This window comes from Triturus cristatus, chromosome 8, assembly GCF_964204655.1.
Source record: "Triturus cristatus chromosome 8, aTriCri1.1, whole genome shotgun sequence".
Lineage (NCBI taxonomy): Eukaryota > Metazoa > Chordata > Amphibia > Caudata > Salamandridae > Triturus > Triturus cristatus.
The window spans coordinates 403,375,738-403,447,826 of record NC_140591.1 but is presented as its reverse complement, the minus strand read 5'-3'; positions in this window follow the sequence as shown (position 1 = coordinate 403,447,826).

The following is a 72,089-nucleotide window of genomic DNA, read 5'->3' as shown; positions in this document are numbered from 1 at the left end:
AGATAGGTCAGCATATTTCCCCCTCCAATCTTCTCAGGCAGACCCACCACTCGAATGTTGTTGCGGCGGTTACGCCCTTCTGCATCCTCGGCCCTCTTCTCCAGAAGCTGCACCCTCCGCAAAAGGTCCGCCGTCTGAGCCTCCGATGCTTTCTGCGCTGGGACCACCAGTTCCAACGAGTCCTCCGTCTGCTTGACCCGGTCTGCCAAGTTCCTGTGGTCCGCCCGAAGCAGTCCCAAATCCGTAGACACCTGCGCAATGTCGTTCTGCAATGCAGCTCTCGTGTCCGATATGGCCTGCAGGATTTGGTCCAACTGGCGTTGTTGGAGGCCCGCTGCGGGTTCAGTGCGAGTCCCTCCGTCCCGGCCGCCGGCGGAGTCGTCCACAGGGTCCGTCGGGTTCTCCCCCAGCTTGAGTCTCGGTTTGCCCATGCTCCCAGGCAAGGATGTACACCAGGGGGCCGCAAGACAACCATCCACCAGGGTTGCCCCCCGAAGCAGTGACAACTATGGGGCACCGAGGCTCCCCTCGCCGTCAACAGGGCACGACACACCCCTGCCACCGATCTACAATGGCGCCGGTGTCCCCTCTCACTCCTCGTGGCTCCCAGGCAGGGAGGCCCCACTCCTCTCTATGAAGGCAGTCCTCCAGGCTGTACGGTGCGATGGCAAGCAGCCCCACCTCAGGCCGCTGTGTCCTCTGCTCCCCGCTCCGCCAAAACAATCACCGCCCTCTGGCTGTCCGTAAGGGGCCGCGGCTTCCCGCTGTCCCAGAGCCCCACGGAGGTACAGGCTAAGAAAAAAACAGGTACCAGCCGGGTCTACCTCCTCCGCAGTTCCAGCGGCACCGGCCGTCCACCCACCGGCCACCGGTCAGCGTCCAGGGGGCTCCCGCCCTCTCCTCGCCCTCAGCGCCGTCGCCCACAGCACCTCGGGCCGCACTCCGCTCCCCGGTCAGCCGCCACTCTTCCGGGCATCCACAGCAATAGGGTCCGTCCCCCGGTCACCAGCCCGTGGAGGTCACCAAAGCTCCCAGCTGCGCCGCCCGAACCGGGGACTGCAATGCTCCGATTTCTTCCGCGGAGGAACCGCCACTTCCGGCTCCCCCAGCCGGGCAGGTCGCACTTCCGAGCGGCCGCCGATTTACTGTGGGCCGCGGCTGCTCCGCATCACACAGGCCTCACAAAATGGCCGGTGTCGGCTCGCACCCGCCGCAGGCCCAGCTGCGGTGCCAGCCCCCGCTACTTCGCTCCGGTCTGCCGCGCCACTCCCGGGGTCTGCGCCGGGCCAGGACGTCCTCCGGGGTTCCCCGGAACACCGGGGCTTCAATTTAGACAGGATTTCAGCGGGGCTGGATGCGGAGCTCGTTGCTCACGCGTCCATGCCCGTCGGCTGCAAAGCCACGCCCCCCTGCTTGTAGACATAGCCCTCTTACCCACAAATCTAGGTTCTAGACCCCCAAATGCAGTCTGCGCCCAGAAAAAGCTTGGGTATTCACTGGTTTCACGTTTCAGAGAACTTTATGTTTTTCAGTGGCTGCAGCAATGCTCTAGAACTGGCTTACACTGAATCTGAGAAGACAACACTCTTTGCTGAGATTTAGACTAGAGAGCTACTAAACACCTGGCTTTTCCACTACAAGGCTCCTGTGATTTTATATGACTGGTTAGTGATTTGCAGAAATGGGCTTTGAAAAATGAGCGCTGAGGTACCCACTCGGCTATAGCACTTTAGAAGTGCCTAAATATAATTAAATAGCATGCAGAAAATTGCTCCTCTAATCACAAAATATTGAACGCAAAAAATTATCTTATTTACGGATGTGGGGTTTGATGCAGCGTTAGTATGAACGTTGGTCACTGCTGCCATAATTTGCTTGGCAGATGCGTATACTACTAAGGGCAACCAGGGCCCTAACAAAGCCTCCCGTCATGAGGGGGGCTCCTTCAACATATTTTCCAGGGGGCCCCCCTCACGTTTTGTTACGCCACTGCTTATTACCTGCAACAGCACTCTCTGAAATCGAAGCCAGTCATACAGATAAACACACCTTGCTGCCAGTGTGCTGCTGGCCTGAAAGAAATGTAAATGTGCACAACGAGTTAATCTGCAACTCCTTTACATCTGCAGATTAACTCGTTGTGCATATATGTATTTCTTTCAGGCCAGCAATTCACTGGTAGAAAGGCTGTTTAGATGTCTGTCTGGCTAAGCTTTCCCAGTACCTGAATAAAACTCCAGGGAAAGCATTTCAACTACGTCTCTGACGTTTTTTTTTTTCAAATGAAGAGCGCAACCCCCTTGCCATGCCTCCACGGCCCCACTAGGGGTCGCGCCCCACAGATTGAAGATCTCCGAATTAGGGAAAGGTTCAGGCAAAGGAGATGTGTCTGCATAGCATAAAATATAGCAGACTCAGGTAACGTAAGAACACCATTGTAGGAGAGTAGGGTCTGCAATCCTATGATCACCCAGATTTTTGCTTTTGCTTCATTGGTTTACGACTTTCCCTGGCTGTGGGCCTGCCAATCAGACCCACAGCCTAGCTGTTCTCTCTCGAAATTAACACACATGTACATTAGGTGCATCTACTAATTGGAACTGGGCCGCCTTATCAGTCCCTGTATCAGCATACCACAGGTATCCAGGGCATCGGTGTACCCAGGGCCTACCAGGGGCTGCAGCATGTATTATGCCACCCCTGGATGGCCGCCCAAATCTGACACAACTGGCTGCACGACAGCTGGGGCAAAGTGGTGTAATCACCCGTTGCTGTAGGTGTAGTATTCCTACACCTAACCCTAAAATGGACACATGGATTCCTATCAGTCACTCCTATGGCAGGCCTTATCAATCCTGAAGGCAGAGTGCAGGGAATCATGTGGGACGGTGCTCTGGCGCGAGCTGAGCCCGTCGACGGCTTGCGGAACCAAGTCCTAATAGCCGTTCCATGGTGACGCGGGCCAACTACTTTAAAATGCATTATAATCCTTGCGGTTATTTGCTAACTGTGGCATCGCATCACCTACACATGTCGAGTAAGGTGTCATATGAATTGGAATACGAACCCCTCGCCAGTTCTGGCGACGGGGTTAGCATTCCCCCCTTTTAGAGGGGCACGACATGGAAGTAACCTTGAACCCCGGTTAAAGTTGACTCAAGCCTCAGCATCACAAAATGGATGCTGCCACCAGACACAAGTCTGACCTCCTGCTGCTGGGAGACCTTCCAGCGAGGGGAGCTTGGACAAAGGGTTTCCTGTCGAGGGCGGTGTTCGCACCATCCCAGACAGGGTTTGTGTATCGCAGGTAGGCAGGGCTGAAAGGAAGGTGATTGCAAGTGGCACCCCGGTGCTCACTGTGCATAGCCCGGCTCAAACCAGTTTCGGGGGCAACCCTGCCCCTGAGCCGGGGCGAAGCCGGACAAAGGATAGGGGTGTCACCACCCCCCTCCTGGCTCCACCCATAGGTAGGACCTGGTCACGGGCCAGCCCCTTTTCTTAGAATAAAGGTAGGAGCGAGTCCCCTTCCCAAATTGGATAATTCTGAATCTTGAACCACTTTCCACGAAAGGATCTCTTGACTATTTCTGAAGACTCTCCCTTGTGGCTAAGGAGTAGCCACCCTGCACCAGCAGGCACCACCTAAGCGCTTGCGGTTTGCTGTAAGTCTCTCCTACGGATCAAGACTGCCCAGCTCGACGAGACCCGAGTTCCCTGCCATCTCTGACCTCTACCTACATCATCAGCCCAGCTGAGATTCGTAGGTGTGACGAGACCTGCGGGACCGGCCATCTTCAGAACCTGCACAACGCTTATCAAGCACGCCCACCGAGGGACCCTCGAGTGAGTGCACCTAGGGTTTGAGAAGCCCTAACCCTGAGCAGCTCCAGCACCGAAGTCTGCCTCGCCAGCATCCACGAGATCTGCGTGGGGGCCCTTCCGCTCCTTGCTGTTCACCGCGTTGTCCGACCTCTTGCCGACCGGCTTGTGGCCCTCTTCACGACGCACCACGATTGTTTCATCACTAGTCTGGTTGCTCCAGACTGGCTCTTGCTCCCCTTCAACAGAGGAGTACCTCGGACCCTCCTGGTCCACTCCAGATGCCATCTTGACTCGACCGCGTGGGTTTGCCACTGCCAAGACCTGCTGCCCCACTCCTGGGCCCAGCATCATCGACAGCAGACACCTTCGTGGGACAGCTCGCCCTCCATCCTGGTCGCCGCCGCGCCTCCTGGTCCGAGGAACAGCCGAGTCCGACGTCATCCACTCACCTGGTCGAGGTGACTTCAGCCGGTACCCTCCGGGTGCCCACACGATCGCTGGCTAGCGGTTGAGAACTGAGTCCCCTCTGCTTTCAGGTTTCCTTCATCACCGATCCAGGCTTGGATCTCGCTGAACATCGTCACTGGTCGCCTGCCAGCAACTTCTTCTTTCAGGCTCCTGAGACTACAACGAGGACTCCCGACATCTTGCCGAACCTCCCGCAGCCGCAGCCTCTGGGCTAGGTAACTCGAGCATTTCGGTGCTCCATCGCAGGTTCGCTCTACAAGTGTCCAGTTCCTTTTTTGTTTAGTCCCACTGATCGGATCACTCCGGAATCAGTAACTCCAGACTCTAACCATTTGCATTTCACTGTTAGCGTAGATGGTTTCTCGTGCCCTTCGGGCATTTGTGTAAATTGTGCAACTGAAGTATTTTCTAAAAGTTTTGTAGTGTGCTTAGCTCCCTGACTCATAAAGAGCCAGGGTAGTCTTGTTATAAATAAATATCCTTTATTTTCATAACAACTTGTGTGGTGTCCTTTCACTTGACGTTCAAGGGGTATATGTGATGGTAAACAGCTGGCTTAACACGCCCTCTAGAGTTTAGCCTAAAGACTGCTCGTATCCACGCTACTAGGATAGCTGGTCTATAAGGTTGACTTACAACCAATCATCAATAAGGGTCGTTTGGAATGATACACAGTGATCACTAGAATAGTGAGCACTACATATCAGGCCAACTTCTCACATTGGTGAGCAGCGGTTGGGATTTGAGCTTGCTGTTGTTTTACCACACACGTATCCTAAGAATATCAAAGTGAAAGATCACATAAGTACCCAGGTACATATAACTTAACTTAGAATACTCCGAGTTCTACTGAACCGGCTGTTGTAGTGTAACAGGGCTTAGCACACCCTGACTACAACTCTTAGCAAGGGATCAGTAGGTAAACAAATAGTGTAGGTAGGTGCATCACTTACACCTCACTAGAAAGCATGTCGGTCCACGGAGAGTCTGCAGAGACTCCCTTAGTGGTCAGTGACCCTCCACAGGTCGTGTCACGATATGCAGCTCTTAGCTTCAAGGAGATGAGACAACTGTGTGCCTCCAGGAAGCTAAACCAGGGTTCTAACCCTACCATCGCATTTCTGATAGGTCTCTTAGAGACGTACGATGCTAGGAGGTCCTCTAACACAGGTCCCCCCAATGCTGATGGGAACATGCCTCCCTTAGAGGGAACCCTTGGTGACCCAGACCTCGACCTCCATACAGAGGAGGAAGACGAGGAGGAGTTATCAGGAGACGAGGCAAACAAAGGTCCAGTGGTAGTCAGCAGGCTTACAAGGACCAACTTAAGCAGGCATGAGAATGGAACTGGGGGAGCCCCGGGCCCACGCTCAAGCAGGCCTAACCTTGGGAACGGACGAGCTAGGTCTCTCTCCAGAGGCTCTAGCAGATCGGTTCATACACATGTCTCTCAGGCATCTTCTCAGAGAGGAATGACGTCCCCTCAGAGAAGGGAGCATGAAGCGAAGATGAGGGAAGTCAATCTGAGGATCGAGCGGGAAGAACTTGCCCTCGCCAAAGAAAGACTTGCCCTGGCCCGAGAGCAGAAATTAAGTGGGTTAGATCCCACTGGTGGCAGCATTCTCAATAGAGAGAAAGACAGGGGTATAGACACTAGACACCTGAGTAAAATAGTGCCCCCCTTTAAACAAGGGGACGACATCCACAAGTGGATAACTGCCTTGGAGAGGACCTGCACTGTCCAGTGCGTCCCCCCAAGTCAGTGGGCAGCTATACTGTGGCTCTCCTTTGAAGGTAAAGGGCGGGACAAGCTCCTCACTACTAGAGCTGAGGATGCGAACAACTACCAAGTCCTGAAGAACACACTGATTGATGGGTTCGGCTTAACCACGGAACAGTACAGGTTGCTGTTCCGGGACACCCAGAAAATTCAGTCTCAGGATTGGACTGACTTTGTCGATTGTGCCACTAAGGCTTTGGAAGGCTGGTTGCTGGGTAGCAAGGTTACTGATTACACAGGATTGTACAATCTTATCATGCGAGAACAGATTTTAAACAACTGTCAGAACCAATTGTTGCATCAGCACCTTGTCGACTCGGATCTGACCTCTCCCCAAGAATTGGGAAAGAAGGCAGACAGATGGGTCAGAACAAGGGTCAAGCAGAACCAGAATCAGAACCAGGGTGGTCAGAAGAAAGCAGACCAAAAGGGTAGTAACAAGAACGAACAAATTGTCCAGAAGTCTTCGACAGGTCCCCAACAAACCAAAGAGGGTGGGGGTCAGGCTTCACAGAAGAAGAAGACTCAAGAGGGCCAGTCAAAAAGGTGGTGCCAATACTGTAAAAGTAAGACTCACTGGTTTAGTGAGTGCACCAAGAAAGGAGGGCAAACTCCTGCCACTGCAGCCCCTAAGGCACCTGCACCCCCTAGTACAGTCAGCAGTGGTAGTGCGCCTCCCAAGGCATTAGTTGGGTTAACCTTGGGAACCGAGGGGAGTGACGACTTAGTCAGCACGCTCACTCAGGCCGTCCTTGTCTGTACAGGGGATATGGATATGTCCCCTGATGCCAGTCCCAATACTTTGGGCAAATACAGACAGACACCTTTGATCAATGGAAAAGTGGCTCAGGCCTACAGGGACACTTGTGCCAGTGTCACCATGGTGACGCCTAACTTTGTGGACCCTGGACAGATCATGCTAGGTACCGATTACCTAGTGACCAATGCCAGCAACGTCACTACCAATCACAGTATGGCAGTTGTTGATTTCTCCTGGGGAGGGGTAAGTGGCCCGAAAAAGGTTGTGGTTAGTTCAGACCTCCCCGTAGAATGTCTGTTGGGCAATGATTTGGAAACGTCACAATGGTCAGAAGTGGAGCAGAGGACTCACATGGAAATGTTAGGCTTGCCAGCACATGTCCTTGCTGTGACCAGGTCACAGGCCAAAAGATGCCCCACTGAACAGGTGCTGGATCCTGGAAGAACGGACCAGACACCTTCCAAGAAAAGGAGCAGTAAGGGTAAGGCTTCGCCTTCCCCCTTGCCCCAGGTCGTGGATCAAGTCTCTGAGGAGGCTGACCTTAAAGAACTGAGGGAAACTGAGCCGAAAGAGCTTGAACCTGGTCAGGTTGAGTTTCTGGGCTCAGGGGGACCCTCCAGGGATGACCTGGGGAAGGCACAGTTAGACTGCCCCTCACTTGAACCCCTCAGACAGCAGGCTGCTGCTGAGGCTGCAGGGAACGCCACAGGTACCCACAAAGTGTACTGGGACGATGGACTCCTGTACTCCGAGGCAAGAGACCCCAAACCTGGCGCGACCAGGAGGCTGGTCATCCCCTTGTCTCTGAGAGGTTTCCTTCTTACCTTGGCCCACGAGATTCCCCTTGCAGGTCACTTAGGCCAGAATAAGACTTGGGACAGAATTGTTCCACACTTTCACTGGCCCCACATGTCCGAAGATACGAAGGAGTTTTGCCGCTCCTGTGTCACTTGCCAAGCCAGTGGTAAGTCAGGTGGCACGACAAAGGCCCCCCTCATACCACTACCGGTGGTGGGGGTACCCTTCGAACGAGTGGGGATCGACATTGTCGGACCAATGGAACCCCAGACAGCATCAGGGCACAAGTTTATACTGGTGGTGGTGGACCACGCCACCAGGTATCCTGAAGCTATTCCCCTTAGGACCACTATAGCACCTGTGGTGGCACGGGCCCTAGTTGGAGTGTTCTCCAGAGTGGGCTTCCCTAAGGAGGTCGTCTCAGACAGAGGTGCAAACTTTATGTCGGGATATCTGACTGCAATGTGGAAGGAGTGTGGTGTCAACTACAAGTTCACCACACCCTATCACCCACAATGCAATGGGCTTGTTGAGAGATTCAACAGGACCCTAAAAGGGATGATTCACGGACTACCTGAAAAGCTTCGGCGGAGATGGGATGTCCTGATACCCTGCCTCTTGTTCGCCTACAGAGAAGTCCCGCAGAAGGGGGTTGGCTACAGCCCTTTCGAGCTTCTGTTCGGACATCCTGTAAGGGGACCCCTTTGTTTGGTAAAAGAAGGATGGGAGAGACCTCTCAGAAAGCTGGCATCAAACATTGTGGACTATGTGCTCGGTCTCCGCTCGCGGATGGCGGAGTACATGGAAAAGGCATCTAAAAACCTTGAGGCGAGCCAAGAATTACAAAAAGCTTGGCACGACCAAAAGGCTGTCCTGACTGTGTACCAGCCTGGACAGAAGGTGTGGGTGCTGGAGCCAGTGGCCCCAGCAGCACTCAAAGACAAATGGTCAGGGCCCCACACGATCATTGAGCAAAAGGGAGAGGTCACCTACCTGGTAGACCTGGGAACTCCCCGGAGCCCTCACAGGGTGCTCCATGTAAACAGGCTCAAGGCGTATGTCGACAGGGAGGGCATGGGCTTGCTCATGGCCACAGATAAGGGACAGGAGGAGGAGAGTGACCCTCTCCCGGACCTGCTCTCTCAGAACCCTGACGATGGGTCAGTAGATGGTGTTGTCTTTTGTGGCAGCCTCTCTGGACATCAACAAAAGGATTGTAAACAGGTTCTTCAATCCTTTCGACATATGTTCTCTCTGACGCCCAGTCAGACCAATTGGTGTACCCATGAGGTCGACACTGGGGACAGTCTGCCCGTAAAGAGTAAAATCTATCGGCAACCTGATCATGTCAGAGACTGCATCAAGACGGAGGTGCAGAAAATGTTGGAGCTGGGAGTCATTGAACCCTCGGACAGCCCCTGGGCTAGTCCCGTAGTTCTCGTGCCGAAACCTCACACCCAGGGCGGTAAGAAAGAGATGAGGTTTTGCGTGGACTACAGAGGTCTCAATGCAGTCACTAAGACTGACGCCCACCCGATACCAAGAGCAGACGAACTTATCGACCGGTTGGCTTCGGCCAGCTACTTAAGTACGTTTGACCTGACAGCTGGGTATTGGCAAATCAGGCTAGCTGAGGAGGCCAAGCCCAAAACAGCATTTTCTACCCCGGGTGGGCATTATCAGTTCGTGGTAATGCCCTTTGGTTTGAAAAATGCACCTGCCACCTTCCAAAGGCTGGTGAATCGAGTTCTCACTGGGTTGGACGACTTCTGTGCGGCGTATCTGGACCATATCGCTGTCTTTAGCTCCACCTGGGAGGATCACCTGGTCCACCTGAGGAAAGTGTTAGAGGCCCTGCAAAAGGCAGGCCTCACTATCAAGGCCACTAAGTGCCAGATAGGGCAGACACAGGTTGTATACCTGGGCCACTTTGTAGGTGGAGGCCAGGTTCAGCCATTGGAGAGCAAAATACAGGCCATCCAGGACTGGGCTCCTCCAACCACCCAGACTCAGGTTCGAGCTTTCTTGGGCCTGACTGGTTATTACCGGAAATTTGTCAGAAATGATGGATCCATTGTGACCCCGCTAAACGACCTGACAAGTAAAAAGATGCCAAAAAAAGTTCAGTGGACAGCAAGCTGTCAGAAGGCATTCGATGACCTAAAGCAGGCCATGTGCACAGCACCTATCCTAAAGAGTCCAGACTACTCCAAACCATTCATTGTCCAAACAGACGCTTCGGAGTTGGGTGTGGGAGCTGTTCTATCTCAACTGAATTTTGATGGTCATGACCAGCCCATAGCTTTTATTAGCAGGAGGCTGACCCCCAGAGAGAAGAATTGGTCAGCTATTGAGAGGGAGGCCTTTGCTGTGGTTTGGGCCCTGAAGAAGTTGAGGCCATACTTGTTTGGCACTCACTTCAAGATTCAGACCGACCATAAGCCCCTCTTGTGGCTAAATCAAATGAAGGGTGAAATCCCCAAACTACTTAGGTGGTCCATTTCCCTACAGGGGATGGACTTCACAGTGGAGCATAGACCTGGCACTGATCATGGCAATGCAGATGGGCTCTCCAGGTATTTCCACTTAGAGCAAGAAGACTCACCTGGTCAAGGTTAGCTTATTGTCCCAAAGTTTGGGGGGGGGTCATGTAGGAGAGTAGGGTCTGCAATCCTATGATCACCCAGATTTTTGCTTTTGCTTCATTGGTTTACGACTTTCCCTGGCTGTGGGCCTGCCAATCAGACCCACAGCCTAGCTGTTCTCTCTCGAAATTAACACACATGTACATTAGGTGCATCCACTAATTGGAACTGGGCCGCCTTATCAGTCCCTGTATCAGCATACCACAGGTATCCAGGGCATCGGTGTACCCAGGGCCTACCAGGGGCTGCAGCATGTATTATGCCACCCTTGGATGGCCGCCCAAATCTGACACAACTGGCTGCACGACAGCTGGGGCAAAGTGGTGTAATCACCCGTTGCTGTAGGTGTAGTATTCCTACACCTAACCCTAAAATGGACACATGGATTCCTATCAGTCACTCCTATGGCAGGCCTTATCAATCCTGAAGGCAGAGTGCAGGGAATCATGTGTGACGGTGCTCTGGCGCGAGCTGAGCCCGTCGACGGCTTGCGGAACCAAGTCCTAATAGCCGTTCCATGGTGACGCGGGCCAACTACTTTAAAATGCATTATAATCCTTGCGGTTATTTACTAACTGTGGCATCGCATCACCTACACATGTCGAGTAAGGTGTCATACGAATTGGAATACGAACCCCTCGCCAGTTCTGGCGACAGGGTTAGCATTCCCCCCTTTTAGAAGGGCACGACATGGAAGTAACCTTGAACCCCGGTTAAAGTTGACTCAAGCCTCAGCATCACAAAATGGATGCTGCCACCAGACACAAGTCTGACCTCCTGCTGCTGGGAGACCTTCCAGCGAGGGGAGCTTGGACAAAGGGTTTCCTGTCGAGGGCGGTGTTCGCACCATCCCAGACAGGGTTTGTGTATCGCAGGTAGGCAGGGCTGAAAGGAAGGTGATTGCAAGTGGCACCCCGGTGCTCACTGCGCATAGCCTGGCTCAAACCAGTTTCGGGGGCAACCCTGCCCCTGAGCCGGGGCGAAGCCGGACAAAGGATAGGGGTGTCACCACCCCCCTCCTGTCTCCACCCATAGGTAGGACCTGGTCACGGGCCAGCCCCTTTTCTTAGAATAAAGGTAGGAGCGAGTCCCCTTCCCAAATTGGATAATTCTGAATCTTGAACCACTTTCCACGAAAGGAACTCTTGACTATTTCTGAAGACACTCCCTTGTGGCTAAGGAGTAGCCACCCTGCACCAGCAGGCACCACCTAAGCGCTTGCGGTTTGCTGTAAGTCTCTCCTACGGATCAAGACTGCCCAGCTCGACGAGACCCGAGTTCCCTGCCATCTCTGACCTCTACCTACATCATCAGCCCAGCTGAGATTCGTAGGTGTGACGAGACCTGCGGGACCGGCCATCTTCAGAACCTGCACGACGCTTATCAAGCACGCCCACCGAGGGACCCTCGAGTGAGTGCACCTAGGGTTTGAGAAGCCCTAACCCTGAGCAGCTCCAGCACCGAAGTCTGCCTCCCCAGCATCCACGAGATCTGCGTGGGGGCCCTTCCGCTCCTTGCTGTTCACCGCGTTGTCCGACCACTTGCCGACCGGCTTGTGGCCCTCTTCACGACGCACCACGATTGTTTCATCACTAGTCTGGTTGCTCCAGACTGGCTCTTGCTCCCCTTCAACAGAGGAGTACCTCGGACCCTCCTGGTCCACTCCAGACGCCATCTTGACTCCACCGCGTGGGTTTGCCACTGCCAAGACCTGCTGCCCCACTCCTGGGCCCAGCATCATTGACAGCAGACACCTTCGTGAGACAGCTCGCCCTCCATCCTGGTCGCCGCCGCGCCTCCTGGTCCGAGGAACAGCCGAGTCCGACGTCATCCACTCACCTGGTCGAGGTGACTTCAGCCGGTACCCTCCGGGTGCCCACACGATCGCTGGCTAGCGGTTGAGAACTGAGTCCCCTCTGCTTTCAGGTTTCCTTCATCACCGATCCAGGCTTGGATCTCGCTGAACATCGTCACTGGTCGCCTGCCAGCAACTTCTTCTTTCAGGCTCCTGAGACTACAACGAGGACTCCCGACATCTTGCCGAACCTCCCGCAGCCGCAGCCTCTGGGCTAGGTAACTCGAGCATTTCGGTGCTCCATCGCAGGTTCGCTCTACAAGTGTCCAGTTCCTTTTTCGTTTAGTCCCACTGATCGGATCACTCCGGAATCAGTAACTCCAGACTCTAACCATTTGCATTTCACTGTTAGCGTAGATGGTTTCTCGTGCCCTTCGGGCATTTGTGTAAATTGTGCAACTGAAGTATTTTCTAAAAGTTTTGTAGTGTGCTTAGCTCCCTGACTCATAAAGAGCCAGGGTAGTCTTGTTATAAATAAATATCCTTTATTTTCATAACAACTTGTGTGGTGTCCTTTCACTTGACGTTCAAGGGGTATATGTGATGGTAAACAGCTGGCTTAACACGCCCTCTAGAGTTTAGCCTAAAGACTGCTCGTATCCACGCTACTAGGATAGCTGGTCTATAAGGTTGACTTACAACCAATCATCAATAAGGGTCGTTTGGAATGATACACAGTGATCACTAGAATAGTGAGCACTACATATCAGGCCAACTTCTCACAACCATTACACAATAGACTTTACAATATATTACATGCATATGGTGTAAAGACTGTCAGGTGGAGCAATTTCTCATGTTGCTAGCCGCTGGGACTTTGCCTCACGGATCTAAACCGAGATACCACATGGTAGTCATCCTTGAACACAGCAGCTGTCACCCCAGTATCGTCGCAACCCAACTGACCGGATCCCCATTGAGGATTCCAAGTATTTCCAGCGATCCCGGCGCCCTCCATCAATATTGTTATTCTCGGCAATCATTTTTGACCCTGAGGCATTATTCTGAACTGAACCAGCACGACAACCACGCATTGCCGATTGTTGTCCGTACACCGGTTCTTACCCGCATCAATTATTGAATGTGCACAGGCATTATTAAATGTCTTGAGCCAAATGCACACAGGCATGAATAATTAAATGTCCTGAAGATGATCCCATTATTTTCTCCCAGGGATCGAAATGCTGTCGACAGGCTTTACACCATATGCATGTAATATATTGTAAAGTCTATTGTGTAATGGTGCTCTTACGTTACCTGAGTCTGCTATATTTTATGCTACGCAGACACGTCTCCTTTGCCTGAAGCTTTCCATATTTGTTTTCTGTCCTTTTGTGTTAGTAGGACGCTGGTTGTGTCTTGAATTTTTTGTGTGTACTTTATGTCATATGCTTATTTGAAATTAAATTCTGTCCGGCCGGACCAAGAATATAGCACCTTTTTAGTCTATATTTATTACCCAAAGTATTCCATTTTGTCTAGAGAAACCTGTCTTTAGAAAATATATACACCAATTGCCTATTGGGTTCCCTTGTCCTTTGAAACAAGAGAAGTACCTACCAGGTACTTTTGAACCCCACCTCGCCCCCAAGCCACCTCCTCCAAAAACAAACAAGCATTGGCATAGCCAATAGGTCTCGCCTTTGAGACCTTATAAGTATTTAGTTATGCAGCACAATATCCTTGGTGCAACAACATCAACTTTTGCATGGCTAAACACTTATAAGGTCCCAAAGGCGAGACCTATTGGCTATGCCAATGCTTGTTTTTAACTTATTCCTGCAGAAGACCTAAATGGATGGCTGAGTTTCTGTAATACAAGGAGATAAATAAAGTTAGCAGTTTATGATTTAATGAATCGAGGTTAGGCCCACGGATGCCTTTTTTGCACATCCTGATTAAAATTAGGTGAGGAAAAACACGTGAATCAGGCCCGGCATGTCCTCATGGGACAGAAAGGTCAAAACACCACAGGGGAACAGCTATTGTCAATCATCCTACGTAGTCACTGCACAGCTTCCGGGATCGAGGGGTGCAGAGAGCAACTGAGATTTACCACTCAGATCAGCTTTCTGGGAGAGCCGTGCACCAGCAGAATCAACACTTCCGGTGATGCACAGGGAGATAAACGCTGGCTGCGAATAACTGACTGAGCCCAAGGTCAGCCAATAATGTGTCTGATGCCAGAAAATGATCTCCATCTCAGCGAATGTGCTTCCTGTCTAGAAAGGTGCCTCATGCCACACAATTTTCCACCTGCAGGAGAATGTGCCATGTGCCACATTGGTGCTACGATGCTTCCAAAGACATGCCATAAAATGTGCCCAGTGCCACAGTGGTGCCAAGATGCTTCTAAAGACATGCCATGAAATGTGCTCTATGCGCAGGATGCGGCATTCCGAGCTGCAGAATTGGCCCCACACGAAGAATGTGCTCTGTGCATCAGAATGGCCACTATGACCCGACTGCTCCTCGTCTTCATCTCAAAGCGTGTGCTGCAATGCCACATAATGTGGCCCATTCCATTCCTTGTGCAGCCAAATGTGCCCGTGCCACAGAATGTGCTGAAAATGCGGCTTGCACTGTTGAATTGACCAACGCTGCTCTCTGGCACCCATTTGTGGGAGAGTCCACTGGAGTTCATATTTAAAAGGCTGGCATTAAGCCATGCAGATAAGGCTTATTGGGGCCAGCCTACCAGTGAAGTAACGGAGATTGTGTGGCGCTACGCCGATCTGTGGCAATTGCCAAAGGCAGCGATTACTGGCAAATCAAATCATTAGATACATTCCCAGATGTTCAAATTGGGCGCCATTTTTAAATTGCATTATATATATACTTAGAGTCAGAAGGAATGGTGTAATGCGGGCACTTCAGTAAAACAATATTACAATAAAGGGAAAAGAAATACAGGCAGAGCTTTTTAGGAATCCGAGACCTAGCCAATGAGGCCTCAGTACAACTAGAAAATGAAGAAAAAAAAACAGTATACATTTATAATTGTCTGAGATAAGCAGGTTCAAGGACGGAAATGCTGGTGAAACGCACATTGCAAGTGAGTGTAAATAATTTGTAATGTCAGAGTAACAAATCTTGTGGGTGGACTTTGATATGTGTGTGCGCGTGCATGTGTGTGTGTGCGTGTGCATGTGTGAGCGCTCGTGCATGTCTGTGTGCGAGGGTGTGTGCGTGTGTGAGTGTTATGATTTTTATTGAGTTTGCAATAGACATGCACAGGCTTCCAACTCTGTAGAAAGCTTATGCTTGATGTTGTAACAAGTCTTGATACTTTTGCAATAACAGTACTAGTGCACATCGCAAGACCCATACTCAAGACAAGGAGCATACACGTGAGTGCACTTGGTGACCGACACTGAGACTATTGACAGTTTCCACTTGTCTTGCACTAAAGTGTTCACATTTGCACAACGGTGCACACAAAGACTGAGGTATGCCCTTTACTGAGGAGGATTTAAGCACAAAACGTCCTACTGGGTTTAAGGTCCTGCTAAGTGTCGAAGTTTTTCTTGGACAAACTTCCCGAAATATATGCAGTTGTTACAGTTATTACCCATAGTTTTTTTTTTTTTTTTTTTTTTTTTGTTGAAAAACCTTTATTGACGTTTCAATCATTTACACGTATGGGCCTACAACCCCCCGGGGCCGGCCGCTAAGTAATCAGAACAATAAAAGCAAATGTAAACACAGGCGGCACCTCGGAGAGCAAAATCTTCAATCCAATATAGTCCGGCCAATGAGCCGCGCAGATAGGACACCAGGAGAAAAAGGGTTTTTCATTTTATGATAAGACAAAACAGTAGGATCAGGTGCCAAACAATTTCCCAACAGCGATAAGGGGCAAGGATAAGAGACGTAAGCAATAAGCAGCAATATATTGAATCAATGGCGCAGACACGGGAAAGTCCGGATGGGGAAGAATATCAAAAACAGTTGCGCCTGCAGACCCCAATATCTAACGCCCAGCGAACACCCCGGAAACTGTGGCACACATGAAGAGGCAACGATTCACAATAAGGGAACTGTACCGCGCTGATCCCAGAAAAAGGAAAACAAGAAGAAACAGAGAAGAAAAAGGAGGCCATGGAAAAAGAGATAAAGACTAAAGAGTCCCCTCCCCCAACCCCCCACCCTGCACCTCTGCGAATGAGTATGGCCCCACCCCCCAGCAGTGTGCCTGTCGCCCTGGAACTAGACCCGAAATATAGAAGAAACAGGGAAAAAGGAGTAAGAAAGAACCCCACCAGACGGGGGGGCGGAGAGAGTATAATAAACTGGAGGAGGGCCTTCAAAACATACCCCCGGCTTCTCCCTCCCGCACGGTGAAGTCTCCCCACAGCAAACAATAAGCAGCACCAAGTCGATCATATCAAAAAAAGGGGGGGGAACGGGGAACATTATGCACCAACTATGCGAATAACCATGAGAGCACGCAACCATGAGTCCGCCCGTCTACTAGGTGACCACCCCCGAGGGATCAGCCTCAGCCTTGACCACTCTTTACGATTCTGCCCATGCCTGCCCCTCGACCCAGCACCATGTCCGATGTTCCAAGGTACAGGAGTGTCCAAAAACAACCGGGAAGCGACGCACACAGGTGGGGTGGAAGTCTCTGAGTACCAGCACAGACCGCATCATGGAGGGGCGTCTTTTCCAGTGCCGCCCCAGGATCTACACTGCACCCAAGGTCCAGACAGGCTGAAGCAGCCGAAGGAGACACACGTTGCTGGAATTGTCCCTGGGTCGCCGGAGATCGTGCACGGGACAAGACCACCATCTTCCACTCAGGTCCAATACCTCCGGAACAGATCAAGCCCACAGTTAGCCGACCACACGGTAGCATACTGTCCGGAGTGTCCTGCTGTGCACTAATCGCAGGGGGGGCCGCAACATCTTCCTCCTGTGTGCAGTGTGGGGAGCCACTGTGTACCTGTGGACCAGCATGCCGCCACTGTCCCAACGCTGATGCCACCCCATCTAGCTTCCTCCCCAGGACCCCGGCGCCATGAGCCAAGGAGAAATGAAGGGCACCAAGGGCCTCCAGGAGGTCACCGTACCCCAGAGCAGCTCTCTCCGATCGCTCCGCCACACTCCCAAAAGTCACACACCCCCAATCCTGCTGCGACCCAGTGGACAGGATGGTAGGCTGCATAGCAACAAAATGGCCGCTGGGAAGGCCCGACTCGTATTGGGGCCAGGACCCCGGGACAGGCGCCTCGAGGTCCACGTCGCTGAAGACAGGGATCCTGGGGCAGGCACAAATTCAGCCGTTGCGCGGTCACGGGCAACAGTCGTCTCCGCCACGGACCAGCTCCCGCGAAAAGCCGGGAGCAGCCCGCAAGGATCAGGGCGAGCTAGGGACGGCGTCCGGGCAGCTCACCGTCAAAGGCAGGGGCAAACACCACAGGATCCGAGAATTGCACCCCTGGGCGTGTCCTCGGTCCGCAACGCTCAGCAGGGGGAGCGACTACAGCAAAATGCAGGCCGAGGGCAGCACCACTCCGGCGGACCGACTCCACCCAATCACCACAGGCCGCTATTGTTAAACTGCCACCCGGCCAAGGCATCCACTCGAGGTCCCGGCTCCGGGGCCGCACGGGCCGCAAAGTTCAACCGCTGATTTCTCCGGCAGTACGGCAGCCAGAAACCTCGGAGTCACACGATCGGTTGCCACTTTCGTTTACAAACACGATCTCATAGCGCAGAATAAGGATCTCATGCAGGATATCCGTGCGGGATGCGGAGGTTCACGGAGCCGGGAATCTACGCTGCCGTCCCGGTCGCCATCTTGGCTCCTCCTATTACCCATAGTTAACAAAGAATAGATTTCTGATATGGGATTTCATGTTAAAATTATGAATTTTGCATACCTGTTTTGCTTTTTTCAAGAATGGAAAGATTTCCGTCTTCCATTCAGTCCCACCATTTTCAAAACTAACTAAGGAGATAAGAGCACATCTATTTTCAGCTGCAACCTACACCCACAAGAAAATATTTCCAATTGCTGTTTCAAAATTAATCAAGGATAGAAGCAAAGAGAAAGTGAGAACCTGCAAATTATGGGTGGGCCTGTGATTGCGTTCTGTGCGAGCCTTTGTCTGTCTAATAATAATTAAACATTTGCTATATTTGAGTACATCCCCTCACACACAGTCATACAAGTGTGTCCCTTTTTGGGAAAGTATGAAAACTATCTTACAGAAAAGGGAAGTCCAAAACAAGCTCTAGCGTGTCTATGATTGTTGAACATCTTTGAGAAATACCCACACATCTCCGTCTACTGGGGTGGAAGAGACCCCGAACAGAATGCGTCTGCCTGCTCCTCTCCCAGTTTTATTATGAGTGGCTATGCTGCTTTAACTTTGCAATGTTTTTGTTACTTCTATATTTGCATTACATTTTGGATTTTGAGTTTGCGCTTCTGTAACACTCAGGTGCAAATGTCTATTTCGAAATAGACAGTTTGTTTTTTATAGACTACCATTCTTGGTTGCTAAGATTTTATCAAAAAGGTACATTAATGCCCCGAAGCGCTGTTTCCTGGCATACTTGCTTTTTAAGATACCTCATTGAATAAATGGCATATATATTATATAAAATAATTTGCCCCCTGGATTACAGCGTAGCCTTCCTTGCAGTGCAACTTTCACTATTTGTCTATTTTCATGCAAGTAATCTCGTTATCTTTTAAATATTAAGCATTTATAACTTTCGTTTCTTAAAAAATATGATGTTCAAGTATCTGTCAAGTGCAGATTGACAAGTTTCCTTAATGTTCCCTACAAATCTTCCTAGCCAGAATACTCAATTATTGTCAGGAACATTTTCAGAATTATAACATGCCGTTCCAGTTCCACATTTCAGTTGTGGTCGAGGAAAGTAAATGAATCAAAAAAAAGAAAAGAATGAAAGAAAAGAACAAATAACATTTAAAAATGTAAAGTACAGTTAGAAAAACACGAAGTTGTAGTGCGTAAGTATATACGTTAGATGTGTAGCTCTTGCGACCCACCCCCATTGTCACTGCCCTCCTGTTACGCTAGGGGCTCCCTAACTCCGGAGCCAGCATTTCCCAAGTTTTGTAAAGAGGGAAGAAATGTGGTCTTAATTATCATATGTAAAAGGCAGCCTCAGGAAGGGGGCTGGCTGTCTGCTGAAATCCCATCAGAGCCAACCGAGGCAGTAACTTAAAGGGGGTGCAGAGGAGTTTCCGTTACAAAAAGTGCAGCTTCCCACTTGCGGAGTTTGTTGATAACAGAGAGCGCCGGCAGGCAGGCTTTGTGCAGCAGAGAGCAGCGCCGCCACCCAGCCCACTCCACCTCCATTCATTCACTGACCAGCTGGGAAGGGGGCTGCAGACCCACGTACGCAGGACACCCCCGGTCGCACTTTACACAACTTTTGTAGTTGCTTTTTCCGGTGCCAGAGTCTTTTAAAGTTTGATCAGTGCCTTGCAGGCTCGGCCAGGGAGAGGGACTTTGTGCCCGGGACTTTTGTTACTTATAAACTAACCGCGTCCGAGACCAAGTGCGGAGCCGCCCGAGAACCGGCTGCCTGCAGGCGTGGTGCACTGTGTGCGGGAGCGCATCGACATACCTACCGGCAGCTCACCCCAACATGCAAAACTACAAATACAACAAGGCGATGGTCCCCGACAGCACGAACGGGGGCACCCCGGCGCTGAACAACAACAACAGCAAAACAAGCGCGTGCCCCTTCGCGCTGAGCGCCTGTAGATGCTGAGGGGGGAGTGCGGCCGAGAGCACACACAGCGTTTCCCTTGCGGGAGCGGGCAGGGGCACCATCCAAATCTCGCTCCCGCAAGGGAATCGCCAAACGTGCACGCGTTGCCATTGAAAGCAATGCAACACATGCACGTTTTTTGCCGAAAAAGCGAATCGATTACAAGAGGTCCTCTCCTAAGCAGCGCATGCGCGCTGCGAAGGCAAGACCTAAAAAAAGCTTGCTGATGTCCTGGGGTGTTTTCACATCCCTTAATGGACGTCGGCAGTTTAAAGAATCGGAAAACAAGCTGAAAAAACACTATTTACAGTGGTTTTCAGTTCGTTTTCCCTGCCACTGTGTGATATCGGGTCCTCACCGAGAGACCATGTGATGGGAGCAGATATCCTGTGTCACACAATTGTACCGTGTGAGTTGGCAGATATGCAATTGGACCAGTAACTTATGTTGTGAGTCCTCATAGCATCATGATTTAGGAGGATATTTCAGATGGGTGCACTGGCGTCCCTCGAGAGACAGCACCACATTAGCCCTGGGTGGAGACCTCCGCCTGCGGAGTGTGCGGAGATTTGCCTCCTCCGCAGAGAAGTGAGGAAATTCAAATACGGCTCCATCTTTGCTGTAACACCATTACGCTGTTGCCCTCACTCAGGCCCCTTCAACCATCATAGCGTTTCTTTCACATTCTATACTGTTGCACATATTACACGACCTTTCCTGTTTCCCTGAGCTAAGTCCATTCTGAGACCCGAGATAACCATCTATTGACCCTTGGTGACCGTTCTCGGCCTCTCCAGTTGTTTTACGAATCACCATCTTCAACACGAAAACACGTCCTGTCGTAAATTAATTTAACCAAGGAATGGCTATGCCACCTGACCTATAGGGTCGGGTAGAGAACACGACCTTAGGGAAGGAATTTCTATTACCCATTATCCTGTATCTTGTACAAAGAATGTTTTCTTGTGGATGATTTGTATTTTTATTGCACATTGAGGGGGTTGTTGCTTTAGGGGATTCAAGCGCTACAAAAGACTGTGTGCCACGGATTGAAGTGGCAGTCTCCTGAGAACCTACCACTGATGTACTTCTAGGACAACTGTACCTAGCTACAGCTAATAAATTGAAGTTCCTATGCCAGACAGAGTCTCTGTAATTTGGAAGGCGAACTCAGAAGATTTCAGGCGTACCCTGCCCCGCCAGGCTTAATGAGCCCGGTTCTTCAATTTGGTGCCCTCTGCGAGGCCGCTTCAGAGGTCGTGGGTCCAGCCCGAGGATCGTGAGGAGCCCCGCAAGGAAATTCCGGAGGACGCGCACCACGTGATCAACCCCTGCATGTCGTAAGTGGACCGAAGGTTTTTTACCGTGTGGCTTCTCCCTTCCAACGGCTGAAAAGACCTGCTGCCCTGACTGTGGCCACGCTTTGGCTCCCTTGGTAATTTGCATCGCGAGACATCAGATGGACCTCTGTTGGCGTACGGAAACATCTGGTTAAGTTAAGTATAGTGGCCACTCCTTTGTCTTTGTTTTGTCTTTGTTCGACTTTTGCAAAAGCCGAAACCGAGGGGTGAGTGCAGTTTTTGTACTATAAAGTGACTAATTAACCCCTTGAAGTTTGTAAAGAAACTATTGTGGTAGCGATGCCTGGTTTCAGTAAGTTTGGAAGATGGTTTTGTTGTAATCACGATAGGGCTTCCCGACTGGAGGACTCTTGTCCAATTCCTCCGGCCGGAACCCCCACTTATGAAGTATATTCTAAACATGGTATTGGCCCCATAGCTTTTAATGAGGCATGGGTTCGCTATACTAGGAAAGATGGTGTTTTACGATGGCCACAGAACGGCAGTTTTGAGCTCAATATTTTAGATAATTTGGAGAACACTTTGTTTAAGCGAAAAGCCCGGCCGGCTATGTTTGACTATTTTCGCCTATGGCGTTAGGAGGCCAAACAGAAAGAAATAAAACAAGCTAAAAGAGATAGGAGGGATATGTCTATTTTACAAGCTGCGCAACAATTTAAAAATAATGAAACCGATCATGCGATTGAGGTCTCAGATAGGCAACATCGTATGGCGGTAGATAAATGTTATCCAGTGTTGCCAACTTCCCCTGCGGAGAAAAATGTGGACCCTGAGAAGGATCCTTTAATGTCCCATCTGTTGAGATTACCCCCGCCCTATGCACAGGGAGCTAATGTACCTTTTGGATTACCGCCTGCCCCCGGAGCTAATGCACCTTTATTATTAGCACCTGCCCCGCCTGTTGCCCCACCTGTCGCTCCTCAATCGGTTCCTGCACCCCCACCACAGCTTTCTCCGGTATTACCGAGCTCTCCCTTACCTTCGGCTCCCGTCGTAAATGTTACTCCCTCTTCTGCCCCGCCTAATATTCTGTCTCCTGTCCTAATGACGAATTCTCCCTCCTCTCGGAGGCGAATGATTGATACCGTTTCTGGCCTTTTGTCCCCTCTCTTTGGGACATTTCAAATGACCCCTGTTCTTCCTCGTAGACCAACTCGTAGTCAGCTCCCAGGTCCGGAGGAACGGGAAGTGCTAGATCTTCAAGCCCGAAGGTGGATCACGAATGGCCCCCAGTATAGTGTGCAAGATATTATGGTCACCTTTCAGCAGTGGGAGGCACCAACGCAGAGATATGTTTTTGATACTATGTGTAACATTTTAAGTCAAGAGTGGGAGGATATGGGATTGGGACGAGCCCCTCAGGGCCTGCTCGATGTACAGGCCGAGTTTGATAAAGGGCTGATTGTGGGCGCAGAGGTTGAGGACGCGGTAGGAACGCTTGTCACTTTTAGAATGATGCTTGCCTGCTTGACTGCCGGTCCTTGCCAAAACGCGATTCCTCCGTCAGGCGAAAATTAAAACACTATCCCATGAGAGAGGTTCCCCCAGTGTGGAGAGAGGAGGTTGCAGCTCAGGGTGGTAATCCTCTTATACCTGCTCACTTTCAACGCGTGTGGGTACACGTTCCGTGGAAACGATCTGAGGTATTGGCCCTTAACAGTCGTTACCGGACCCCCGTAAAAATCCTGCTGGGTACTACAAAGAGTTGTCCCAAACTGTTGATGCATGTATTATGAATTTGGCCGATATAGACATGCTAATGGGTAATGTGGTCCCACAACCGTTATGGGCTAGGATTCGGAAGGAGGACCATGTGAGGGAACTGGGGGGCAAGTGGGCGGTGCCAAACCTGAGGCTCTAATTACAGAACTCCCAGCTAGGATCATTGCCTTACTGAAAACTATGATGCCCCCTCTGCGAGTTAATTGGGATAAGTTAGCAGCTTGTAAGCAGAAAGCGGATGACAACGTCTCTGATTTCTTCACTCGTTTCGAGGAGACGTTCATCGATCATAGTGGTCAGGATAAGAGCACAGAAGGTGGCCAACGACTGTTTGTAGACAAATTTGTGTCAAATTTGGTTCCGGAAATATCTAATAAATTAAAGAATTCCGAAAGTGCGTGGGCAGTATCATCTTCTGCCCAGATATTGGCTACTGCCCAGTATTATGAAAATAGGGATAAAGAGGAAAGAGAGAAACTTGATAAAAAGACCAAAGAGTTGAAAACAAAAGTTCTTTTGCAGCAAGCTTATCCTCCTCGCCTTGCCCAACGTGAATATCAGCCGTCTCCACAATTCCAGAGACAAGTGCAGAGGTCTGGGCCTTTCGTTCCCCGACCCCCACTGGGCCAAAATCAATGCGCTTACTGTAAAGAAGAAGGCCATTTAAAGTATAATTGCCCGGTTTTGTTACAGCGCACGAGCGGTATTCCCGCATCACAAGGCCAGGGTGGTTATCAGTCAGCACCAAGAGGTAGAGGACGAGGTACGCCGCCTAATAACCAACGTTCCATGCCCCCTGGGAACTCCACGAATTATTTTGATCAGCAAAATGTTCAGTCTACCAACTATTACAACAGTGATTACTATACTGAGGATGAGAGCCAGAATTCCCAATCTGGCTAGGACAGCCATGGACAAAGTACGGGAGTAGTATCAGTTCCAGTGGACCAAAGTGGGCCTTATGTTGATGTGGAAGCACTAGGTGTTACAGAGCCATTCCTATTAGACACTGGTGCAACAAAGAGCTCTATGATTCACTCTAAACTCCCTGGGGCACCTTTGTCTGGCTGTACAAATGTTTCTGTAGGTTTTTCTGGCGCCCCAGTTCAAAACCCAGTTTCATGCCCTTTGCCCATTTCAATAGGTCCTTACAAATTGGAGGCCCCGCTCCTTTTAACAACTAGTTGTGGTGAACATTTTTTGGGCTTGGATTTATTGAAGAGATTGTATGCGACATTACACTGTTCCCCTTCTGGTGTACGTCTTACCTTAGGTAAGAAATTGACCTCACCGATGTACTTGTCTAAAGATCAGCTTCCTCCTGAATTACAATCTCTTCCAGCCACCCTCTGTGCCACCGGCCCCAATGATGTGGGCCTCCTGCGGATTCCTCCCTACCTTGTAACACTCAAGCCTAATACTAAATTTCCTCGCATTCCACAGTATAAATTTCCAGTGACGGCGAAAAAGCTCTTTTGACTATAGTTCATGATTTGGTACAAAACGATGTGGTCGAAGAGACTAGGGGAAATGTATGCAATAGCCCTGTCCTGCTGGTCCTGCTAAGTGTCGAAGTTTTTCTTGGACAAACTTCCCGAAATATATGCAGTTGTTACAGTTATTACCCATAGTTAACAAAGAATAGATTTCTGATATGGGATTTCATGTTAAAATGATGAATTTTGCATACCTGTTTTGCTTTTTTCAAGAATGGAAAGATTTCCGTCTTCCATTCAGTCCCACCATTTTCAAAACTAACTAAGGAGATAAGAGCACATCTATTTTCAGCTGCAACCTACACCCACAAGAAAATATTTCCAATTGCTGTTTCAAAATTAATCAAGGATAGAAGCAAAGAGAAAGTGAGAACCTGCAAATTATGGGTGGGCCTGTGATTGCGTTCTGTGCGAGCCTTTGTCTGTCTAATAATAATTAAACATTTGCTATATTTGAGTACATCCCCTCACACACAGTCATACAAGTGCGTCCCTTTTTTGGAAAGTATGAAAACTATCTTACAGAAAAGGGAAGTCCAAAACAAGCTCTAGCGTGTCTATGATTGTTGAACATCTTTGAGAAATACCCACACATCTCCGTCTACTGGGGTGGAAGAGACCCCGAACAGAATGCGTCTGCCTGCTCCTCTCCCAGTTTTATTATGAGGGGCTATGCTGCTTTAACTTTGCAATGTTTTTGTTACTGCTATATTTGCATTACATTTTGGATTTTGAGTTTGCGCTTCTGTAACACTCAGGTGCAAATGTCTATTTCGAAATAGACAGTTTGTTTTTTATAGACTGCCATTCTTGGTTGCTAAGATTTTATCAAAAAGGTACATTAATGCCCGAAGCGCTGTTTCCTGGCATACTTGCTTTTTAAGATACCTCATTGAATAAATGGCATATATATTATATAAAATAACTTGCCCCCTGGATTACAGCGTAGCCTTCCTTGCAGTGCAACTTTCACTATTTGTCTATTTTCATGCAAGTAATCTCGTTATCTTTTAAATATTAAGCATTTATAACTTTCGTTTCTTAAAAAATATGATGTTCAAGTATCTGTCAAGTGCAGATTGACAAGTTTCCTTAATGTTCCCTACAAATCTTCCTAGCCAGAATACTCAATTATTGTCAGGAACATTTTCAGAATTATAACATGCCGTTCCAGTTCCACATTTCAGTTGTGGTCGAGGAAAGTAAATGAATCAAAAAAAAGAAAAGAATGAAAGAAAAGAACAAATAACATTTAAAAATGTAAAGTACAGTTAGAAAAACACGCAGTTGTAGTGTGTAAGTATATATGTTAGATGTGTAGCTCTTGCGACCCACCCCCATTGTCACTGCCCTCCTGTTACGCTAGGGGCTCCCTAACTCCGGAGCCAGCATTTCCCAAGTTTTGTAAAGAGGGAAGAAATGTGGTCTTAATTATCATATGTAAAAGGCAGCCTCAGGAAGGGGGCTGGCTGTCTGCTGAAATCCCATCAGAGCCAACCGAGGCAGTAACTTAAAGGGGGTGCAGAGGAGTTTCCGTTACAAAAAGTGCAGCTTCCCACTTGCGGAGTTTGTTGATAACAGAGAGTGCCGGCAGGCAGGCTTTGTGCAGCAGAGAGCAGCGCCGCCACCCAGCCCACTCCACCTCCATTCATTCACTGACCAGCTGGGAAGGGGGCTGCAGACCCACGTACGCAGGACACCCCCGGTCGCACTTTACACAACTTTTGTAGTTGCTTTCTCCGGTGCCAGAGTCTTTTAAAGTTTGATCAGTGCCTTGCAGGCTCGGCCAGGGAGAGGGACTTTGTGCCCGGGACTTTTGTTACTTATAAACTAACCGCGTCCGAGACCAAGTGCGGAGCCGCCCGAGAACCGGCTGCCTGCAGGCGTGGTGTACTGTGTGCGGGAGCGCATCGACATACCTACCGGCAGCTCACCCCAACATGCAAAACTACAAATACAACAAGGCGATGGTCCCCGACAGCACGAACGGGGGCACCCCGGCGCTGAACAACAACAACAGCAAAACAAGCGCGTGCCCCTTCGCGCTGAGCGCCTGTAGATGCTGAGGGGGGAGTGCGGCCGAGAGCACACACAGCGTTTCCCTTGCGGGAGCGGGCAGGGGCACCATCCAAATCTCGCTCCCGCAAGGGAATCGCCAAACGTGCACGCGTTGCCATTGAAAGCAATGCAACACATGCACGTTTTTTGCCGAAAAAGCGAATCGATTACAAGAGGTCCTCTCCTAAGCAGCGCATGCGCGCTGCGAAGGCAAGACCTAAAAAAAGCTTGCTGATGTCCTGGGGTGTTTTCACATCCCTTAATGGACGTCGGCAGTTTAAAGAATCGGAAAACAAGCTGAAAAAACACTATTTACAGTGGTTTTCAGTTCGTTTTCCCTGCCACTGTGTGATATCGGGTCCTCACCGAGAGACCATGTGATGGGAGCAGATATCCTGTGTCACACAATTGTACCGTGTGAGTTGGCAGATATGCAATTAGTGAAAAATGCACTCCCCAAGACATGGGGTGTGTCCCTCGGGCACAGATATGGTCCTCTCAAGGAGGTTTCAATTGTTATTCAAATGAGTAAAGTTCAGCTTTCATCGTGTTGAAAAAAGCTTTATTCGTCTTTTTTGGCGTTCAATTCAAACACGTCACAATGAACATTGATTTAGGTCACATATTCCCAATGCATTTCGGCTTGAGCCTTCATCAGGGGTGATCTACAAATGGTAAAGAGGATGGGTAAATATAGGGTACAAAAGTAACGTAGCATTTAATTACATTGCATGTTATTGGTTAAAAGAACAAACAGGAAGGTGAAGGTAAAAAAAGCGGGTTAGTCAGAACGATAAAGAGATCGTATACGAAGAGCGAATCCTTGTATGTGTATGGCTTAGTCTCAAACGGAGTGTATTGCTCAATCTCAAATAAGGTATCTAGTGCTGTTAGTGAATATGATTCCCCAAGGGGTACCCAAGAATTGGTTGCGAGCGGTAGAAGGCTGTCGCGAAGCGTACGAGTAGGAAGTGCGAATAAAGGCGTGTGAAGTGTTCTTACCAAGTGCTTAACGCCTCATCGTATTGTCCGTCTGGTCCGTGTGTGGCTGTTCGCGTCTATACTCGTTTTAAGACGAGTTTAAATATTGGGAGAAGTTTGTCACGTGTCGAGTAGCGGTGTGTATGAACATAGGACTAAAGGGTGTAAAAATGGTAAAAGGACTGGCGTGCCTGTAGTAGTATATATGAACATAGGACTAAGAAGTTGTAAGACGTGAAAATGGTGAAAATGGTGAAAGGACTAGAGTGTCCAAGGTTACCCGATTATTCTCATTAGTGCGTACTGCGTTAATGAGAATGTGTAAAGAAAATGTGACATAATCACAAAGTGGTGATAACTATTGTTTGCGGGAACAGTTGTGAGCAGAACAGTCAGTAACGAAGGTTGGTTATAAGTCGATCTAAATCAATAGATGCATTTGTACAATAACTGATAACAATAATAAAGTTAATAAAGCTATGGTTAAACATATTCACAAGTCATGTAACAATGCGGGTATAAGAAATAAGTATATATGTAGGTATTCATAGATAACATGAAAATTCAGTGCGATCATTTAAGCCATTCGGCTTCATCGAGTTCAAAAAATAAATCCAATGATTTTCTCTTTGCAGCATAAAGTTACGATTGTCTCTCCCTTCTTTCTTTGTTATTATTTCCAAGACACAAAATTTTAGTTGACTAACATTGTGGCCAACTTCCGAAAAGTGTTGGGCAACTGATGATTTTTGTTGTTTAGTCCTAATGTTGGATTTGTGCTCGTTAAGTCTTATTTTGATTTTTCTTTCGGTTTGTCCAACATAAATTTTGCCGCAGGGGCATTTAAGCATGTAGACAACATTAGATGTATCGCAGGTTGCCGTTGTTTTCAATTTGATTTTGTGCCCTTTCATAGGGTGTGTGATGTAGTCACCCTTAATGATGTTATTACAGTTGTTGCAATTTAAACAAGGGATAGTTCCTTTAAATGAAGGTGTCGTGAAAGGTGGATGTTGTTGTTTCAAAATTTCACCTATGTTCTTGTTGCGTGTGTAGGCAAAAATTGGTTCCTCATCAAAAATATGGTTGACATGCTTAAATGCCCCTGCGGCAAAATTTATGTTGGACAAACCGAAAGAAAAATAAAAATAAGACTTAACGAGCACAAATCCAACATTAGGACTAAACAACAAAAATCATCAGTTGCCCAACACTTTTCGGAAGTTGGCCACAATGTTAGTCAACTAAAATTTTGTGTCTTGGAAATAATAACAAAGAAAGAAGGGAGAGACAATCGTAACTTTATGCTGCAAAGAGAAAATCATTGGATTTATTTTTTGAACTCGATGAAGCCGAATGGCTTAAATGATCGCACTGAATTTTCATGTTATCTATGAATACCTACATATATACATATTTCTTATACCCGCATTGTTACATGACTTGTGAATATGTTTAACCATAGCTTTATTAACTTTATTATTGTTATCAGTTATTGTACAAATGCATCTATTGATTTAGATCGACTTATAACCAACCTTCGTTACTGACTGTTCTGCTCACAACTGTTCCCGCAAACAATAGTTATCACCACTTTGTGATTATGTCACATTTTCTTTACACATTCTCATTAACGCAGTACGCACTAATGAGAATAATCGGGTAACCTTGGACACTCTAGTCCTTTCACCATTTTCACCATTTTCACGTCTTACAACTTCTTAGTCCTATGTTCATATATACTACTACAGGCACGCCAGTCCTTTTACCATTTTTACACCCTTTAGTCCTATGTTCATACACACCGCTACTCGACACGTGACAAACTTCTCCCAATATTTAAACTCGCCTTAAAACGAGTATAGACGCGAACAGCCACACACGGACCAGACGGACAATACGATGAGGCGTTAAGCACTTGGTAAGAACACTTCACACGCCTTTATTCGCACTTCCTACTCGTACGCTTCGCGACAGCCTTCTACCGCTCGCAACCAATTCTTGGGTACCCCTTGGGGAATCATATTCACTAACAGCACTAGATACCTTATTTGAGATTGAGCAATACACTCCGTTTGAGACTAAGCCATACACATACAAGGATTCGCTCTTCGTATACGATCTCTTTATCGTTCTGACTAACCCGCTTTTTTTACCTTCACCTTCCTGTTTGTTCTTTTAACCAATAACATGCAATGTAATTAAATGCTACGTTACTTTTGTACCCTATATTTACCCATCCTCTTTACCATTTGTAGATCACCCCTGATGAAGGCTCAAGCCGAAATGCATTGGGAATATGTGACCTAAATCAATGTTCATTGTGACGTGTTTGAATTGAACGCCAAAAAAGACGAATAAAGCTTTTTTCAACACGATGAAAGCTGAACTTTACTCATTTGAATAACAATTGAAACCTCCTTGAGAGGACCATATCTGTGCCCGAGGGACACACCCCATGTCTTGGGGAGTGCATTTTTCACGTATCTACTCACTCTTTTTCGGAAAGCGAGACCTTGGAGCACGAAACAACTCATCAACACCAAATCACCATTACGCAGTGCGTGTGCTATATATCCAGTTTAGATATGCAATTGGACCAGTAACTTATGTTGTGAGTCCTCATAGCATCATGATTTAGGAGGATATTTCAGATGGGTGCACTGGCGTCCCTCGAGAGACAGCACCACATTAGCCCTGGGTGGAGACCTCTGCCTGCGGAGTGTGCGGAGATTTGCCTCCTCCGCAGAGAAGTGAGGAAATTCAAATACGGCTCCATCTTTGCTTGTAACACCATTACGCTGTTGCCCTCACTCAGGCCCCTTCAACCATCATAGCGTTTCTTTCACATTCTATACTGTTGCACATATTACACGACCTTTCCTGTTTCCCTGAGCTAAGTCCATTCTGAGACCCGGCTCGAAGCAACTAATCCCCGAGATAACCATCTATTGACCCTTGGTGACCGTTCTCGGCCTCTCCAGTTGTTTTACGAATCACCATCTTCAACACGAAAACACGTCCTGTCGTAAATTAATTTAACCAAGGAATGGCTATGCCACCTGACCTATAGGGTCGGGTAGAGAACACGACCTTAGGGAAGGAATTTCTATTACCCATTATCCTGTATCTTGTACAAAGAATGTTTTCTTGTGGATGATTTGTATTTTTATTGCACATTGAGGGGGTTGTTGCTTTAGGGGATTCAAGCGCTACAAAAGACTGTGAGCCACGGATTGAAGTGGCAGTCTCCTGAGAACCTACCACTGATGTACTTCTAGGACAACTGTACCTAGCTGCAGCTAATAAATTGAAGTTCCTATGCCAGACAGAGTCTCTGTAATTTGGAAGGCGAACTCTGAAGATTTCAGGCGTACCCTGCCCCGCCAGGCTTAATGATCCCGGTTCTTCAATTTGGTGCCCTCTGCGAGGCCGCTTCAGAGGTCGTGGGTCCAGCCCGAGGATCATGAGGAGCCCCGCAAGGAAATTCCGGAGGACGCGCACCACGTGATCAACCCCTGCATGTCGTAAGTGGACCGAAGGTTTTTTACCGTGTGGCTTCTCCCTTCCAACGGCTGAAAAGACCTGCTGCCCTGACTGCGGCCACGCTTTGGCTCCCTTGGTAATTTGCATCGCGAGACATCAGACGGACCTCTGTTGGCGTACGGAAACATCTGGTTAAGTTAAGTATAGTGGCCACTCCTTTGTCTTTGTTTTGTCTTTGTTCGACTTTTGGAAAAGCCGAAACCGAGGGGTGAGTGCAGTTTTTGTACTATAAAGTGACTAATTAACCCCTTGAAGTTTGTAAAGAAACTATTGTGGTAGCGATGCCTGGTTTCAGTAAGTTTGGAAGATGGTTTTGTTGTAATCACGATAGGGCTTCCCGACTGGAGGACTCTTGTCCAATTCCTCCGGCCGGAACTCCCACTTATGAAGTATATTCTAAACATGGTATTGGCCCCATAGCTTTTAATGAGGCATGGGTTCGCTATACTAGGAAAGATGGTGTTTTACGATGGCCACAGAACGGCAGTTTTGAGCTCAATATTTTACATAATTTGGAGAACACTTTGTTTAAGCGAAAAGCCCGGCCGGCTATGTTTGACTATTTTCGCCTATGGCGTTAGGAGGCCAAACAGAAAGAAATAAAACAAGCTAAAAGAGAGAGGAGGGATATGTCTATTTTACAAGCTGCGCAACAATTTAAAAATAATGAAACCGATCATGCGATTGAGGTCTCAGATAGGCAACATCGTATGGCGGTAGATAAATGTTATCCAGTGTTGCCAACTTCCCCTGCGGAGAAAAATGTGGACCCTGAGAAGGATCCTTTAATGTCCCATCTGTTGAGATTACCCCCGCCCTATGCACAGGGAGCTAATGTACCTTTTGGATTACCGCCTGCCCCCGGAGCTAATGCACCTTTATTATTAGCACCTGCCCCGCCTGTTGCCCCACCTGTCGCTCCTCAATCGGTTCCTGCACCCCCACCACAGCTTTCTCCGGTATTACCGAGCTCTCCCTTACCTTCGGCTCCCGTCGTAAATGTTACTCCCTCTTCTGCCCCGCCTAATATTCTGTCTCCTGTCCTAATGACGAATTCTCCCTCCACTCGGAGGCGAATGATTGATACCGTTTCTGGCCTTTTGTCCCCTCTCTTTGGGACATTTCAAATGACCCCTGTTCTTCCTCGTAGACCAACTCGTAGTCAGCTCCCAGGTCCGGAGGAACGGGAAGTGCTAGATCTTCAAGCCCGAAGGTGGATCACGAATGGCCCCCAGTATAGTGTGCAAGATATTATGGTCACCTTTCAGCAGTGGGAGGCACCAACGCAGAGATATGTTTTTGATTCTATGTGTAACATTTTAAGTCAAGAGTGGGAGGATATGGGATTGGGACGAGCCCCTCAGGGCCTGCTCGATGTACAGGCCGAGTTTGATAAAGGGCTGATTGTGGGCGCAGAGGTTGAGGACGCGGTAGGAACGCTTGTCACTTTTAGAATGATGCTTGCCTGCTTGACTGCCGGTCCGTGCCAAAACGCGATTCCTCCGTCAGGCGAAAATTAAAACACTATCCCATGAGAGAGGTTCCCCCAGTGTGGAGAGAGGAGGTTGCAGCTCAGGGTGGTAATCCTCTTATACCTGCTCACTTTCAACGCGTGTGGGTACACGTTCCGTGGAAACGATCTGAGGTATTGGCCCTTAACAGTCGTTACCGGACCCCCGTAAAAATCCTGCTGGGTATTACAAAGAGTTGTCCCAAACTGTCGATGCATGTATTATGAATTTGGCCGATATAGACATGCTAATGGGTAATGTGGTCCCACAACCGTTATGGGCTAGGATTCGGAAGGAGGACCATGTGAGGGAACTGGGGGGCAAGTGGGCGGTGCCAAACCTGAGGCTCTAATTACAGAACTCCCAGCTAGGATCATTGCCTTACTGAAAACTATGATGCCCCCTCTGCGAGTTAATTGGGATAAGTTAGCAGCTTGTAAGCAGAAAGCGGATGAAAACGTCTCTGATTTCTTCACTCGTTTCGAGGAGACGTTCATCGATCATAGTGGTCAGGATAAGAGCACAGAAGGTGGCCAACGACTGTTTGTAGACAAATTTGTGTCAAATTTGGTTCCGGAAATATCTAATAAATTAAAGAATTCCGAAAGTGCGTGGGCAGTATCATCTTCTGCCCAGATATTGGCTACTGCCCAGTATTATGAAAATAGGGATAAAGAGGAAAGAGAGAAACTTGATAAAAAGACCAAAGAGTTGAAAACAAAAGTTCTTTTGCAGCAAGCTTATCCTCCTCGCCTTGCCCAACGTGAATATCAGCCGTCTCCACAATTCCAGAGACAAGTGCAGAGGTCTGGGCCTTTCGTTCCCCGACCCCCACTGGGCCAAAATCAATGCGCTTACTGTAAAGAAGAAGGCCATTTAAAGTATAATTGCCCGGTTTTGTTACAGCGCACGAGCGGTATTCCCGCATCACGATGCCAGGGTGGTTATCAGTCAGCACCAAGAGGTAGAGGACGAGGTACGCCGCCTAATAACCAACGTTCCATGCCCCCTGGGAACTCCACGAATTATTTTGATCAGCAAAATGTTCAGTCTACCAACTATTACAACAGTGATTACTATACTGAGGATGAGAGCCAGAATTCCCAATCTGGCTAGGACAGCCATGGACAAAGTACGGGAGTAGTATCAGTTCCAGTGGACCAAAGTGGGCCTTATGTTGATGTGGAAGCACTAGGTGTTACAGAGCCATTCCTATTAGACACTGGTGCAACAAAGAGCTCTATGATTCACTCTAAACTCCCTGGGGCACCTTTGTCTGGCTGTACAAATGTTTCTGTAGGTTTTTCTGGCGCCCCAGTTCAAAACCCAGTTTCATGCCCTTTGCCCATTTCAATAGGTCCTTACAAATTGGAGGCCCCGCTCCTTTTAACAACTAGTTGTGGTGAACATTTTTTGGGCTTGGATTTATTGAAGAGATTGTATGCGACATTACACTGTTCCCCTTCTGGTGTACGTCTTACCTTAGGTAAGAAATTGACCTCACCGATGTACTTGTCTAAAGATCAGCTTCCCCCTGAATTACAATCTCTTCCAGCCACCCTCTGTGCCACCGGCCCCAATGATGTGGGCCTCCTGCGGATTCCTCCCTACCTTGTAACACTCAAGCCTAATACTAAATTTCCTCGCATTCCACAGTATAAATTTCCAGTGACGGCGAAAAAGCTCTTTTGACTATAGTTCATGATTTGGTACAAAACGATGTGGTCGAAGAGACTAGGGGAAATGTATGCAATAGCCCTGTTCTGCCTGTTTTTAAACGAACCAACCCTTCCCAGCCACCTGTCTATCGTTTTGTGATTGATCTCAGAGAGGTCAACAAGATTGTGGTACCTCAATTCACTGTTGTCCCGGATATTAATGCCCTGCTGACAATGATACCAGCCTCAGCTTCCTGGTTTTCTGTCATTGACCTCAAAAATGCTTTCTTAGCAGGCCGAAGCTTCCGGTTCAAGCGAGCTCCTCAAGGCTATTGCGAGAGCCCCTCCATTTATAGTCAAGCATTGAAATCACAGCTCGATACTTTGTGTTTACCACAAGGGGCCACCCTCATTCAATATGTGGATGACCTGTTGGTTGCAGCAGATTCTGAAGACACTTGTAAAAAGGCTACCATTTCACTGTTACGCCACTTATCTGACCACAACCACAAGGTTTCACCATCAAAATTGCAATATTGCTGCCAAGAGGTTACCTACCTAGGTCATCTCTTGTCAAAGGAGGGAGGGCGATTGACCCCAGAACGAATCCAAGCAATTGCCCAAATGCCTATTCCATTTACGCAAAAAGAGGTGCGTACCTTTTTAGGTATTACCTCTTATTGTATACAATGGATCCCCAATTTTTCCCTCCTGGCAAAACCCTTGTTGGCACTCACTCTTAAAGATACACCACACCCGCTTCCATGGACTGCGGAATGTCAGAAAAGTTTCACTGATTTACGCACTGTCTTGTGCTCTGCCCCTGTGTTAGGCACTCCTGATTACAGTAAGCCTTTCACACTCTATGTTCATGAGAAAGAAGGTTGCGCGTTATCAGTTTTAACGCAACGATTCGGGGACAAGCAACGCCCCTGTGCCTATTTTTCGGCCACGTTAGATCCAGTGGCCAAGGCATTACCTAGCTCTTTGAGGGCTACAGCAGCAGCGGCAGTTTCCATTCGCCAGTCTGCTGGATTGGTATTAGATAATACCCTTATGGTCATGGTACCGCATGCTGTAGACACCCTCCTAAATAGAACAAAGACCCAACACCTCACGAGTGCACGCCTTTCAGGGTACGAATTGACGCTCTTGGCTAGCCACGTACACATTAAGCGATGTAATACCTTGAACCCGGCAACATTGCTGCCAATTCCAGTAGAAAATGACACTCAGGAGCAACACGACTGCTTCCTCCGCACGGAGGAAGAGACAAAAGGCAGTGTTGATTTAAAGGATAATCCACTCCAGGACCCGGATGGGACCTTATGGGTGGACGGTTCTTGTTTTAAGCTTCCCAATGGTGAAACGACCTCAGCCTATGCTGTCACTACCTTATACACTGTTGTAGAAACAGCGCGTATTATACATAACTCAGCCCAGGCAGCTGAATTGATAGCACTGACTAGAGTTTGTGTGTTGGCTGAAGGAAAAAGGGTGAATGTGTATACTGATAGTCTGTATGCGTTTGGAGTGGCCAATAGTTTTGGCCGCCTGTGGAAGGAAAGAGGGTTTCTCACATCCCATGGCACTAAGATACAGCATGGCCAATTGGTAAATGACCTCCTTGAATCACTCACCTTGCCCACTCAGATAGCGATTGTGAAGTGTAGTGCACATAAGAAGATCACTGATGACGTAGGTCAAGGAAATGCTTTCGCAGACCACATAGCAAAAGAGACAGCTAGAGACACTACAAGCCGCATGTATGTTGCGGGCTCTGCTAGATGGGTTGCACAAGGAGGGATGTGTGAGAATAAGGTGGACAGTGTGAAAATGATCCAGGCAGAGGCCACAGAGAAAGAATTGAGTACGTGGAAAGAAAGTATAGGAAGATTGAATGTGACAGGGTGCTGGACAGACTTGTCAGAACATCAACGCTGGTTGTTACCAGATGCTTATGTACTCCCAGTAGTTACCATGGCACATGGTCCAGCCCATATTAGCGCTAAAGGTATATGCAAGCTTCTGGCTCCGGTATGGAAGAATGTGGGGATCCCTAAATGTGCAGACAATCTGGTTAAGCATTGTATTGTATGCTTGATGCATAACCCGGGGAAGGGAACACCAACACCAGCAGGACACTTTGCTCCCCCAACTTACCCTTTTGAGGTTTTAGAAATAGATTACATCCACATGGAACGATGTAACAATCTGAAGTACGTTCTTGTTGTGGTATGTGCCTTCTCCCGATGGGTAGAGGCCTATCCCCTGAAAGATAATACTGCTCTATCCACGGCAAAGGTCCTTTTGAAGGAGTTTCTGCCAAGATTTGGGTTACCGAGAATTATTTGGAGTGACAACGGAAGTGAATTTGTGGGTCAGATCATGCAGAAAGTATGTACAGGCCTTGGCATCAAGCAAAAATTCCACGCAGCAAACCATCCTCAGTCAGCAGGTTTGGTGGAATGCTATAATGGCACCCTTAAGCTTAAACTGGCGAAAATACAAGCCAGCACGGGTCTTGCCTGGCCCGATGCCTTGCTCTTGGCTCTCTTATCCACCAGAACAACCACCCATTCCCGTATGGGACTTAGTCCTTATGAGGTTGTCTTTGGTCGCCCTGCAAATGTTTGGGGAGTCCCAAGGCCAAAGAAATACTCAGAGATAGAGCATCCATTGTTGACTGACTATTTACATGATCTAACCACTAAGTTACGTGTCCTTCACCAACAGGTACAAGATACTTTGCCCCAGTCTTCAACGGATCCTGGTCACACCATACGGCCGGGAGACTGGGTCTGCGTCAAAAACTTCCAGAGGTCAAAGAACTTGGAACCTCGCTGGAGAGAACCTCGTCAGGTGCTACTGACGACACGTACTGCAGTAAAGGTGGTCGGCAAAAAGAACGGGGTACATGGGGTACATTGCAAGAAAGTGCCCCTACGATTGCCTTATGATCAATGGGTTCATAAACGAATTAGTGACTCTGAAACCGGAAGAATACCAAGATTTGGACTATTCAGCGATGCTCGCCTAGACTTTGCCGGAGCAGGACAAGACGACGACGAGGTCCTCCAGACAGCTATACCACTGGCAGTGAAATTGGACACTACTAAACCATATCTCCTTTTCCAAGAGCAAACTACCTGGTTCCCGGAGGTACGATTTGAGGCCCAGACTGAACAAAATACCTCAATAGTGCTTCATTGACTTTTGTCTTTATCCCGATTTCCACATGATTGCAGGGCCGTGATCGTAAGTCTCAGAATTGTGACCCAAGATGTGGCTCTAGGCCTGTGGGACTTGTAGGAAAGTATAAAGAACTACAGACAATCACAGCTGAGTGAAGCAACCTCCCGTCACGGGCAATATTTAGAGCTGGAAATGACTGTTAACAAGGGAATGGACAAAATGCAAACAATGAGCACAAAGCATTGTAAATTATTGCATAATCGTTTTATAGTGGTTTTAATAATATTGATTTTGATATGTATTATATTGTCTTGTATAGGATGGGGACTACACGTAATTTTTACACAGCCTACTCCCAAAGTTACGGTTGAAATGCATACACATGTCACTCTACCACCTCATGTTGAGTCAAGAAGGAGTAAATTCCGCAACAACACATTTGTTTCCATGCTACACCAACATCAATTGGCCACTAATGCGACGAACTGTTGGGTTTGTGGTCTTCTGCCAAGTTCGGTGAATACTGGAATGCCATACATTACCCTTCCTTTTTCATTTAATGGCTCTTGTAGTGCATGGTGGGAATTGAGCACCAGTTGGGTATTTTCCGGAGATGGGGATACTCGAGAAGTAAGGAGCTTGGGAGTACATCTATACCATTTATGTTGGCGGGACAGAAAAAGGATATATGGGACGGATAGTGAGAAGTCAGAATATGCTGATCGCCAAACCAAATCTACGGATTTGTATTTTCTGCCCTCTAATAGAACCTCCCGAAAAGGACAAACTTTTCTAGTGGTACCTGGACAAGCACCATTCTGTATTAGGAAAGGAGGGTTAGAATATAAAGGTACAAGCAATTGCCAACATATTGTTGCATTGAATGGGACAGATTGGCCTCGCATGGTTCCCTCACGTAATACATACTTTGTGTGTGGAAATAAGGCTTACACTTCTCTACCTGGTAATTGGAGAGGCACTTGTTATATCGCTTGGTTGTTGCCCCCTACATATATAGCGGATGCCAAGCATCATTTACAGAAAAGAGGGGTGGCATCTGACCAGGATACATCAGGACAAGAAGTCGGGGATGTCTTGAAAGGACTCCTTCCATTCTGGGGCTCAATAGCCAACAGTAGAGACATAAGACAACTAATTCGAGTTGTAGAAGCCACTGTCAATCAAACAGCTGGAGCTTTGAGTAACATCACTGCAGAACTCGCTGCTGACCGCCTTGTCACGCTTCAGAACAGGATGGTATTAGATATCATCCTTGCTGACCGTGGGGGCGTATGCAGATTGATCGGATCTAGCTGTTGCATTTTTTATTCCAGACAACGCCCCTACAGTATACCAAGCCATCTCTAAGCTACATAAGATCGCTGAGTCCGTTCAGCAGGATGAAGGGAATTGGTCTCTGATGGGATGGTTTGGGGGGCTACTGTCTACATGGGGATGGAAGATTCTTACCTTTGTCAGAGCGACTTTGGCTATTCTCTTCTCATGTTGCCTTTGCCTCCAATGTGGTCCAGCTATATGCGGGCTCTGCGCCACCCTGTGTGTTCCAAATCCGGTGGCACAGAAAGCAGCGAACACAAAGATAATGCTGCAACAACAGCTTGTAGATTTCATGGCTATTGAAGTCGATTCAGATTAACAACAGCCCCTGGCTTCTTTGCCTGAGTAATGGCAAAAGGAGGGTCTGAGGAAATTCAAATACGGCCCCATCTTTGCTTGTAACACCATTACGCTGTTGCCCTCACTCAGGCCCCCTTCAACCTTCATAGCGTTTCTTTCACATTCTATACTGTTGCACATATTACACGACCTTTCCTGTTTCCCTGAGCTAAGTCCATTCTGAGACCCGGCTCGAAGCAACTAATCCCCGAGATAACCATCTATTGACCCTTGGTGACCGTTCTCGGCCTCTCCAGTTGTTTTACGAATCACCATCTTCAACACGAAAACATGTCCTGTCGTAAATTAATTTAACCAAGGAATGGCTATGCCACCTGACCTATAGGGTCGGGTAGAGAACACGACCTTAGGGAAGGAATTTCTAATACCCATTATCCTGTATCTTGTACAAAGAATGTTTTCTTGTGGATGATTTGTATTTTTATTGCACATTGAGGGGGTTGTTGCTTTAGGGGATTCAAGCGCTACAAAAGACTGTGAGCCACGGATTGAAGTGGCAGTCTCCTGAGAACCTACCACTGATGTACTTCTAGGACAACTGTACCTAGCTGCAGCTAATAAATTGAAGTTCCTATGCCAGACAGAGTGTTCCGTGTCTCTGTAATTTGGAAGGCGAACTCAGAAGATTTCAGGCGTACCCTGCGCCACCAGGCTTAATGAGCCTGGTTCTTTAGAAGGCAAATCTCTACACACTCCGCAGCGTAGCCGAGTTTGCCAGCCCCCGCCTCCACCCCCCTATATTATTAACAATAAATTACACAACTAATAAGTACATTTAAACCACTTACCTGCACTGTGGCGTCCCCGGGCTGCCCTCCTCCTCTTCATCGCCGTTTCTGCTAATTCTTGCACAAACTGCGCATGTTCTAAACTGTGGCATCATGAGACCTAGATTCTAATCCTGGTTGCCTAACTACAGCATCTTGTGCGTTTTAAGCCAAAAGAACTTATCTCGTATTCTGCCAGTTCCCTTCTCTGCCCCACCTGGCACTCGTACGAAGTAGCCGTGCCTCACATCCACACATTGGGGCCCTTGTATTGTGGCCCTCTACATCATTAGACTGCTTTGATAATGCAGCACAAGCCTGAGCACACCGATTCTGCGATCTTTGTACATGGTAGAACAGAAGTTTTTTGTGGTTGAACAGTGCTGCTAATGAGTACTTCAGTTTACTACAAGCCATCTCAACGGTTAGGATTTGATCAGAATTGTACTATGAAAAGCTGAAGCTATCCTATCAGTTTTCTAAACCAGCAGCTGAAAGCTGATTTCTGCAGAAGGTGTACACATTCGCTTAGCTTTCTTGCCACCAATAATGGAACATGGACACCTTATCCTGCATGATTTTGAACATGCACGTAGCCAGTCTCTTACACACAAAGCTTTGGAAACCTGCTCCAATCTCACAGCTCCCAGATCTCCGCACCAACTTCCTGTTGTATCCAGTGTTTGTGTGTACTAGGCTTATAGTTGTGCTTGTCAGACTCCCTATAAGTATTACGTAATCTGTTGAGTGTGGTTAATAGAGTTTGTGATGCAGTGCATTAGGTTAGCAGTTGCATGTGAAGAATAAAGACTTGCAAACCAGAGCTCCATGTGTGGCGTAGTATGTTACATGCTCCCGGACTGGGGAGGATGCTGCGACTGGCGACAAGGGTGGGATACGTGACCCCCGAGGATACAAGACTGCTCTCCTTTAGAGTTTGCCGTGGTCCAGCAAACTGCTTTCCACGTGTGCCCCGAAAAGCGATCTACAGTTGGCGTATGTGGAGTCAAAAAACAACTTCAGCTTTTGAGAGGACCTCGAAGAAGGTGAAGGTCCTACGGAGGAGCACAGTCAGTAAGCCTGCCAAAAAGAGAAAGGAAAGAAAGGAAAGAAGAGATACTGCACCAAAGCATAACACCGAGCCATCATAGATTCAAAGCAGAAGCACTAAAGGCAGCCACAGCCAGGTGGAGGAAAGCGTTCGAAGCAAAGACGACCAGGCACAGAGAAATGCTAAAGGCAGCGACCGCCAGGTGCAAGAAAACGCTAAAGGCAGTGGCTGCCAGGTATAATGACTAAAGAAGAGTCTGGTAAAGAGCACGTGCATGAAGTGAAATCAATACTCACAGTGAAGAAGGAAGATGGCGCCCGCCGGCCTCAGCTTGGGTGTAACGACCTGAGTACTAGTGAGCTGGCTGATGCTTTCAGAGGTGCCACTAGACCAGGTCACGCTGAAGGCCAAATGCTGCCTGAACAGCATGTACTCTCTGTGTCAGTTGGAAACAGCACAAAATATGATGCCGCTGTGTTCCTAAAAACCACCGCCTCTATTTGATACCACCAAAAAGCTTAACATTAGTGCCAGAGGCACTGCCTGGATCGAAATGTTTGATAACGTCATAGAGGCTATAGAAGCAACAGATGACAAAAAGATCAACAAATACTTAAGGAACCTTGCAGGTGATATAGTAAAAGAAGTGATTAAGAAGACATCACAAGCTGATGAAGTATCATACTGTCAAATCAAGAAAACGTTGGAAGTCAAGTTCAATCCAATGCCGAATTTCGACTATGAAAGGTCCACCTTCAACCAAACTAGACAGCAACCTGGTGTGACGATGAAATAGTTTGTTGAGAGACTTGATACGCTCATTAAGCACTGCAAGTTCAGTGAGTTCAATGATGAAGAAGCCGCATGTCTTGGAGTTATCCATGGTTGCCTCTCCAATCCATTCCGACGAAGCATGCTCCGAGAAACGCTCAATTTGGAGAAAGTGCTCATGGCTGCAAAAGCAGAGGAATGTGCCAATCGACAGGCTGCTGGTATGGAAGCTGGAATAACCCAAAATTAATCAGCATTGAAAATGAAAAGTAAGCCGAAACACAAGGACGAGGCCTACAGAGTGATTTCTCTGAAGAAAAAGTAATTGTGTTTCCGCTGTGGATTTTTCTTTGCACATGAAGGTAAATGTCCAGCCATCAGGCAGCTATGGAAAGGCTGCGGGAAAGAAAACCATTTCATAGTGGTTTGCAAAGCAAAGGAGAAACCAAGTGTGTCAGGGTCAGACGAGAAGATGGACGCCAGAAAGTTCTAGAAGCACTCTAGCTACTCCCACAAGGCCAAACGGCAACATCGACTAAGGGGAGTGGAAACTAAACAAAGTCGATAGTTATCAAATTCATCTTCCAAAGGTTTGTTAGATGTCATCGAGTGACAGTGAGGAAGATGGATGTGCGATGATAGGGTCAGTCACTGACCGACATGCGCATGTAGAATTGACCGTTTGCAAGAAACACGCAAATCTAAAGAGAAACGCCACACAAAGCAAGAAAGTTCCTTTGGACATTGCCTTAAAATGACGCTCAAGGTGAATGGTTGTCCTACAACTTTTATTATGGACAGTGGTGTGTCGATAAACGTCATGCCAGCAGAAATGTACAAAAAACTATCTTCGATACCACGTCTCACACCATCGAAAACAAAGTTGTACACCTGTGCAGCTGCCACTCCCTTGCAGAGTCAAGGATCCTTTGCAGCGACCATGCGGCACAAGAAAACGACAATGCAAGCAGCAATTCATGTCTCCCAAGGCACTTCGTTGAGTGCATGCTTATTAAGTTTCGATACTGCTGCTTACATGTGACTGATCTCTATTAACTACAACTTGAAACCCATTCTGATATAGTCAATTCCCGACATTGTTTCAGGGATTTGGGAAGCTTAAAACAATGAAGTTGCAGCTTCACATCAATGAGGACATTCGCCCTGTTGCACAGCGACACTGTCAAATCACTTTTCTCTTAAAGGAAGCCATTGAGAAAGAACTAGAAACACTCTTAAAGCATGATGTCTTTGAGCATTTTACTGGTCCAACACCATGGGTTTCACCCATTGTGGTGATGCCAAAAAGGAACAGTGGAGGTTCAGTGTGCATTTGTATTGATATGTGACAGGCCAACAAAGCAATAGAAAGAGAAAGACATTCAGGTCAACACATTACGGACATGATCACGCAGCTGAATGATGCCAAAGTTTTCTCCTGCCTTAACTTGAACAAAGGCTACCATCTTGAACTGGAAGAAAACTGTAGGTACATTATTACTTTTTCAACTTATGTTGGTTTGTTCAGATATAAAAGACTTCGTTTTAGTGTGTCATCAGCTGCAAAAATCTTTAACCCCTTCCCTGCGGGGGTAATTCCCCCGCGGTGCGGGGGGTAGGGGGGGGGCAGCAGCGCCGCTGTGCTCGTGACAAGCTGAGCTCGTCATGACTCACAGTGGAGCTCTGAGCTCGTCATGACCCCGCCCACTGATTAATTCTCCCGCACAGGCGTGGGCGGGCTCCACTGTGACTCATAACGAGCTGAGCTCGTCATGAGCACTCAACAGGTTAAAGATGTCATCCGTCGAATAATTCAGCCTGTAACACATGCTTTTAACTACAGTGATGATATCTTGGTGTCTGGGGCTACCCAAAAGGAAAATGATAAAGCACTCACACAAGTATGTCACCTGCTTACTGATGCAGGTCTCATACCAAATGCAGAGAAGTGTGAGTTTCACAAAAATAGGCTTAAATACTTTGGTCACATTTTCTCTTGAAAGGGAATGACTCCTGACCTCAAAAAGGTACAAGCATTCTCGTCTACTTTCCCTCCAGAAGATGTGATCCTTTTTAGGCATAGCCAGCTATTGCTCCAGGTACATTTGTGACCTTGCCACTATTAGTGCCTCTCTAAGAGAACTAACAAAGTGAGATTTCCCATTTGAATGGTTATCTGAATGTGAGTAAAGTTTCAAGGAAATAAAACATGCAATTGAATTTGCAAGTGAAATGGCTTACTTTGACTCGAAATTGCATACAGAGATTGTGGATAGATGCAAGCCCAGTGGGGTTGGGCTCGATCCTTGCTGAACACAATGGAAAGCCCAATGCTCAGACACATTGTGGTCTATGCTAGTCGGAGTCTAGCTCAGACCGAACATGCTTATTCTCAACCTGAGAAAGAAAGCTTAGCTGTAGTTTGGGCATGTGACCATTTCCGTGTGTTTCTGTATGGTAAGCATTTCACCCTTGTAACGGATCATAAGGCGTTGCTCCCCATTTTCAGAAATCCGAAAGATGCCCCCTTGCATTGAGAGGTAGGGGTTGCGTCTGCAGGAGTATGATTACACTATTGTGCATAAACCAGGGAAGGATCAAAACCCTGCAGAATATTTTTCACGAGTGCTGCTACAGCGTCATAGTACAATGTCCATAGCAGCTGAGGCCTGCATCCATTTCATGGTAAAGTTAAGTGCAGCTGCAGCTCTTTCTATTGAACGTATTCTGACAGCTACTAGTACTGTCAATAACATGCTGAAGCTTAAAGAAATCATTGCAATGTAGTCATGGAGGAAACATATTCGACCTCTTACAGATGATGTTGAGTACCAGAAATGCAAGAATGTTCGGAAAGAACTTTCTGTTATACATGCTGGTGTCATACTAACAGGGGAGAGAATAGTAATCCCTGAAAGTCTGAGGCAGCAAGTTATTGAACTGGCGCACAAAGGACATCGCAGCATTGCCCCCATTAAGAGAGCCCTCAGAGATCGAGTGTGGTTCCCGGGCCTTGATGAACCAGTTGAAAGGGAACTGAAAGCTTGTCATCTGTGCAATGGCCTGGTTCCCAAAATGACTCAGCACCCACTAAATATGTCTGATCTCCCTAAGCAGGTTTGGGAGAGGATTGCGGTTGACTTCTTCAGACTCCTCTATAATGGACATCATCTCATGGTAATTATCGATGAATACTCACATTTTCCACTAGTGGAAGACTTATCATCACCCGCACTTTTTTAGTGGAGGGAGTTTTATATAGTGTGAACTAGACCCAAAGGGTATCAGAGTGCGTTACATGAGCACCAGTTGCGTTACAGATGGACACGTTAATATTTTGTTAGGCACGGGGAGGTTACGTGATTTTCCCAGAATCACAGGAAGTTGAGCGTCCCTGCCGAGTCTCAAACCCATTTCCCCAGCTTCAAGGTCAACTACTCCAGCCGTTAGGCCATATCCACGCCTGATAGCACCACAAAGTCATCAAGAGACTGGATGACATTTTTGTAACACTGGGTGTTCCTCTCATTCTCAAATCTGACAATGGTCGACCCTTCAATAGCAGAGTTTTTAAAGACTTTCTTAATCATTTGAACATCAGAAAAGTACACCTCTCTGGCTGCCGGCAAATGGCGAGGTTGAGTGATTTATGAGTGCTTTGAAAAGGGTGGTTCAGCGTGCTGTACTAGAAGGCATCAACCTCAAGTCAGCTTTATGCCTAACCCTCCGTGGCTGGAGTTCCACTCCTTATTCCACGACAGGAGAAAATCCTGCCAACTTGCTGTTCGGAGAGCTCTTGAAACTAAAATACCCCAATGGACCACCAGCGGGTCAATAGACCCTGACGAGATTTGTGTCACTGACACCTATCACAAATGCAAAATGAAGACAGATGCTGACAAGTGCTGAGGTGCTCGAAACACAGTCTTCAAGAAAGGAGACCGTGTTCTTATCAAGCAAAAATGGGCATGCAAGACTGACTCCCCGTTTGATGCTGAACCGCTCAAATTTGTGGCGCGTAAAGGACATATGATAACTGCCCAACGACCTGGAAAATCCATAACCAGATTTTTGTCACACTTTAAGCATTTGCCTTTCATGAGTGAGGCAAGTCCACCTGAGTACCCAAGGCAAGTATCCAGCTCTGCTCTCGAGGTGCCAGATGAAGGCACCTCTCCTGTACCTCATACAAACAGATCTGGAAGACTGGTGCAAGCACCTCGATGACTCATTGAGGAGTTATAATGTGCATATATGTATGTATCTGTTCATACATTTTATTTAACCAAGAGGGAGATGTCGTATCATCCTGTGATTGAGCATACAAGGCCTCATTGGACTCCTTACAAGTATTACGTAATCTGTTGGGTGTGGCTGGGTGTGGTTAATAAAGTTTGTGAGTCATTGCGTTCAGATAACTGTTGCAAGCTGAAGAATAAAGATGTGCAAATCAGAGCTCTGTATGTGGCATAGTCTGTTAAATGCTCCTGGGCTGGGGAGGACACTACACTACATGTGAAACAGTTTCTTTATAAAACTAGACTTCAAGAATTTCTGGCAGTTGACGCCCCTGGCATGGCCATGGACACACTACCCACAGATAAGTGATTTGGGCGTTGTGAAGCAATATACCGGGGACATCCAGTGGTTTCCCCCCCATTTAAGGGTTTGAACATATAGACATTCGGTGTCTCTGCTTTTCACCTGAGAACTTCCGCGAGATACGGGGATGGATAGTGATGTGAGTGAGGGCCGGACTCACTCTTCGAACAATAGTTAAATAACGGCATTTACAGTGTAGGATGGGGGAGGGAGGGCTGTCAGCCAAGTACCTACTAGTATTCAGGAGGGGGCGGTAGGCACTCTGCCTGGTTGGGGAGTGGATAGTTCGAAATCCACTGGCAGGGGGGCAAGGAGGGGGGAGTTGCTGAAATTGCAGAAGGAGGGTTGGGGGTGTAAAAGTTTGTGGGGGTTCACGAGTCACAAAGTGTAAAATGACGTACCTATGTACAGCTACTTCTAGTTACACAGGAAGAACAGTCACAGTGTTTTTTTACTGTCTATGCACCCAAATGCCCTGATAAATGTATACATTTTTTGCCAGGACTGCAGATACAAAGGGTGTGCCTGAATACTCCTGATCTCTTCGCTCAAAACGCCTATGATGGAAAATAGGAAAGAAACATCGCTCTCTGTTTTGACATGGAATGTAAATGGGATGGGGGACAAAATTAAGCGGGGTATAGTGCAGCAATATCTCAAGAGACACGCCCGATCTCGTTTTGTTACAGGAGACACATCTCGTTGGCAACAAAAGTAAAGCCCTTACTCGTTGGGAATACAAACTCCTAGTTCATGCAGACTATTCCTCAAGATCCCGAGGGTCTGGTATCCTAGTTAAAAAAAGCCTTGTACTCACACCGCTTCGTACGTGGGCAGATCCGTGGGGAAGATACGCAGTTTTGGAAGCACAGTGGGAAGGGAAAGCGCTTAATGTAGTCTCTGTGTACCTCCCTCTGGCACTAGGTAAGGAGGCATTTGCAGACCTCGGGAAAATCATAGTTGATCTACCCGTGGGCACCCTTGTCCTGGGGGGAGACTTTAACATGACAATGGAAGATCAAAAAGACAGGCATCCACAGCGCCCTCAGACACGACCCAATGCATGCATGGACGAGTTCACAAAGACCATGAGCCTGACTGATGTTTGGCGCTCCCTACAACCAGATGGGTCCCAGTATACTTACTACTCCAACGCACATAAGAGCATGTCCCGCACCGACTATTTTTTGACACACTCAGCAGATCTCGGTCACTTCCATAACCCTGATGCCCTGCCAAGAGGCATTTCTGATCACTCCCCGGTGTGGGTCGAACTCACATACTATAATCAACGTCCGCGGGACACCATAATCCTCAGCTCATGGTTGCTTAAAAACCCAGACATAAGAGGGAATTTGCTTACGCAAACGTCAGGTCAGTGGACTCAGCGCAGACCATATGGTAGAACTTTAAGGCAGTTCTCAAGGGACAGGAACTTGCGCTAAAAGTGTGCTATATTAAAAAATAATATCAACACATACAGCTGTTTGAAAGTGAACTACAGCAGCTGGTAGCGGATAGTATTAGATCTACCACTGACATAGCCCTACATAGACTACTAAGCAGTTAGAATATAGGACCTTAGCTAAGGAAAACATGAGGGCCAAACAATTACACACCCAACATAAGCTGTATGAAATGGGGGACAGGCCCGGGAAACTACTCGCCTGGCTGGAGAAAAGGGAGCAAGGAGAGAGATGGGTACCAGGCTGACCCTCCATGATACCCAGCAAATCTCAGACCCACAGGACATAGCAAACGCATTTGCGGATCACTTGGAGGTGGCATACACCTCCTCAACAGCATACACAGCAGACGACTCCGACCAACTGCTAAAAGATATCCGTTTGCCTACACTGTCAGACAGCGGTAGAGATGTGCTGGACGAGGAGCTCACAGATGATGAAATCCGGAAGGCTATTATTAGTATCCAATCAGGGAAGGTGATGGGACCCAATGAGATCCCTATATAATTCCTTAAAATGGTCGCTTCCCATACGGTGCCACATTTGAGGACCATAAATGAGGAAAGCTATGATAAAGGAGTCATGCCAGCGGATCAACTGTTGGCCTCTATAGTAGTTATCCATAAGCCGGGGAAACCCGCCGAGGATTGCGGCTCCTACAGGCCGATCTCTTTAATCAACGCTGAAGCAAAAATCCTCGCTAAACTTTTCGCCTCACACTTGGTCTCGGTAATCCCATCTTTGGTCCACCCCGACCAATCTGGCTTTATGCCGGGGAGGAGTACGGCGTTGAACATCCGTAGCCTTCACAATGTCCTTGGGCGACAGAAATATATAGAGGAAGATGCAGTGGTATTGTCCCTAGATGCCTCAATGACGTTCGATTTTATAGAGTGGCCCTATCTCTTTGAAATACTGAGACGCCTGGGATTTGGCCCGAAATTTTTGGGTTGGGTAAAACTGCTATATACAGATCTGTGGGGCCAAGTATGGGTTAATAATCATATGTACAGAAAATTACAACTGAGAAGAGGCACCAGGCAGGGCTGCCCCCTGTCCCCCTTAATTTTCACTTTGATGCTGGAACCAGTGGCTTCCTGGGTAAGAGGAGATGTAATGTTTAGAGGGTTGAAATGGGCAGAAGGACATGATGACAGGATATCGCTATATGCTGACGATATCCTGCTCTATCTCGCGTCCCCCATACAAATCAATACATATAATCCTAAATACCTTTACGAACTTTGGGAAGTACTCCGGCTATGCTATTAACTGGAGCAAATCGGTATTATTTGTCCTTCGGGTCCCTGTTCCCGATCTCCCCCCGGGCTGCAAAGTAGAGGTTGCCCTTGACGGATTTCGTTACCTCAGGGTTTTTTTTTTTAAACATCAAACAACGGGGTCATGTCATACAGTTAATCGATATTGCATTACAGGGAGCCATGTCTTTACAAGCATTAATGTTTTGTCACATATCATCAAAGTATGCAACACTGCTACAGATATTATGCTTCAAATCATTAAGTGGTCGTCTAGGGAGGGAACAACAGGGGGTTCGCTCACTCCTCCCCGATATACATTCCATTTAGTCCAGATTGCTATCCATTTCCCCCCAGTGCCGCGCAATATTTCTCTTGGCGACCATCTGCCCAAGTGTGACCCAGAGCCTCCCTTTTGCATTCACCTCAGGGTTTTTATAACTCCAGATCCCCAATTCTTTTATGAGCGAAACCTAGTGGCACCCTTAGATAGACTGCGCAATGACGTAAAGCACTGGAGATCCCTGCCCCTTTCCTTATTGGGCCGAGCTGCCCGAATCAAGATGCTAGCTCTTCCACGCTTTTTATAGATCCTTCAAAACTGTCCAAGTAAGGTTCCTGATGCTTATTTAATAAGTGTGGAAAGTGAAGTTAGAACGTTACTGTGGAATAGAGGTCCGCCCCGTATAGCGCTGCGGAAATTGACGAAGGGGTGGTATGATGGGAGGATCGCCCTCCCTGATGTGAGACTTTACTACTTGGCCTCGCAACTAGTGTCAGTAAACCACTGGATATATCGTTGCCCGGTGGACCCGGCCTACATGCTCGACACATACCAGATGGGTCGGGAGGGATGCATTGGGGCTCTATGCGAAAGTCCGGAAAGGACGATATATTGGCCCAACGGCCCATACCGTAGAGATTTGGCACCAGGCGACTAGACGCCTCGGATGGTCGCATGTAATTACTCAAGCCACACCGCTATGGTCTTCCCAAAAACTGGGACTGTTATGCAATCAGCCTGGGTTTGATAAGTGGGATACCATCAGAATTTCCACTATAGGGCACCTAGTGAAAAAGGGCAAAATCCTTAAATTTGGGGAACTAAAGGAGAAATACGACCTGGCTCAAGGGGAGGTTTTTTGATACTTACAGATCAGCCATGCATTAGCTGCCACACTCCCGGACATGAGCAAGCTGCCGGAGTTGTCCCCTCTGGAGGATCGGGTGCTGTTCAAACCAATTTTAAATAAAGGTATCTCATTAACATACCGAAAACTGTGTAATAACATGCCAGACTCGTTTCAGGCGCGTTGAGAAAAATGGCAAACCAATCCATGACCTATCGAGAATGAGGACTGGCAGGCGGCGCTGATGTCCCCAAGGGAGGCGGCTATCACCCTCCGTTTCCGCTTGATATAACTCAAAATCCTACACAAAACGTATCTTACATAATTACAACATCGTAAGGCTGAACAGGCACTCAAAGAAAAATGGGGGAGGCATTGCTTGTATCTACCGCTCTAACCTCCTTGTTACGGAACTTCCGGTGGACCCTACAGACTCCTGCGAATACCTCGCACTCTCCATATCCAACAACACCTCCCAACTCTTAAGACTTCACATCTTTTACCACCCCCAGGCAAGAATGACACCTTCATGGACCTCCTCATGGAAATCATCACAGCCAAGGTTTCTCCTAACTCTAATGACATTTTCCTTGGCGACTTCAACTTGCATTGGAACGATCCTGATGACCCTCAGGTCAACGTCATCAGAAACTTCTTGGCCGATCAAGCCCTTACCCAAGCCTGCTCTCTCTCTACTCATTCGAAAGGCGCCACCCTAGACTGGATCATTGCTAAGGAATCAGCGGTCAAACTTATCTCTATTGACCCTTGTGATTGGTCGGACCACCACGCCATCACCTTCCTCCTGCCTAGCACCCACAAGACATGGACACCATAACCTGTGATTCCCAAATGATGGGTTCGAGACACCAAGAACCTTGATCACGGGAAACTGGCAGCGCGCTGTGAGACCGACCTCCCCCCCTCAGTGTACCTCGGTCAACAACCTAACGGATCATTATTCCTCAACTATATCCGACATTCTCGATGACCTGGCTCCACTAAAGTTAAAAAGAACCCAGATTAAAGACAGGAATCCCTGGTTCAACGGATCCCTCAACAAGGAGAGAAGCTCCCTTCAACAGACTGAACGAAACTGGAAACAACACCCATCAGCAGCCCATCTAAAACTTCTCCGCCAGGCCAGAAACGCCTACAATAAGAAAATCCTCAACTCTAAAAAAGAATTCTTCAGAACTGAACTTGAGAATGCCAAAAATCGACCTCGCAAGCTGTTTCACTTGGTCAAACCCCAATCCAACAAACTAGCAAAAACCTCCAAAGAAACACCTAAACCCCTAATATCAAGCGAGGAATTTTCATCCTTCTTCTGCGACAAAATCTCAGCCCTAGGAAATGAACTTAAATCTGCAACTCACCACCAAAATCAAAATCTACCGGCCCTATCTCTTCTCCGCACTGTCTCACCAAACCTCACTCAAAAACCAAGAGCACTGGTCCAACTTTAAAATCTATGACAAACACTCTATCTTGAGAAGTCTTGCCTCCTTAAACCTGAACAATCACTTCAATGATCCTCTCCCTTCTAACTGCCTAGCTGCCGCCTCTCAGGCTATCATCCCCTCCTGGACCTCAATAACCAGCGCGTCCCTCTTACAGGGCTCAATTCCCGATTCTCTTAAGGCTGGCCAAGTCGTCCCCATCTTAAAAAACCTACGCTGGACCCTGCTTCCGCTGACAACTATAGACCCATATCCAACATCCCAATCCTAGCCAAAGTTCTGGAAAAATGTGTGCATCAGCAGCTGAGCCTACACATCACCAACTTCCACCTTCTAGATGACTTCCAATCTGTGTTCAAACCTGGACACAGCACGGAAACCACCCTCCTCCACATTGTGGGTGACGCCCTCCAAGCCCCCGACCAAGGCAAAACCTGTCTCCTAATCCTCCTAGACCTATCTTCTGCCTTTGATACGGTTAACCACGAAATTCTCCTGGAACGCCTCAAACTCAGGATGGGTTTGGATGGCACCGTCTTTGAATGGTTTAGATCCTTCCTCCAAAATCGCTCACCGAGAGCCCTCATCAACGGTAATCTATCCGCTCCCTCTCCGGTTACGGTTGGAGTCCCCCAAGGATCAACCCTCTCCCCTACCCTCTTCAATCTTTACCTTGAACCACTCACTGAGGTGCTATGTGCTGCCAATATATCCTACCTGATGTACGCCGACGATACACAGATCTACATCAAAATCTCTTCCCCTGATGACACTTTCTCCCTGAATGAGGCCCTGAAGCAGACAGTCCATTGGCTCACCGCCAACCAGCTTAAACTTAATGCAAATAAAACTGAATTTCTTCTCATCTCCCCACCCAAAACCAATCCAGACATCCAGGAATGGATCAAGACCATCACAGCATTAAACTGCCCTCCTACCATTGTTGACTCTGCGAAATCCCTTGGAATAACCCTTGACAGCAGCCTGAACATGCGGGGCCATATAAACTCGATGGCCAAAATGGCCAGATTCCACCTGAGTTACCTAAGAAACCTAAAACCCTTCCTCAATGCTTCCGACCTTAAAACGGCAATCCAGGCACTAGTCATTTCCAGGCTAGAATATGGATGCTCTACCCTCGCAGGGCTACCCAAGAACTCTCTGGCCCCATTGAAAGCCTGCCTCAACGCCGCCGCCAGACTCCTAACTGGCTCAAAGAAATTCAACCACATCTCTCCCCACCTCAAAGTTCTGAACTGGCTTCCCCTAGAGGCCAGAATCCAATTTAAGCTGGCCTGCATTACTCACAAAGCTCTTTACTCCAATTCCCCTGCGTTTCTCACCCAAAAACTCATGATATCCGGAGGAGCCAGAAACTCCCGATCTGCCAAAGACCTTTTGCTTCAACCAGCACGCTTCCGGAAGAAAAAAACCTACAATTGGGCCTTCCCTGGGGCCGCTGCAAGAATTTGGAACTCTCTCCCACCCGCCTTCAGAAGACGTCCGTCCTTGGCACACTTTAAAAAGGAGGCCAAAACCTTCTTAATGGGCAAATACCTCGCCTAACGATTACATTACATTCACCTCAGCGACATGTTCCACCCTCCACCTCGGCATTATCCACTGCTTCTACGGATGATACCTATTCCTACACTCCTGGGCATCCCACCCAAGAGTTGAGACTGCGTGCCTTCTTTTATAATGTATCTACCTGTTTTAATTTTTATCCCATATGTAGCCGGGACCTTAGACTGCATGTCTTTTTCTTGTATAAGATATCCACCTATTTTACCGAATTGGTCCCTCCCTTGAAAAACAACTCTTCCTAATGCTTTGTATACCACCCTTGATCCTGTAAAGCGGTCTGATACCCTCACGGGTCTGGTTTGCGCTCTATAAAACTATAAAATAAATAAATCTAATAGGGATCACATTAGCGAAAATAGGCTCAAGATCAGACTCGCTATGCTTTGGGGGGCTGCCACCAAGACGTAACCTTTTTCCACACTATCTGGGACTGTCCGATCATACAACCCATATGGGAAGGGGCAACAAAACATATACAGGATGCACTGGGAAAGGAACTAACCCTTACACCACCACTCGGACTCCTCAACATATGGGAGGCGACTGACCTCACAGAGATGGAACAACAGCTGGCCACGTTGGGGTTCACCTTAGTAAAACGAGAAATAGCTAAAAAGTGGGGAGTGGCGGAAGGACCATCACACAGGGTATGGGCAATGGAACTAGATTAATGCATGATCTCCGAGAAGGAGGTTTTTAAGTCGAGGGGATGCCCTAAAAAATGGGACAACAAATGGGGCAAGTGGAATGCGTATTGGGGGGACCTACGGCAAAATATGGTGCAATCTTTTGAACTAAGAGACTGAAAACTGTACATTCCATGATATTATTAATATACTCTGCGAATGGCTGTAATGTATACTTATCAATGTTTGTGACTCTCAAAGTTTGAAATCAATAAAAATATTTAAAAAACAAAAAAGAATTTCCTGCAGTGAGGGGCACTGCAACTCCCCCCTCCCGCTCCTGGAGTTGAGCATGAGAGGGAATAAGTGCCAGCTTGTCTCTTCCAGGTCTCTCACTTCATGTGGGCATGTGAGAGTGGGGATAGGCACATACACATGCATACTAGAACAGTCAAATCGGCACTTGCAGCAAACTTCAATAAATCTTTTCCTATAAATGTGGCTGAGGTCCCGTGTATGTAAGCTCCGCCTCAGCTCTCCTCCTCCTGACTCAGTCAGGCCACAGAACACTCAGCTCCCAACACGTGCATTTCGATTTTGTGTGCTGTGAGACATGCAGGTATCAACCGCTATGTCTTATGTACAGATCCTAATTTTTTGCATTTGATATAGCACAAACTTGACCAAAGCGCATCTGAGCGCTTTACATGACAATCCAAAGTCTTAGAAAGGCATACTTTCTTTACGCACAGGTGGATACGTGATTTGCCCAGAATCGCACACAGGATGATGAGCCGATGCCAGGATTTGAACCTGGTTTCCCAATTCGACTGACAGCAGCTCTGATTCGAGCCTGGTGTCCCAGTTCCACTGTCAGCAGCTCTGATTCGAGCCTGGTGTCCCAATTCCACTGTCAGCAGCTCTGTTGTGATGCCAATTAGAACGTAAAGCTGCACCAGCAACCCAGCACGTAATGCACTGGCTTTAGCATGTTAGAGTGGCTCAGAGACGACCTATGAAAGGCTCATTTTTAGCTGCTTCTGCACTGCACATACCCACACTTCAGAGCCTGAGCCCTGCGGCCACTAAGAGCACCAGTACTCTCCTTGTTGAAGGAGAAGTTCTAGTACTCAGGGGTAGAAAACTGAGAAGTGCCAGTATAATCCGTGCTGGCCCATTTGAAGCACTCCTTCAGACATACCCCGCTCCTGCAGCTCCTCTTTTGTAGCATGTGGGTTTTCCAAGGAGTGCTAATGTTGACCTATTAGCGGTGATGTTGGCATTTGCATTTAAATGGCTATCTCTGCCCTCTCACCCACTGGACTGTTTAACCCAACAACAAGAATTGGTAATGCCAGTAGGTCTGGTTTATGAATGCACTCTCAAGACAGACCTCAAAATCCATGTACGTTGATGACTGCCTCCACCCATCTGTACTTTTGCCTGAGAAAAACACCACAAATTTTCGAAAACACTTTTATAGCATTACAATAGCAAGTGTGTGCTCCTGAAAGATCACGCTCATGCATCTGGATATAGAAAATGATCACAGCAGTGTGGCCAACCAGCACTTTTTTGTGGAAGCACATAACTTCTGACAAATTACAACATGCACTCCTGGCTCACAACATGTGGGAGGAGCCAAAGCCCTTCTCTGTGATGCTCACATAATTAACTGTCGACAGCTGTTCTGTCAAGCCAGGCCATAAAAAGGCAGAAAGTCATGATCTGATTTTTATTTTGCATTTTACAATTCTGCTAAGTGGCACTATGACATATGAACCCCTCTGCCATTCCTGGCCTTGCAGCCAACAGTATGTTGTACTGTGGGGCTTATAGTTTTCTTTTTAAGACTTTCATTATGAGCTCAAAACCACAGCTTGCAAAGTGCTGTTCGTTAAAAGTCCAGAATTAGAGTAAGGGGTTATAGATGATATGGAATCACGTCAGGTATGTTTTTTACAAAAACGATTCGTTTCACATGTAAAACAAAAAGTCAACTCTTCTCACATATTTTGTGAGGATTCACTATTTCATTCACACCATGCATTAAAACGAGCATTGTCAATGTGAATCGTTTTGCCTCTTGGCAATGTTTTATGCCAAGCTTCACAATACAACACAAGTAAAACATGAACAGCAGCAGGGCAATCTTCCCTAACACAAAGAGTAAGTAACGGACACGTGGCAGTAGAAGAAGGAACATCACACAGATCTCTCACACATACAGAACTGATACAATACAAGTATCAAACACACTAAAGAGAATGAGAGGTATTAACCGCCTGTTGTAAAGCTCAGACATAGGCATACGCATACAAGAAGTACAACACTCCTGAATGAAACATCCAGACCTCTTATTGAATAACCATAAATTCATCTATTTGTGTATTGTGATGAACACTCACCTACCTAGTGTGGTATGCTTCGCCTTTGGGTTCCATACGTAGTACTGGGAAACACTAAGAGTACTACTGTACACTAATTGTACAGTTTTCTACTTATGGCTTCCCTAGTTTGGATGGAGTTATGTCACTTATAAAAACATTTCTGTTCTACTTTTGTTGAACTCAGACTTCTTGTAAAATTTAGGACTTGGCGGAGTTCGCGGAGCAATAAATTCAGCTGCACTATGAGTAGTTCTGCAAGCGGCGGAGTGCGTTAGATCGTGCCGTTCGAGCTGATTTTTAGTGCCAGCTGTTTGTCCCGTGCTGGAAAATCAGTATGAATGGCACCATATGCAGTGCAAGAGGGTGATGCTTTTTCCTGCTGCTCAAGTAGATGTTCTACTCGAGTGGCAGCTTCCTCAACGTGAACGGAAGGTTTCTCAACGTGAGCGATAGTGGCCATCCGCGACCACCCGCATTGTGAAATCTCGCCTGGAGGTGTTCTGGTGTAAGATTTCTCTCACTCGCATTCAATGTTGCGGAGCGGAGATTTTCGGAACTCCACGCACTGTGTGGAGTGGGAAAAACTCTGCAAACTCTGCGAGCAGAATAGAATTTCACACCCAGGCCTAGTACAATTGTGAGTAGTATACCGGGATACGTTTACTCATCACTTCCCTGTCCTTAAAAGTGACAGCCCGGTTACCTGTGGAATGTGCGTCCTTAAAGTTTAAATGAAGTTTTAGGACCTGAAGAATGTGCGTCCTTAAAGTTTGAATGAAGTTTTAGGACCTGTGGAATGTGTGTCAGTTCCTACCCTGAAGAATGTGTGTCCTTAAAATTTGAATGAAGTTTTAGGACCTGTGGAATGTGTGAGCATGTGTCCAAAGGGGTGGAGTTAACAGGGGGCGGTCTGTTTATGGGGACAGCGAACCAGAGCCCTATGACGCTGGTTCGTCAATGTTGTGATGTAGAGGGGTGCGCCTCTTTTAGGCCCTGCTTAGAATACATATAAGTAGTCCCTATGTCGCCGTCTACAGACAGCAGGCGTCTGAATGCAGAAAGAGGCTCAGATCGATATGATGCGATACAGCCCCCTCGTGAAAAGCCACACGTTGTTGAGGTGTCAGCCCCTTATCGAGACATACTACCAGAGCCTAACACCCCAGCAACTGGAGGCGAAGACTCAACTAGAACTATCTAAGCCTAGGGACTGCGAACTTCACAGTTCTAACGATTGCAATTGTGATGCTACGGACGCACTCCGTCTCAGGGCCGGGGACATCATGACGGACCTTATTAAGAGCGACACCAGCGCGAGTGAAGTCTCGGTTAGTGACATTTTCTTTGAGGGGCACAGTGAAGAGTACGCTGCTGATGCTATGGCAGCACTCCATCACATGTACGGCACACGCATGATGGACCCTATGAAGGGTGACACCAGCGACAATGAAGTCTCATGTAAGGGTAGTTTGTGTGCGGGGGTCAGTAGCGTTGACATGGAGGAATATGAAGAATCGATAGTTCCCCCTAACACCCCCATCTATGAAGACATGGTGTTTCAGGAGGACGCATCGTTGGAAATTCCAGCATCTCAAAATTTCAGATACGTCGTAGATGGTGGTGACAATGCAAAGGTTAGTAAAAATGTCACGATCAGGAGTCTGAAAAATGATGTATTTTAGTTCTTCAACTAAGAGTTTGTTAATATTTCTTCTTTCTACCATAGAGAACAGCCACAGGAGGCTGCACATACTTTATAAAGCACTATGGTGAAGAAGCTGAAGCACCTCCTAGCACGACAGTCCCTGAAGACATGGTTGTTCAGCAGGAAGAGGCTCCTGAGAAGGTAGTTGTGCAGCAGCCGTACAAGCGTCGAAGATGATGGGGAATCACAAGATATTACAGACTCTCAAGATTTCAGAGCCGCCGTAGAGGGTGTTGAAAATATGGAGGTTAGTAAAAAAAAAAACAATTTTTACGAGTAGGCAGCTACATAACTATGTGTTTTATTTCTTCAGATAACTGACTGACAATCTGTCTTCTTTTGAACCCTAGATCGCAACCCCAAAAAGAGAGGAGTGGCTGCGACAACGTCCAAAAGCGACCAACGTATTTTTTAACTGTCTGTGGTGTTCAAAGCAGACACAAAGTATGGAGTGCCGAGACAATGAAGGGTGTGATAAATGTGTATGCGGAGTTGAGAACGGGGAGTGTGAAATGGAGGAGCCAGGGGTGTCCTACACAGCCACGCTGGCTGTTAAAGGTTTTGCTGCGGCCGTGGCACTAAACTGTGTCAAGCGTGACTATTACAGCCTTTGTCACGGTCATCAGATCATGGATCCTGAACAGACTGCGCACGAATGTTTGTGCGTATCATACAGCTCAAGAACAATACGCTATATTTGTAGCTTGCTAGTTCCGTACAAGTTGTATAAAATGCTAAGCAATGTGTATGGTATGTACACTGAAAAGAAATTTGTCCACCCCAGGATGGTGAGGATCATGGCATCGGCTCTCAAGGAGGTCCAATACGCCCCCGACCCGAACTTTAAACTATCATGTATGAAGGGGTATTGCACATCTTTTGATAGAACGATGATAGAAAGACTGGTTCAAAGGCGAGCTTGTTATGTGTATAAAAAAAAATAGAAAAATAGGGTCTCTGGCCCCCCGAAGGCTATTTTAGAATAAAATGAGTTAATACGTAGCGTTATACACATGCGTGTATTTAGAACAAAATAGTAGAATGTTACGCCGTAAGGTGGCTGTTTGTTAAACCATCCTTAAGGTGTATACTGTGAAAATGTAAAGTACCTTTTGCATATGCTTTGTTAATATTATTTTTCTAATAAAATGTCCGTACGCCAAACAAGCTTCGTTCATTGTCTGTGGGGTAGTGGCTGATAACATGCCGGGGACCCTGCTAAGAAAACTTTATTACGATACAAGGGGTGTTGGTAGTTTGGGAAGCGGCAAAACTCCATAAACCAGCCAGAAGACACTTTAAGAGGCGCCCTACAATCGTTAATGCCCAAATAGATAATCAATGGCAGGCGGACATTATCAGCCTTCAAGATATAGCAAAACATAACAACGGTGTTCTGTATATATTAACCATCATAGATGTGTTGTCCAAGTACGCCTTTGCAGAAGCGCTACGCGATAAAAGTGGGGCCAGTGTCTCAGCCGCTTTTAAAGCCATCTTTGAGAAGGGGCGAATACCACAAAAACTACAAACAGACGCCGGTAAAGAATTCTTAAACAAGACCTTTCAGAAATTATTAAAAGACCTCGGGGTTCAACATTTTGTAACACACACGGAGGTAAAAGCCGCGGTTGTAGAGCGGTTTAACAGAACTTTAAAGACTAAGATGTGGAGGTATTTTACAGCCCACAACACCTACAGATACGTGGATGTTCTACAGGCTTTTTTAGATGTATATAACGCCAGTTATCACAGGACCATCAAAACAGCGCCCCTGAAGGTAACTCAGGATAATTCGTTAACTGTTTGGAGAACTGTGTACGGCCGTAATTTCGCTACAAAGGTGAAGAAGCCTATTTTTAAAAAAGATGATCATGTCAGGATTTCAAAATTGAAAGGGGTCTTTACAAAGGGTTACCAGCAGACTTTTAGCGACAAAATATTTATAGTGGAAAGTGTGGAACTTAAAGAAGGACTGTATATTTACAAGTTAAAGGACTACGCTGGGGAAGAGGTGTTGGGGGTCTTTTACAAGGAGGAGTTACAAAGGGTACAGTGTTGAAAAGATTCTGAAAAGGAAAGGTAGCGGTGCTAAGAGCCAGGCATATGTCAAATGGCGGGGGTGGCCAGAGAAATTTAACAGTTGGGTGTTGGCAAGCTCCCTGAAGGGTGTGTGAGCTACAGGGCCCTCTAAAAGCAGCTGTTAAGATGGAGACAACGTCCTTTTATATTACCCTGCCATCCAACGCTTCTAAGGGGATGTTCCCCGACAACCAGATTTCTAACTACACCGTTCAATTGGCTAAGCCTGTGGTCCTGCAGGGGGATTGGGAGGTAACCCTAACCGAAATCCAATACCCTAGAACATGAAATACATTTACACCGAACGAGGCCAAGTTTTACATGAAAAGGGAGCAGGACCCTTTGACTATGTACGCTGACATCCCATACGGCTACTACCCAACCGTTACAAGTGTTGTCGACGCCATCAACAAGTCCATAGCCAACATTGAGACATATACCAATATCCACCTTTCGCTAGATGCTGTGAGAAGGAAGGTTCTTCTTAAAGCCCCGAACCGCAACACAACTTTTAACTGCACCGGTAAATTAAGAAGAGTTTTAGGCACCGTACTACATTCCAAAAGTCAGGTTGAGCATGATAATGCCTGTCCCGATATTAACGCAGGGTTCTACACGCTCTATGTGTATAGCGACATTGTAGAGGCCCAGAGGATCGGCGATAGTTACGCTCCATTGTTGAGATGGGTCCATGTACATGGTGAAAACAATACGATGGTCAATATACAATTCACCAAACCCGATTACGTCACAGTTTCTAAAAACCATTTTGACACTATTTCAATTATGATCTTCGATGATCAGTCCGAACCGGTGTCCTTTAAATACGGGAAAGTTATTGTTAAGCTTCATTTAAGGCCGAGACGTGACAGAGGCTACTAAGCGGGTATCATGGTAGTTGTGAAAACATACGGGGACCCTTCTATGTACAGGGACTATTACCGAAACCAGGCCGGCTATGGAGGGCCGTCGTACTTTCAGGGGTCACCGGTTATGTACGGTGCTGGTCTAGGGGGCTTCTTCCGCAGTCTGTTTAGAAGGGCTATGCCCATCTTGAGAAGAGGATATGAAATTGTAAAACCCCATGTGAAAGCGGCCGCCACGAACATAGCCCAAGACGTTGTAGGATCTGTTACATCGGCGGTTGCAGAGCGCATGAACAAGCAACCGCAAGAAGGAGCTGGGTTGGTGTACCAACTGCGTGCAGGTGTTAAAAGGAAGAGGCGTGCATCGAGACGCCGAGGCCCTCCGGTCCCCTATAAAAAAAGGAGGAGTTCTTCAAAACGTACTCACAAAAGGAGAGCGCCAAGACGGAAGAGAGCTGCGAAGAAGAAGAGAAGCGGTTCTAAAGTAAATATTTTTTAAAAAGCGGTGTAAACTAAAACATGGTCTTCGTACACTGTGCATCCGGCGAGTGTGCCAAATCAGAGTTAGACTTGTTTACTCTAAACCCGACGCAGACGAGCATCGAAAACAGCTTCTACATGGAGGTATCACCTTTAGCCGCCTTGACACCATTGGCCCCTATAGAGTTTTGTGTGTCGGGGTCCACGGATATATATTTGGATCTCAACAACACGCTGATCCATCTTATGTGTAAAATCGTAAAACCTGATGGTACCGACATAGCAGCAGACGCTAAAGTGGCGACGATCAGTTACCCTCTAGCAACAATGTTTAATCAGGTGGACATCACCCTGGGTGATCGACTCATCACACAGAGCGATAACATGTACGCCTACAGAGCCTACCTAGAGAGCATTCTAAATTACAGTAGCGACGCCCTCGACACGCAGCTTTCAGCGGGGCTCTTCTACAAGGATACACCAGGGCATTTTGAAGTCAAGGAGCTGGACGGTGACAATCAAGGTTTTGTAAAAAGAGCAGGGTTTGCGGGGAATAGTAACCAGCTTGATCTCCTGGGGCGCATACATTCAGACCTCTTCTTCCAAGATAAACTGCTCATCAACGCAATTGATCTTAAGATCAAGCTCACGCGCAGCAAGGACTCATTCTGTCTCATCAGCGGCGATGCGCACCAGTACAAACTGGACATACTATCGGCGAGTCTATTTGTAAAGAGAGTGAAAGTGTCACCGAGCGTCAGACTAGCTCACGCCGACGCTTTGCAAATATCAAACGCCAAGTACGCTGTGGATAGAGTAGCTCTGAAGGTATTCAGCATCCCGGCCGGTACACGTCTAACACAGCAGCAGAATTTATTTCTGGGACAACTACCCAAGCTTATCATCATCGGCTCGAAGGTGGGAGAGAGGAGATGGCAGAAAAAGCTACAAAAGATACACTCTGGAGAGTGATTCATCAAAATGAAAAAACATAGCTTCCAAAAGCACAAGCAGTGTAAGGACACAATTATTGGACCATGCTACCGGGAGGGTCACATGCAAGAAGAGAGAGGTGGCGACCGCAGAGCTGACCAGCAGGAAGCAAGCAATTGAGAGTGGCTTTGAAGCCAAATAATGGTAAGTAATGGGCGGCCCTCAAGCCCAGTAACAGTAAACAAAATGTCTTGAAGAGACAGTGCATATGTTGTCTCGGCTAGACTTAAAAACAGGAGAGTTTAGCATCCAACACCACTTCTCATTTTACTCAACATATTTTGCCACTCACATATTGCCCCTACGGGATCCGGCTCTTTCCTCAGGATTATATGTATTGCAAATCACATGACAGGTATGATCCAACAGCAGCAGCGCCAGCTTTGCTTCCTCACAGATTTGGTAGAACTTGGCAGTAACAAAACAAGCTTCCGCTCTCTCACAGATCGAAGCAACTGCCATCTATCTTTTCCTATAGAGCAGGTCGAGCAAGGCAGATAGTAAATGCTTTCATCACTCACAGTACATGTACATTGAAGACACAAGTGTTAGACAGGTCACAGAGAGATTCTAGACTGAGAGCATGTAGGAAAGTGCCCCTTTTGCATTGGTTGACCCCCACTTTTTGCCTGATGTTGATGCTCTTTGACTAAGTGTGCCCTGAGTTCCTGCTAACAGAGTACACAGGGCCTAAGTTCTTTCCCAAAAACTGTACCTTTGCAACCACAATTAGCAACTCTTTGGTCTCATGTAAGTCCCTTGTAAAAGGTACCATTGCTACCAAGGGCACTGTGACCAGGGAAGGCCCCTAAGGACTGCAGCACATATTGTGCCACCCTTAGGGGCACTGTACCTTAACACACATACACTGCCCTAGCAGGTTGCATGTTTTGTTGCAGAGAAAAGTGAAGAGTCGTCATGGAACACTGTGTGCCATGTCTACAAACTACTGCCTATGGTATAGGTAAGACACCCCTCTAGCTGGGTGCACTATACCACTGGTGAGGGTACAGATGCACAAACCCTGTACCCCTACAGTGTCTAAGTCCTTTCTTAGACATTGTAAGTGCAGTAAGGCCATAAAGAGTATATGGTGTTGGAGTTTTATATTACGAACTCCACAGCACCAAAATGGCCTTACTGAATTCTGGGAAGTTTATTATCAAACTTCTCAGCACAGGGGGGGGCGTGGCCGAGCCGAGCAGCAAGATGGCTGCTTGGTGAAGTGGCTCTGCGGCCAACATTATCTGGCAATTATCCGAACAACCATTACCCATCTACCCTTTTCGCTGGAGGAAACGGATAGCCTATGCGGCGCGGTGCAGATTGATGCCATTAACGTTGCTGAGGACTGTCGCTTACCGTGGAAGGCAAACCTCGTGGTTCTGAGGCCTGTGCCGAGAGGCGGCTGCACGGCAGGCCGGTGAGAGATCGCGGGCCAATTGATCTGCTGTTCTGAGCCTGCGGGAGCTGGGGCCGACTGCTGGGGCTCCTGGGGAGCGAGGAGAGGGGCCTGGGTGCAGGAGACAACGCTGAGCACTGCCCCGGAGCTGCGACGGTCGGTGGCCGCTGACGGGCAGCTGGTCATGCCCCAGAAGGAAATAACATGCGGCCGCTGCTGTTGGAGAACCAGGCCGCGTTGGCGGGGTGCCACGGTGCCGCTCAGAGGAGGTAACCGAAGTGGTGCAGGGGGTGGCGCTGGCCTATGCATCCTGAGGACAGAAAGCATGCTGAGAATGCGGCTGCCCGAAGGATTGATAGTTACGGGGTGCCTGCGGAGGCGTGGACCCGGGACCCGGCAGTGCCAACATCGGGTGAGCCTGGCATCCCCGCTCCATTCAGGTACGGCGTAATTGCGCATCGGAGTATGACTTGACCACTGCTGCTGTTGGCCACGCAGGTTGGGATGTGCGGGTGGGCCCGAGGACTCTCATAGCGAAAAAGGGATAACTGCCCCGGCGCATCGGCTTCCCCCGCTCTCCTCCCCTTGTTCTGGGGTACAGTTTACTTTCAGCAGCAATACCGTCGCCGAGGGCGGATGTAGTGGGGGAGCAGTGGAGTGCACCTCCATGCCTCTTGCTGGACTATGAAAACAGAGTGAGACAAGGCTACTTAGCTGCCATAGACTTTCCTGGCCAAGAGGAGGGGAAACACACAACACAGGCCCACTGAATACGAAAGCGTACGAAGGAGTGAATAGCTACTGCGTCACAGGTCCCTCTTTCAAACACAGTGGAACCCCTTGACGACTGCACCCCAACACAAATGAGTGAATACCTAACTCAAGACCACACCAGGAAAGACCGAGCTGAGGTTGTATTGCCGGGAGCCGTTGGTGGAGAAGGCCTCTCCGGATGCCACGGGCGTGGTAGACAGTGATCGTACCAGTGGGAGTTGTGTTGCAGTCACTGGGGTGCCACATGGTGGCTGGCTGCCCCACTCCTGCATAGCGAGTGCGCTGCCACCGTTGTCCACTGGGCACAATCTGAAGTACACCCACTGACCTAATGTGAGCGGCAGAAATAACCCTTGCGATCAGCGTAGATAGAGCAAAGTGGCATTGGCGGATAGAGCACTGCTGCGACGTTTGGCAAGATGCCGAGGCCCATAGACAGGGATAAATAGTCTCAACCCACGAAGTGCGTGGACTGTGCATGGGAGCTTCGTTCAGAGAATCCACACCCCGAAGTGTGCACCACGACTAGGTCGCTGTTATGGGTAAACCGGATAATAAGCAAGCCAAAATCACCTTTGAAAAACGCACCACACGGCTACAAGACATGGGTTCGACACCGATCACTGTGGTGCCTGAGACGCAGCTAGAACCTGAACAGGAGGAAGACATCAAAACTATGCTGAGAGAGGTGAAGGTCAGCCTGCGAGACATAGATTCTATACTAGTCTCTCTGGTGTTGCGAATGGACCATGTCTCACAAAGAGTAGATAAGCACGAATCCTGCATTGACACACTGGAAGCAAGGGTATCAGACTCAGATGATCGCTAAGTGGATGCACAGGAACGGCTACTCCGCATGACAAGGTGCTTGAAGTAATTGAAGCGCGCAACGAAGACCTTGAAGCGCGGTCAAGAAGGAATAATGTCCACATCACAGCCATTCCAGAATCCACAAACATAGCGAACATGGAGCAATACATCGATGGATTACTAAGGGATCTGTTTGGTTCTGGATTGTCAGGAATGTTCCTGGTGGAAAAGCTGGCCCGTCTTTTGAATTACAGAGACAGGGACACTGTGTTGCGGCTGGCCCGGGAAAAAGGACATCAGGGAAATAACATTGCTTTTTATCCGGACTTTACACAGGCTGTTCAAGCAGCACAACGGGAATTCATCCCCGCCAAGAAGCTCTTTAAAAAATCAGGCACAAAATATGCTATGTTGTACCCCACAAAGCTCTGGGTCCAAACTGGGGGCAAACCTATGATTTTCACCGAGGCCAGGGCTGCTTTGAAATGTGCAAAACAAACGGCAAGGAAGCAGCAGATGAGAGATTCGGCAGCCGCGGCCTCCCCGAACAGTCAGCTAAGTGACAATGACTAATATGCTTGCATGATGGTTTATATTAAAGATGTACGGTACACAGCCTGCAGCCAAACAGACTTCTAGCCATGCTAAATGTTAATTGATTAACTGTTCTGGTAGTAAATAACTATACTTGGCCACCCTGTTGCTCCTGTGACAGGGCAGTTTGCCGGCAAATCTTCACCCACCTGGGATGATTCCCTTCAGCCTTGAGTGTTCAGGGCTTCTGTTTGCAATGGGATGTATTAGGTATGCACAACCTGATTGGAGGGTTGGTGTGTGGGGGGGGGGCAGGCGGGGGATATTGTTGTTTTAATTGTTTGGTGTTTGATGTAGTACACATCAAGTTTCGGTTTATTGCAGTGCATGACTTACTTTCCTCTGGGTATTACGCACCTGTGGAATACAAAGTTCACCCAAATTCAGCGGGTAGGATATCGTAGGGAGCGACTGAAGGTACACCTCACTAATCGAGACACTGGCAGCAATAGAGCCGCTTCTTACTACCACATTGAATGTCTAAATTGACCTGTGTCACTTGGAACGTGCGTGGGCTAAATGACCACAGAAAGTCATGGCTGGTGCAGTCCTACCTAGCGAAACATGCTGCGGGTGTGTGCCTACTACAGGAGACCCATCTGATAAGTACTGCTTGTGACAGACTGAAATCCACCAGTTGGAGCGAGAGATATACCTCCTGTTACTCTAACTATTCCAGGGGAGTGGCCACATTAATTAGACGGGGCATTCCATGGCAGACGATAAAGGTAGTCGGTGATCCAGATGGGCGATATCTACGGTATTGAGGACCCTATTTCACAAACAGGTTCATAATGCCAATAGGTACGGTCCCAATGTTGATGACCCCACTTTTTTGCAGCATGTTTGGCACTGCATGCAATCCATGGGGGATGCAGCGATAATCTGGAGGGGGTGATTTTAACACCGTACTGTCGCTTGAAGAGGACAGGGTAGGCACTTCACGTAGACATCACCTACAGGCTGCCGCGGTTTTGAAGGGGCTGCTTGCTGACTATAGCTTAATTGATTCCTGGCGGGTGTTTCATCCCAGAACTCGGGAGGGCACATGCATTACAAAGCAGCATCAAGCTTGGCCATGGTTAGATTTCTGGCTCGCCTCACAGGACCGCCACTCCTGGGTGACAGAGGCGACACATCATGCTTGCACTCTGTCAGATCACTCACCAGTCGCGCTGACTCTGCAGGTGCCCAAACCTTACATACAGCCTTTTACATGATGCTTACCGCCCAACGCTCTTCTTGATGCAGCTTTCCGGGAGGAGCTTCACACGCAGATTAAAGACTACTTCAACCATAACGTGGGCACCGCGGAATCTGCAGGTGTGCTTTGGGAGGCATATAAGGTGGTCATTCGTGGGTACTGCATAGTGGGGCAGACCAGGGTACTCTGGGATGTCCGCGGTAGCCTGAGCAGGCTTGAAACGGAGCTACACACACTGGAGGCACAGTATTTCACAACACCTTCAGCCATAATCATGAGGCAGATCCGCAGCAAACTCACAGAATACCAAGACGAGGCAGATAGGGAGGTAAATTCCTACATAAACATGCTACTGCGCGTAGATATGAAGAGGGTGACAAGCCCGGCAGGACACTTGCGAACTTTCTGCGATCACCCAGAGGCTCCTCTTTCATTACAGTGCTTAATACCCCTGCTGACGGGGTAGTGCACTCCCCGCCAGATGTGACTCATTTCGCCCACTCTCATTAATAAATTTAGATGTCAAATTCTTTGCCAAACTTTTGTCTAATCGACTTCAGCCCTTACTACCACTGGGGGGACCAATCTGGCTTCGTGCCCGGCAGATCAACTTCCCACAATCTAAGAACGTTATTTGGGCTGCTACACTACCTCGCCCCGCATGTATCCGCGATAGTGGCCCTCTTAGACGCCACTAAGGCGTTTGATTCTTTGGAATGGGGATTCCTGTTCCAGGTCCCTGGACGTCTAGGCCTGAGCCCCCTTTTTATCCTGCAAATTCAACTTCTCTACACGAGGCCTACTGCGCGGCTTAGGGTCAATGGATTGATCTCGGAGCCAATAGCCATAACACGGGGCACCAGACAAGGCTGTCCCCTATCGCCGTTATTATTCGCGATCGCAACTGTGACCGAACCACTGGCAGCTCGCCTGCGGCAGCACCACACGTACAGGGGGATAGGATTTACAACCAGGGCACTCACCGTGACAATGTATGCGGAGGACGTCACTTTATACATGGTAAACCCCAAAGAAAACCTATCACCTATGACGTGTGAGGTTATACGATACGGCAGACTCTCTGGAGTGAAGATAAATTGGGGAAAGTCTATAATTCTTCCACTTATAACCCGGAACCCAGGCTTTCGTGACTGATTATCCGTTAATCTGGGCATCCGGCCCGATTCAATACCTGGGCATCTGGTTCAGTGATAATCTGCAGGAACTGTGGACTGCAAATTACGGCAGGGTGGTGGACTGGATCGAAGAGAGTCAAAAGATGGAAGACCCTTCCCCTTTCTCTGGCCGGCCGCATAGCCGTGGCCAAAATGATCATATTGCCAAAACTTTTATATCTTTATGTAAACATTCCCTGGCCACTTACGGTGCAGTTTTTTAACCGACTCAGGTCTCTCATGATTGAATTGGTGTGGGCCGGAAGACAACCCAGGATCTCCTGGCAGGTATTGACACTCCCACAAGCGCGGGGTGGCATGGTGGCACCTGACTTTGTCCTATACGCGCATAGTGCACAGGCACAATTCTTGCACCCTTGGGTGCATCCCACACCGTTTCAGCCACACGTTGCAATAGAAATCGATAGGGCAGCACCCCTCCCATCTTCCACAGCGTTATTCCACACATACAAACGCCCCCGCGATGAAATTGATACGGTACAAGTTCTGAGATGGGCATGGGAGGGTCTTCGCAAACGGGCACAATTAGACATATTATATGCTTCATCCATGCCACTCTCAAACAATCCATTGATCCCTCCGCTTTTAGAGCCCAGAACGCACCAATGCACATCCATGCATAATATAAAGAAAGGAGGTGATCTTTACCCTGCAGACACTTTTCTCACATTAATGGCAAAACGGCAGGTAGCTCTACATTGGGGGGTGGCCATGCCTGCCACAATGAAGGATTGGGTTGCTAGTGTGACTGTAGGGCACAGCTGACAACCTATTGGGAATTGCTGCCAACAAGATCCCGCCCTAGAGATATATGGGAACCCTTTGTGAACTGGCTACATTCGGCAGATGCTGTAGACTTGTGACATAACAAGATTTTACTCTAGGTCCATGAAGCTGTTGTGTCCAAGAATGTGATGCATAAGGTTGCCCTGTATTGTGTGCTGAGGTGTAATGCTTCCTGAGGTAATTGTAAACAGGTACTTACTTCTGTTTCAGAAAATGTAATGGTGGTGTTGTAAATTGAAACAATGACGTGATTAAGCATTTACTAAAGACATTAATTCCCTCCTCTAGATCATGTTTTCTCCGTTATGTTGACCGAAGTTCGGACTCCATTTTGTATTGTTATGCTTCCACGTGTTCCCCACGAGAAGAGTCCAACCTCTGTGTTAGTTGTTCTTGCAATCTGCCTAGTAACAGTCTATAAATAGCTCCTTTGTCCATCTGGCGCATGGCCAGACTTGACCACATCTGTTATCAGTTAGCCTTGCTTGACCATGTTTTCGCGGGCTCAAGGAGTGTGTCAGCTCCGCCCACATATTGATCTTGTATCGAAAATGTCCATAAAAGGTAACATTCCTTGCCTCATGCTGTATCCACCCACTCATGAGCCCCTCTATTGTGTATAAAAGGGGACCATGTACGCAAGTTCTTTGTGCTACTCTATGCAATACTGAAGAGTGTTGTGTGGATTGTAGGACCACCCTTAAGGGTTAATAAATGCTGTCTTTGTACTTTGCAGTTTCCGTGCCAACTTCCTTATAGATTCCATTACAGGAGAGCGAACCCTTGTGTCCTGCGGGCCTGGCTGGGGCCTGTATTCATCAATTGGCGCCCGTCACGTGGGGCTCATCGGCGACTCGGATGCTCGAAGGACTGGTCGCGACGAAGGTGAGGAACTTGGCCGGGGACGTGATCACTGCCAGCGGCGTCTTAGCCCTGGCATCCCGAGGTTTTTCTTCCTTCCCTTCCGAGCTGACCGTCTGGGTGGCGCCGGTCCTCGACTGAGACCTCTTCTGTCGGTCCTGCCGTGAAAGCCGTTTGGGCGATTGTGGAGCTTGGCAGTTGGAATCTGGACTCTTGATTGGTAAGAACCGGTGTACGGTACTTGCTCCGAGTTTTTGAAGCCTGGTCCGGCTATTTGAGTTTGATTTGTGATGACTAGTCATATTTTGTATTTGTCTTTGTGAAAATATATGCGTTGCAACACATATAGGCAGGTAATGTGGAGAGATTTCTCCGGAGCTGTGTAACTTTGAACGGCGCAACGATTAAGTGCCATTTTCTCTATAATATTGCATATTTTGCATTATTCCTGAGCATGCCTGCTTTTAGCGCACTCCGTAAGTGGTGTTGCTGTTTTGGAAACCGGTTGAACCTCGAGGAATCTGCTCCAGCTCCCCCAGAGGGGACTCCTAATAGGGATATGTATGTGAAGCATGGTCTTTCTTCCATAATGTACAGCACAGTATGGAGGAAATATACTAAAAAAGATCCTGAGTTACGATGGCCTTTGTATGGATCGTTTGATATACGTAAGATTGAGTATGTGGAACAGTGTATGTGTAAGCGGCGTGCTCGTCAGGATATGTTTGAGTGTGTGCGGTTGTGGGTGAAGAAGGTGCGTGAGCGAGAGAAGCGTGAGAAAGCGCTGTTTGATAAAGAACAACGGAAGAATGATCATGTGCGAGCACAGGAGGCGAGGCGTCGGGAGGACAAAGAACAAACGGAGAGACAAGAGAAAGAGCGTAGGCTGCAAGTCTCGGGTCAATATGCTGTTCGGCAGCCACTTTATCCTGTCCTTAATAATCTTGATGATGATTTTTATTTACTAGATCGCTCTCCGCCCCCTTATGTTGGCGCATCTGCTCCGAGGCCACAAGATTCTGTCCCGGGTACGGGTAAGGTAGATACGCGGTCCATGTTATCGGCTGAGCATATGGCTGAGCTTCGGCAAATTTCTTTCCGTGCACTTAAGGGTAAGGTGTCCGTGGATGAATTGTTCCATACTTGGGGGTCGTGGCAGGATAGAGAGAGATTGTATTTTTTGAGTCATTTCGCTGAGGAAGTGATTGCTGCTTTTCGGAAATATTCTAGTGTCTTTGAGCCTGAAGAAGTGACATCGGATGCTAAAGCATTGCATGATGGTGTTTTTTCTCCCTCTAAGGCTCCTGATACGGCTCGGCGGCTATTCGCCTTGCGGGACGCGGTGCTGGCCCATAAAGAAAAAGCGCGCCAACGAGCAGGGGAGGAGACGCAGTCGGATTCGTGTACTACAGAAGGCCACTCATCCACCTCTCACTCAGATAAGAGCGATCTAGTGCATGCTAAGCCAATGCGCGAGGCGGCGCCTTTGTATGTTCCTCCTAAAGGAGCGGGGATTAGCTCGGACATTACCTCCGCCGATGCTAAGGGATATTTTGTGTATAATTGGGTTTATACTCCGTGGCATAGAGCTGATGTGATGGCATTAAAGAATGCGCTGCCTGACCCCCGCAAGAATCCAGCGGCCTTCTACGAAGAAGTCGAGGGGGCCTTGAATTCTTGCGTTATGACTTTAGCAGATATAGACCTGTTCTTTGGCCTTATTCTACCACCGGATATGTGGCGATCTGTCCGAAAGGTAGATGATACAGTTGCCTTTAAGGCCCGGTGGTCTGACCTTGAGGATGAGGATAGGGAGCGGAAGCCCGCGCAGAAACCGCCCCAGAGTATTTTAGATCTCCCTGCTGCTATTGTGGCTAAGTTGAAGACAATTATTCCCCCTAAAAAGATTGACTGGAATATGTTGGCTGCATGTAAACAGAAAGTTGATGAGTCAGTTGAGGACTTCTTTACGCGCTTTGAGGAGACGTTTCATGATTTTAGTGGCCAGTCGCTTACTGACGATACGGGCCGCCACCTTTTTGCGGATAAATATGTGGCTAATCTGCTGCCGGCAGTTGCGGCCCGTTTAAAAGCGAGTGAAAGTTCTTG